Source organism: Neltuma alba, unplaced genomic scaffold (assembly GCF_004799145.2).
Source record: "Neltuma alba isolate B1F8T4 unplaced genomic scaffold, ASM479914v2 tig00012201_pilon, whole genome shotgun sequence".
NCBI lineage: Eukaryota > Viridiplantae > Streptophyta > Magnoliopsida > Fabales > Fabaceae > Neltuma > Neltuma alba.
In genome coordinates, this window is record NW_021636740.1 from 266,661 (window position 1) to 326,148 (window position 59,488).

Consider the following 59,488-nt stretch of genomic DNA (forward strand, 5'->3'; position numbering starts at 1 on the left):
CGTGTTGTTGTTGCATTATGAGATGAAAAGCACTCAGTATTTTTGGCCTTCTCAGACGACTAGGAAGACACCAAAAGACGATATGCATAACAGCTCATTATCACCACCAAAGGAAGAATATACCTTTTCCCTTATCCAACTCTTTACTCTTAGAAAAGGGTAAATGAACTCATTTGTTAACATAATCTTACCAATTTTTTATTCAGTCAATTGTCTGTTAATATTTTAAGAAGAAACGATCTTATCTAAAGATAAATGAAAAAGAAATAAAGAAGAGACAAGAGAGTTTATATGCATCTTTTTGTCATTTGCACATTTGTAAGTACTTTTTGAATTTTATCGCAGGTTCCTAGAATTTAATTATCTAAACCTTTTCTTCATATTCCCCTCCCAAAAAAAATTAAATTCATTAAAAAAATTGTTTAACAATCTTCACTATTATTTCCGGTCCTTAATATAAAACCTCGTTTGACTTTTATTTTGGTCTTAATTATAAAACCCCAATCCACTTTGTCTCTCATATTTGTTCATTTTTTCCTAAGGTAATCCCTCTAATAATGGTAGTTCTAGCCAATAAACTTGATTAGTAAGAATATTTTAGGAAAGACAACACCTACTTATGACAAATAACTAACTTAACTTATTTTCTTAATCTCCTCAAATTAATCAATCAGCTCTTATAATTAGGACCGGAGGTAGTATTTCTTAAAATTTAATAACTTTCCAACTTTACTCCTATTTAATGTATATTCTATACTTAGCTTGTTCCCATGAATAATAAATAAAGAGTTTAATTGTATATTTATATGTTTAAATTAATAATGTGATTTATAAATAGGACATAAAACACTCTTAGGATTAGAGTGATGCATGTTAAAGTTTTGTTTAAAATGACACTGATTATGTTAAGCTCTGAGAACTTTTTCTTTCACATGAGATCATATCTACCAACAGCATACGCATCGGACAACCTTTTCATTCTTTCATATACAGAAACCTAAATTCAAGTCCTGATCTTCAACACTGATGATGAATAAAACACACCGAACTTCCTACTAAATAACAAAGGGAAATTAAATATGGACAGACACGTAAAACTGCTCAACATAGATCCTCCAAAAAGTGCATGCTTTCATGTTCTATACCTAGGGATCTCTCGTGACTAATTTCACATGAAAAAATTCGAAGCGGCAAGATGAGTTCCAGTTCTAAGGCAGAAACAGGGCTGTTCTGTGATGAACCATTTGGTCTAAAGAGCACAGATCTTCTCCATGTCAGAATCATATCGCTCCAAATCAGATATCTTTGCAGAGTAAGACCATGATAAAGACTTGCTTCCACTTGCTCTCTTGATGCGTCTACGTGAACCGCTGCAGAAATTAATTCCAAAATGTTGTCTAAACACAAAGTAACACAAGCTTGCTAGGGTCCCAACTAGAACTGGTGCACCAAAAATAGTTATGGTAATAGCCATCCATGTTTGATCTCCAACAACAACAAAAGTTATTGCAAGAAAAGCCCCACAAGTACACGTACATGCAGCCCACATCATCTTGTTCACCACTGAAACGACCTGCTTTTGAGCCCCAGTGTCCCATGCTACCAAAGTGATCTGAACTACAACAACAGCTAGAGAAATGAAGAGAGATGTAGCGTTTAGAAGAAAAAAAGATCTGAAAGCAACCTTATCAGCTATGTGAGCCTTCCCTGACTCGGCTCCATCCTTTATATATTGGCCAGGAAGATTGAAGATAGCCAAGAATCCTATTGAGGCAAAAAGAACAGCAACAACTGTGACAGAATTTATGGTGTTTTGAACTGCTTCTCTATGAAGTTTTTTCAGTTCCTTAGCAATACCAGACACTCTTCTGCGAGTTTTTTCATTTTGTATGAGTTGTGACTGCACTTCATGCTTTATATCACTCACAGTTCTTTTGAGTTCCATAGCTTCATCCACTTTCCCAACATGCCTGGCATACCTGGCACCACAGTCTTCAAGGGCCTCCGTGATTTCCAAAGCTGTAGCTCCATACTGCAGTTTATCTGCCAAATCCAATGCTGTTTCTTGCTGATTATTGATGGCGTTCACATCCATAGCTTTGTAGATGAGCAAAAGGCTTACTATCTGACATACAGAGAACCTTGCGTGAATTGAGGCACACATAAAGAGCAGGAGCAAAACATCATTGCAAGGAAAAATAGTACAGCTCAAGAACAGTTTGGTGATTAATAAATGCATGCAGAGTTTGTTCAAAAACCCACATGTTAAATCTACGTAACCCCTTCCCTATCAGCCAAGACATAAAATATAATCTGAAATCAAAAAAGGGAAAACACAGTAGCATGAAGTAAAGAAGCTACAGCAGGATAATGTAGAGGAGATAGCCCGTCACAGACAATCAATACAACCCTTGGAAAGATTGGACTCATTAATAGAAAAAAGCAAAAATGGTAACAAGCGTGCAACTCAGATTCAATGGAATGTGAAATTGACCTGTGAACGGCCTTTGCGTGTAGCTATGTGTAGAGCTGTATTACCCTTCTTATCACGTTCATTCAGAATAGTGGCATCAGCTTGCAATATCTCCTCCACCATTAAAGGACTCTGTCCTTTTACAGCCATATGCAGGGCAGTTTGACCTTTCTTATCTTTGATGCAGACAATTGTTGGATCTCGTTCAATAAGTTCTTTCACAATCCGAAGGAGGCCGTACCTAGCAGCGTTGTGCAGAGCAGTTTTTCCATTTTTCCTAACAATCATCATTGAACTGACATCAACATCCAAGATAGCATTCACCACGTCTAAATGGTCTTGAACAGCAGCTGAATACAAGGGGCTAGTGTTTGAGGAGTCACATAACTCACAAACTTCAGGCCAAGTACGCAAAAACTCCCTCACAATACCTGGAAAAAGATTGACAACTTTTGTGTATCATAATCGAAATCCTCGATTATCACCAACATTGCAGTAACAATTATCAAATCTGTTTTATGTATTCTTATAAAATTTGGCGTACAAACTGCAACTAACCTAGTATTATAATAACTTATATATGAGAGTCATTTTGTAAGTAATGTTAACTTAAGATCATCAAATGCATGGCATTCATCACTGTCACTTGAGCATTTCGGGAAGAAAATTATGAAAGAGAAGAAATAACATCAAAGAAGACACATCCTTGATTATTCAAGACTCAAGTAGACAAATTGCATGGTTAACCTTAAATGTCAAACGAATTAACCAACATTAAGAAACATTAAATATTGAATTATGAAAGTTAAGTCAATGCCCTCGGCAAGCCGTCTAATCCATTAATATTTTCATGTTGCCATTTAATATAGCTCAATAAGCCATCACAAAGGATTTGACACTTATGAGAACCAAAAGGACACAAACAACACACACACGCAAAAGAGGAATACCCAGATGGCCACGTTTTGCTGCTACGTGAAACGCGTTCATATCAGACTTGGACCTCATCTTCACCACTTCCAAGTCACAAAGCTTGAGTAAGTAGCTGAACACCTCGCAGAGATTATGCTCTGCAGCGATGTACAAAGGCGTCTCACCAGCATCGTTCTGTAGGCACATGAGATCAGACACCGAGAACCCATCTAAAGATTCTTCCTTTTTCAGCTGGTCAAGGATATGCGTGAGCCCATCAAGGTCCCCCGATCGAACAATAGAGAAAACAGATTGGTCTGTTATGAAGCGCAGATCCTTGGAGTCCATGAAGCAAATTTAAGTGGTCTCCTTCTAATAAAACGGCAAAAAGGGAGATGGGATTTGTAACTTATGCATAGGGTTACTTGCAGATGAAGTCTCGCTTAACTTCTTTCATTCTGTGAAACGTTGTTCTTTGGTCCAGCCCAGAAGGGAAGCAACTGCGCGTGGAAAGAAATTTAACTGTTGTTTAATTTAACGAGAGGAGAGTCGAGCACCGAATCGTGCTCTTCCAATTTGTACTATTTTCTTCGGTGGGGTCTGCTCGCAAAGAAAGTCGTGTTGTTCAAGATATTGACTTGTAGAAAGGATTGTTTCTTGTAGCAAATATCATATATTTACATTATTGTGAATTTTATTGTTAATATATCAACATATACTTATAGTTGATAGTTGTTATTCCCCATAAGTCCCAAATAATTTATCAAATATAAAATAAAAGAATTTTTTTGGGGCAAAATATAAACTTCTAGTTAAATTCAAATTTGGTACTACCTCCGGTTATAATTATAAAACCAATTGATTAATTTGAAGAGATTAAGAAGTAAGTTGAGTTAGTTATTTGTCTTAAATAGGTGTTGTCTTTCTTAAAATATCCTTGTTAATCAAGTGTATTGACTAAAATTATCATTATTAGAAGGGCTACTTTAAAAAAAATATATAAATATGAGAGACAAAGTGAATTAGGGTTTTATATTTAGGATCAAAATAAAAATCAAATAAAGTTTTATATTAAAAACCTGAGGTGAGGTAGTACTTTTTTAATTTGTATAGCAAAAATGACCCAAAAAAATCACTGAAATAGTAAAATTGCAAATGAAGACCCATAACAATATTCGTACGAGTTTTAACAACAATATTTACAAATCGATCCCTCCCTGTGTGTAATTTTTTTATTTCATGGTCTTTTTTTGCCATTTTCTCATTTGTATGCATATCTTTGTGAGGAAAAAAAATTTCAACCTCAGCTTCCTTTCATAATCCACATTTTTGAACACGTGACTTCTAATTCAAAATGGTTACAAAATGAATGTAGCATCTGGAAATTTTTTTTGGCTTATTAGTCATTTTTTATTGTAAAATACCTTTAAAAAGTTTTATGGGATCGTATTTCAAAATTGACGGATCGACCTGTAGAAAATGAATCAATGCGAACTCTATCGTGAGTATTGAATAATAATCAATATAAATAATCCATCATAAAAGAAAAAGAGTTTGCCTTTTAAAGCATTTGAGTTAGCTAACCATTTTGTCACTTCATAATAGTACGCAGTTACCACAATAAATCAAAAATTGTTATCATATAAACTAAACACATTTTTTGGACCCCAAAAAAAAAAACTAAACACATTTTCCCAAATATTACGCTAAGCATAAGAAATAAAACTTATTATTTATAACATCTAAATAATATATTTATAATTTTTATTAGTGTTCGTGTGGTGTGTCAATATTTATAGTAATTTTACCAATATACAGTATGAAACAAATTAAATAGCTCACAAATAATTGATAGACTAAAGTATAAATTTAGTCTTTTAACTTTACAAGTCTTTTAACTTTAAAAATATTTATTTGATTGTTTAACCTTAAAATCATTAAGATTCAATATATTTTTTGTAACAATTATGAATGTTTTAAAAATTAAACTTGATATGTTAGTTTTGAAAATATCTTATTAACATTTAAGATCTTAATATCATTATTTTAAAAAAAAATTTAAAGTTAAAAGACAAAAAAGATACTTTTAAAATCAGGAAACTAAATTAAAACCTTATACAAAGTTAAAAGATGAAAAATACACTTTAACCTAATTAATAAAATGGAACTCATTATTAACAAGTCAAAACCCATTTCCCCAGCCACATACAAGACCCTCCCAACTCACGTAATTTGACACATAAATATATCTATTATTAATCAAACCATATCACCAATATCTGCAGAAAGTTTATTTCTGTATCGCTTTTTTGGGATATCACATTAAGAGAATGTTTGAATGAACTTTTTAAAGATAATTTTATAATATACGAGATAAATCTGTTAGAATTGTAGGGAGTTGCCAAAGTTCCCAGTCTTCACGACATTTGAGAGCGGAAACGCAATCTTCACCTCTCACCAATCAATGTGAGAAAAGCAGCAGTGGGCAGCTTAGTGCGACCCAACACAACATGAACCATTCTTTAAAGCTTAGCTTAAAGACTCGTCAAGCGTTTCACAAGCAGGCCAGCTTCTAAGTCTCTTGTGGCATCCTAAGGTCCTATCCTTTAATTAATTACACAAGAAACAATAAATAGTTCTGCTATATCCTTTGCTCCCCACAGCATCCAATGAAATAAATGACTGTAAAATGTTAAATTCATATCATATATATTCATCAGCCTCGGAGGGAATACTTTTTCCCCGTAAAAGGCTGAAATTTTGGTTCTTCTTTCTGTTGAGATGGCTCCTGTTTCGCCTCTTTTTCCTGCTTAGTACAGAAGATGAAGAATTTAGCAGTCTGTTGATCCAGAGAAACTTGGGTGTAACTGAATTACGAAACCAAGCCAAATTATTAAGGGAGCTAAGTGAGGCCCTATTGAGATATGCCTGACATACTAACATGTCTCTTCATGATTGTTTAGAATCGTTTATAAGACAGGGTCTATATAACAATTTTTCTGGTTGATTACCAAAACGTAACTACCATCAGCAAATGATTTGCACTAATGCGAAGAACCTAAGTTACCTTTCCAGTGTCTTTAGATCGGTTGGCATTTGACCCAAACACAAGCTTCTTCTGAGATTGACCAGCATTGCTCTGGGAACTAGACGCTGCAGAAGCCAGTGGACTTCCAGTTCGAACCTCAGGTCTCCCATCCTTAGAACCCGAAGAAGAGTCTGAAGAAAGTGGATTCTTTGAGGGTTTTCCATCCAAGCGTCTCCCAGTTCCAGTAAATGGGTTGAATTTAGGCTCGGTTTCAGCCGGGGCATCCTCAACTATAAGGAGAAATAAATGGTTCTCAAATCTTCAACAAGATAGCAAATATTGCATGGCCTCATGGGGTATTACTACACATAGGTGATTCAATAGATGATTCAATTCGTCTCAGGCTAAAAAAGGAAAAATCAATTTTCACTTCAGCAATAGAATTAACAACTTGCAAACAGATGGTCAGCGGTCCCATGCATAAAAAATGAATAATTTCTCTATGCCCTTCTCCCAATACAACTCAAGCCTACAGCACTTGAGTAACGGACAGATAGATATATCAACCCTAATATACCATATAAAAGATATTCCTTATTTTAAAACGTGTAAATTATTTGCAATTTACAGAATCATTCATTTTACAAGCTTCTAAACTTGTTTAAGAGAAAATAACAGTTCCAAAATGAGACAGCCAAAAGAAAACAAATACAAATACTGAGGAGGAATCCATCCCATGAGAAACGGGGGTGATTAAGGTAGAAACAAACATTAAACAGAACAATATGGTACCTTTGTCTGATGCCTTGCTTGCAGAACGTGGTGCAGTGGGCTTCTCAGGTTCCTTGTAATCCAAGGGAGGAGCAAAGTCAACCTCACAGTCTGTCTCAATGATGCTTATTGCATCGGCAGGCTTGGTTTCTATAATATCTATGTAATATTTTTTGTTGTTGTATGCCACCATGATGCTATCTCCAGCAGTCAAGCAGGAAAAATTTCTCAAAGTTGTCTCCAGGCTGCATGGCAAAATACAGTCAAATAAAAAACAAAGTGTAAAAAAAAAAAAAAAAAAAAAAGGATAACGGCGTACCAAATAATATTACAAACTCCAGTCCGTTTCAATTTTAAAAGAACAGTTAATACTAAGAAACAGAATAGCATCATTAACGTCTAAGAGGACAATACAAAAGGACAATGCCTGAACTGAAAGCTTCAAAGCCCATTTTTATTTCATACAAAAAACAACAAAAAAAAGGACGGTAGAAGCCAACAACAGGAAGAAGCAAGATAATGAGGTAATTAGTATGAAGTAAAGATGTTGCAAGGAAGGAAACGGCTGCCTGGTAAGCTTTCTTAGAGATGTGGGAAAGACGAGGTAGCAACATAGTAGGTGAGAGTGTCGGGCTGTATGTATTGTCAAATAAAAGCTACTTCATCTCTCAGTAAACTATCATCAAACTATTGGTATACCAAGTTTTGGTTAGTTTCAGATGCGGTTTTCAAATTTTAAAATCCACCAACTAGTGCAAATTAAATTAAATGAAAAACCAAAGGTGTATGATGGATGGCGACTTGAAAAGTGAACCAAGGCACGAAAAGCATGTGTTGCACTTACTTCAAACAGCGTGGATATGTCTTTCAAAGATAATATGAATGGACACATATGACTAATCTCATAACCGCATATATAGCAACTCACATAGCTTTCGGATTGGAAATATCCAAGAAATCCTTCGTGTGGGGTTGTAACTTAACATATGTACCCTTTGGAAGTGTCACATTCTTCACTCTAACAATGTCTCCCTCTTGTAAAAGCATGTTCTCCATCATCTGCATCAAAAAAATCAAGGAGTAGTGCACAACAAAATAGAACCTCAGAGAACCATACTAGCTATAACAAGCATATCCTCAAACAATTACTTTTAAAAGCCTACCCAGTATGGCATATAAATCATGCCTTCCTCTGCAATGAATTCCAAAACCCCACAATGAGAAACTCGCTCAGCAGCATCATTCCGAAGTTCAAACAACATTGGATAATCAATATGCAAAGATGCTGCAAGATAAATTCAACATTAGCCCCCTTTCCACATCAAGTAGATGCCCCAAAAAGAAAAAGAACAGGATGAGCAGACAACATATGACAAAATTGAAGAAGATCAAATTGAAACAACAAACCTAGACGGTCAAGGGCTGAAGGAGGCATTATAACTGAAGTACAAAAAGAAATAAATTGACTTTAGCAGGAAGAAAACAATGAGATAATCCAAAAACTAGAAATTCCATGAACATAGAAACTTACTTTTGTCACCACTCTCAATTTGGGGCTGCAAGATTAATGAAGACAGAATGAAAGTAATTAGCCTCTACTTTATTCAAGTAGCACTAGGTTTTAAGAAAACTGCGACTTTTTCATATTAGCTATTATAGATTAATAATGACATTACAAGCTAATATCATCAGGCTTTTCTTTGTTCAAATTTGGTCTATTGTTTTTCAACCTTCCACTTTACCAATGCCCCTCCAAGTCTTTACTTCCAACCATGATGTTCGGCATAAGCATGCATGAATGAGAGGGAATGGTTGGGTTTTATATCAAGATGTCTTAGGGCTTGCTTGATGACTGCGCCTACCACTTCATTTCACCATATTAAATCTAAAATTATGTTCCCAATAACGCCAAACCTTTGACATCCACCCAAACCTTTGACATCTACCCAAAAGGTAAATGCTTCATTTTTGAACTTTTTATTTATGCCCACCAGAGTTCAAAGTGAATTTTGATTTAAGCTCATCAGAAGCAATATATTCAACACATTTGACACTGCCAAAATTGGAGCCGGAACTCAAGATTATCAACTGATTAAATACAAAGATTGCACATGGAACTCGAGAATATCAACTGATTAAATACCAAGATTACAAATAACGCTGACCTTTTCGATGAAAGATGCAGGGTAACATCGATATGTCTGCTCAAACGATGTCCCATGATAACCATATCCCTCAAAAAACTGCAAAGTTTACAAGTAATGAATAAGACTGAATGGATATGTTAACACAGATAATAGCACTTGTCAAGAGAGATTTTGCAAGGAAATGATGCCTAATCAGTAATATTGAAGTAATTGATATTAAGAAGTTGCGGAATAAAATGGCCCAAGACATGCGATGAGAAAAATGACTTTTCTGTTACTGATCCATCTGTCTGTTTTGATGGGGAAACCAATATTGAAGTAAGTACGCTGGTGTCCCCTGACTTTTGACTTATCTCAAGCTTTGCTTGCCCTTTCACCCCCAAAAAATAATAAGAGTAATAAATGACTTCTCTGAAACGAATATCAACCACTATACCATCTTTAATTATATAGAGATACTTTCACAGCAGTTGATCAAGCGTCCAAGCACCCTGAAAGAGGAAATAACAACGTGGCTCAAGTACCAAGGATAGCTCACAAAAATTGACAAGCCAGTTGTATGAATGTGACTGAGCAGAAGGCAAGTTAACTGACAAACAGTACCGAAGGGCAACAAAAAGTTCTTCAACTTATACAGAGAGGAAAATAGTTAACATGAATTTATTTATACTTAAAAAGTAATCTTCACTGAATTTCTAAATCCGAACCAACGAAATCAAAACTGAAAGACGAAACCTAATGCCAATTATTACTACAAGAACACGACAAAGACTGAAAGACGAAACCTAATGCCAATTATTACTACAAGAACACGACAAAGATTATAATAAATCTTGTGATACTAACACTAATCATGCTCTTATTTAGAAGGAAGAGACAGGAATCAAGTAAACCCACTTTGACAGTCCACCAAAGCGTCATTTCCGCTGCCAAAATCAAGGAGAGGCAATAGCCACAAAAGAACTGACCAGACATTAAAAAAAATTGAACTTTGAAATTATATTGGGGGTCCTCTGCTCTCCAGACAACAAAACCAGTGACAAAATGGCGCACAAACTACGAAACTATAGGGAACTAACACGATCAAAAATCAGATATGAAACAGAATAGCGGGAACCGTAACATTACCCCAAATTTGGAATTTGGAGGGGGAAGTTGTGATGTTTGATCTGGGAAGGGACAGAATTGGATTGCGTCTGTATTTGTTGCCCCGTAGCAGTCTGCAACGAAGAGGTCGATAGCTGAAACAGCAAGAAAACCAGATGCTCTCGTTACCCGCCACGTATACCAGATGTTTGGGCTTCTCATTGAATCGGGCCAATGATTTGGGCCTCTTCATATAAATTTTTTTGGGCCCATGGCCTCTTCATTTATATAATGCACACAACCAGTTCCATCAGACTTGTTACCAAAAAAACCAAAAAAAAGAATTGTTACCAAAAAACCAATGGGGGTTGGTCCAAGTGTAAGCAGTTTATATCGCTTAAGCGAGGTCTCAAATTCGAGCCTCAGCATATGCAGAAATCCCCATTAGGAGACTCACCCATCATAGTCAGGTGCGCGACGCGGGTTGAATCCAAATGTAGTCGGACCAAAGCTCCGGTGACTAGATGGGCAACCAAAAAAAAAAAAGAATTGTTACCAAAAAAAAGGTTCCATCAGAATTAGGCAAAAATTGTCACCTCATGGATGCTGACAAGGATAATGATTATCACGGTAACTGGTAAGGCTAGAAAGGAAGACGACATGGCGACATGGCCAGTGAATTGAATAATGACTAGGACATCAATGCTAGGATACGCAACATGGCTAATGACGTGGATTATGACTAGGCCAAAATGATGACCTGTTTGTTGATTGGGATGAATACCCGAATACTTACTATGACATGGTCACTGAGTTGGGTGATGACTAGGACACATGATGATGTGCTCCATGACCCTGTGCTATGTGCCTGTTAACAAAGACATGATTGATGATCTAATCAATGACATGGTTGCTAAAATAGACGATGATGCAACGTCGGTGAAGAAAGCAAGAGTTTGATTCTATGTTAAACCATACGGTCATTTCAAGGGGTTTTTTCTCAGTTTCTTTAACAGGTCTTAAAGATGAGACTTACCATTACGAAATTCACTAATTAAAATTTAGTAATTACTTTTGATCCGTGTACTGTACCCATTCCTCTTAAATTTGTCTCAATTATTGATTCAATCTCTAAAATTTAGTTTTTATCAAAATTTCTAAAGTCATAATCATCATATCTTAGGGTTTGAAGACATAATTTTAAATATGTGGTGAAACTACGAACTCAAGGATAACAACCTCTTCATGAATAGCCACAAAAAAAAAAATTGCTCGCATGATAGGGGCAAATGAACATATGAAATTTTGCACGAAACCTTCAAAATTTGATTGATAAAAATTACATTTCAATGACTAAACTGATTATGGAAACAAAATGGAGGAATCAAAAGTTTAATTATCCCATTTGTTAAAATCAGCAGAATTTGCAATTTTCAAAAAATAGACGCATCCCAGCAATGGAGCCTGACTTTCTTGCAGCAAGGTTTTATTGCCACAAAAAAACCAAGAACTCTGATCATAATGCCAAATTCACAGCTGTTTGTGATTACTTGATTTTACAAAGGACATTATGAAGAAGAAAAAATCGACCCATTCGCTGGTTTTCCTTCAGAAAGAAATTGACCATCTCTAAACTTACTCATCTTAACTCAATGCCTTGTCCTTCTCTATGCGACTATAACTTACCATGCATATCGAGCAGCACAATGGTCCGCATACAACGGCAATAACAAAGCAAATGGAAGTGCTCTTACACATCCTGAGTGGTAGTGCTTGCAGGGATCAATGAAACTTGAGCAATCAGTGGCTACATCGGTTTATTAGATTTCTTAATTCCCAACTGCATAAGGGAAATCTTATCGCCTGTTCAAAATTTCATAGAGGTCCGTCTCGGAACAATTGTACATAAACTAGCAACGGAACGGCAGATCTAATTCAATAACAAGCTACTGCAGCAACACAGAATACATGTAAGTTTTCCAGACCGTCCCCAGATCCCCAGATCCTTTATTTCTCAATACTTTTTAGTTAATATGGAACGATCATTAAAGGAACAACACAACAGAGCAATCAGCGATACAGGCTTTCAGATCTCAGGTTCTCTGCAATCTCAGTTTCCCATCGGTCCCCATTCTCAAGTAGCTTCTCTTTGTCATATAGAAGTTCCTATAAATAGTTAAACATGAAAAAATAATGAATGAGGGAAGAAAGAAAAATAATCCCATGCAGTATGCTATCAGACAGCAGTTAGAAAAATCAGAATGAAAGGGGTGAAGAAACCTCGTGAGTTTCCGTAGCAAATTCAAAGTTTGGCCCTTCAACAATGGCATCAACGGGGCATGCCTCTTGACAAAATCCGCAGTAGATGCACTTCGTCATGTCAATATCATACCTGAAAAACTTGACAATTCAGAGAGGGCAGAAAAAGGGCTAGAGGGAGAGGAGGGGTGGTTTCTTTCTTTCTGTTTTTCCCCTGGTGGTGTGTGTGTGTGTGTATGTTTGGGAGGGGTGGGGGAGGCAGGAAGGTCTTTCACCTTGTTGTCCTACGGCTGCCATCTTCTCTCTCCTCAGCTTCAATTGTGATTGCTTGTGCCGGACATATCTGATAAAATTACATTCTGTAAGTTATACAAAGATTTTACAGCAGCCAAGCCAGTATAAAGGAGTAAGGATACAATAGTACCATATACTATTAAAGACAGACTTGAGGAAAGACACATTAAATTAAAGTTAATATCATGTTATAGAAGAATATACATATTCGACAAAATAAGCACTTAAACTTTTTGACAAAATGTACAGACTTGTCGTCAATATATAACAAACAGCAAAGATTTCCAGAGACACCATGTGAGACCTAGTGACTTATTCTTTTGGATAGTACAGACCTCAGGTCTTGTTTGATCAAGACCCTTGTTGACCAGACTTTCCTTTACAAGCCTTTATCTCCTTTTTAACAGCATCAACAAAATAACCATGTACTACATAGCAATCATATCCGGGTGGTCCAGTTTTAAAGAAAAAGCAGGGAAGAAAACAATCACACAATATATGCTATTTTGCTGATATGCACTTGAAAGGACCATTGTCAAACTCAAAATTATTGCTCTAAATTTTCAAAAGCTTACAGCTTCACAGAGCTTGCAAGCAATGCATCGTTCCTCTCCAGAAGGATATCGTCGGAGTGCATGTTCACCACGGAAACGAGGGCTCAATGGGCCCTTCTCGAATGGATAATTTATCTGCATTATGAAATTATGATTGTAATTACATCCCACACAACATCTTTGACAGAGAATGACTTTAGAAGACACTTACAGTAACTTTTTTCTCAAAGAAGTATTTCAGTGTCAGACTTAAACCTCGAACCATTTCAGTGAGAAATAGTGTGTTGATGCTGCGTTCAAAGACTGCCATTGACGTCAACAATCATTCACTTATGTGACAGTAAAAAAAAGAAAACTAAAACTGAGAACACAGGGCTTTCAAATAATTACTAGAACTCCAATCCTTGGATATTTCCTTCGCAAGTTGCTCTCTTTCTTCATCATCTGCAATTTTTGCACCAGAAGGTTAAGTTTATGGATCACGCAGTGTTTGCAAATTTACACAAGAGTAGCAGATATAAACTGACAATCACAATGAAAAACTGTTTCTATGAGAATGCATAAATCATTTGCACATGCATGAATAGGATAATGACAAACCTTTTTTGGTAGAGTATGAATGAGCACTTAATTGCAAGCCATAATTTTGGGGACCTTGCAACCCTTGACCTGCCACAGCCTAAACATGAAGAATAAAAATGATGAATGCATGTTAAATATTAGTAGCCTACAAGAACAACAATTCATATATTTAGAAGCATCAACCATAACAATGATTCATTAAGTCAGAATGGCCATATAAAGGGATTAGAACCCAAAAGAAGAAGCAAGAAATTTGCCCATACTTTGGGCTCAATGAAAGTAAAGAAGCAAATGATTTTTGCCATCACAAACGTTCCTTCCATGTGAGTGTAAGTGCACTTGCAGTTTTTTTTTTTTTGGAGGGGGGGGTGAGTGATTTGGAAATAAAAAATTTTCTAACAACCACAAAATGTGTAAAATATTATAGTTTTAATTTTAGAAATAATAAGAAGCTGATTTTCAGCTAGGTTATAAAGAAGATGAGTGCACGATGACAGGCAATTCTTCTTGAATTAGGACACAATTATTTATCTCACCAATTGTCGAGAGCGAAGGGCAAGAAGTGATTTCCGAGCTAACATTGCAGCCATTATGGCAAGGCTGTTGACCGAATTTCTGTGAAATGAAAATGTTCAAGAGTTAAGGATGGCATCAAAGCTCAAGTATAGAGATGCAATTTTTGATATTAACCACAGCAAAAGAAATAAAGGATACAAAATTTCATTTTGGTTTAATTACTCTTAGTCATCATAGTTTTACACCAATTCTACATTAGCAAAAGTATAAGGACTCCTTCCAAATTGTCATGAATTTCCAAAACCCTGATCAACCAAATCGTAATAGAGTGAATCTGCTTGTGTAATTCATAAAACAGCAAATGGATATTCTTAATGCTTCCAACAATTAAGCTAAGCAATAGAAAGCCTCGTTGACTGAATCAATTACAGTAGCCTACACATCCAGAAACCTAATTGAAACCATTTGAACTCATTCACCATACAACAAAGGAGTATATCAATCAGATTCATGCTTTGCAATATGCCTGCCTTAAGAAACTTCATATAAAAGAAAAAAATTAACAATCAACAAATATGACTATAAAACTCCATTACACAAGCTATTCCTCCCTTTCAAACCACATTTCCATTAATAGATTTAGAAAATCTTCTAAATCCCTGCTGCTATTATAGAAAAAATCAATCATCAATAAACCATTCTTCTCCATTTATGTTGTTCACAGTCCCTAATTACAAAAACCTAACAAACCTAACACATAACATCTACGAACCACAGTCCCGATTCATTGGTCCCCATTTCTCACAAGAGCAAGAATACTTCGAAACCTAATTCCCCATCGCATGATTCTATCTCCCACTCAGCTTCCTTTTACAATGATTTACATCCCCTGCATCTCCCCTATTTGCATCCTTCTTCGACGGCCTCAGTTTCGCTACCCCTTTGTTCAAACCTCGACTACGAATGAGAAAAAACACAAATTAACACAAAAGGAAGAGTGGGGGGGGGGGGGGAGTGTTACCCGCAGCAAAAGCACGGCCAAAACACGGGACGGTGGCCACCGGCGGCGAACGGAGTCCTTGAGTGCGGATCGAGTGCTTGCAAGGACAGACGCTTCCTGTTTGGATCCTAGGAACTGGGAATATTGGAGATTTCAAGCAAAAAAATAAAAGTAGAATAAATCTAATGATTTAGATATTTATATTTATATTACTTTAACTTCACTCATGAAAATTAATTTTCATACGTTAAAGTATACTTTTAATCCTTCAATTTTATACAAAATTTTTTAATTTCTTAATTTTAAAAACTATATTTTAGTTTTTAACCCTAAAATTATTAGTCTTAAATAATAATTTTTTGTAACAATCATAGTTGTTTTGAATATTAAACCTAATATGTCAACACTTAGTAATATTTTATCAACATTTAGGAGTTCAATATTATCATTTTTTGTTAACAGTTTTAGGGTTAGAGGATTAAAAATTTACTTTTTAAAGTTAAATGACCAAAATAAAACCTTATATAAAATTAAAAGACTAAGAGTATATTTTAACCATTTTCATATTATTGGATTCCAACTTTAACGGTGTTTCACGTTAATAAAACATAAATTTATATTAAAAAAATAATGTAAAATTAATATTTTTGCCAAAAATTAAATAATAAACAATATAAAAATAAAAAATATCAAATATTAAATGGCTATAATAGCCTCAGGTCTTCAATATGTTTAAATAAAATAATAAAATACTCAATTTTGTTATTTATAAAATCAACATATAATTTTTTATAGTATGATTCTTTCAAAAAATTACTATGAACACTTCCAACTTTCTAAACGGATCGAGACTTTGCGAAAAAAATCTTAGATTCTCACCGACTCAACTCGATCATTTTTCATATAAATATATATATATACACTCTTCCGATTCTTAATATAAGACCTAATTATTAAGTTAGTTTTGATCCTAAATATAAACCCATTTATCATATTTATCATTTTTTTTAAATTATCCCAATGAATACTCCCTCAACCATAATCAATCCCTCAACCATAATCAAATAGAAGAGGGAAAAGAAGTATTAAGAAAGATAATTATAGTGTTTTAGAAAAAACGTGTCACATTTCTTATAATTAACTAGCTTACCTAGCTTTCTTAATCTAATCAAATTAGTTAAATGAATCTTATATTAAAAACCAAAAGAGTATATATTATATAATTGTCCATAACGAACGGATGTTTATTGTATTTGAACTGTGGATGTAGGACTATGGCTAACAAATCCTCGTTCGCGAATCCTGGAGGCGTATTTCCTGCCTCCCATAATTTCCAACGAAACAAAGTACCCCAACTTTGGCTTCTATGATGTCCATAAATATTAGCCATCATTCATCGTTTATAAGGCAGGTTAAAGAAGTCAGGACAAAAGGCATTAGGGAGAATAAGCTGCTAAATGGATTGAGCTAGTGAACATTTTCTAAAATATGATCCAGGTCCTCAGTTTCACAATCATCATCAACAAAAGTTTACTTGCACAGAACTCGCCATGAAATAACCTATACAAACAAAAAGCAAGTTCATTGTCTTTACTTGCAGAGAACTTGCCATGTAAATTGTTCACATAAAGCTGACAAATGAAACTTCACAGGCCATAGTCTTGTCCTTCCCCAGTTGTATCGTCAGACCAGAATCTCCCTCCTCCTCAGTATGTAGCTTGAGGAAGTAACATGTTACAATCTGCATGACGTTACATGTGTACTAGCCAGAATCATTAGAACAGAATCTCATAGGGGAAGAACGTTGTCATACCTTGGTATTTTCAGTCATATGGATTCCCAGAATTTCCAAAAACATGAACTAGGAAGGAGATGTTAATGGTGTTCGTGAGTTCAAAAACACACACATCACCCACTTCTAAGTTATTGTCTTTTGCAAAACAGGGCCACCCTCTATTGAGGCGGAACTTGTACTGCTTTCCTTCTTCCCTATTGCACTTCACACGCCAAGTTCTACCATCTGAAACCCGCAGAAGAACTGCTCCTTCTTTCTTCTGCTTCAAATACTGATTCACAAAATTTGCCGGTACATTCTGCAATTTTTTTAATTAGGTTAGCAACTAACAACTCAACTTTTCCTTCTTTCTTTTAGCAGAAAATTGTGGGAAAGCTAGATTCAATGCATTTCATTTGCATTTCTCTAGAAACTTACCAAAGAGCTCTTGACATATGCTGGTTGCATGACAATTTTGAAATAGGGATTTTTGGCCGTGAAAGTGTTGACTCTCTGTAAAGCTCTGTCCTTCTCATCCCAAGTCAGTGGTTTCTCCTTTTGTTTTTTAATAGCCAAGGATTTTGGACTTTTTTTAGTGGAAAAATTGCTCCTACCCGCGGTTTCTGCAGAAACGTAAGCATGAGTCTAAGGACAAGACTAACGACAAAACTCACAGACAATTTTTCATGTTTGCTATAAAGAAGAACACGTTATAGCTCCTTCAAGTGTTGTCCCTGATAGATCATAGTAAAATATGACATCATAATGATAGACGACAAGAATAAAACAGGAGCTACCTTCTGATTCAAGCTTGATAAGATTCGGTTCTGCTTTCATGGACAATAGCTTATTCCCATCTGAGTGCATTTTTTTCTGATTAGACGTCCTTTCAGCTTCTTCAGCTCTAATTTTCTTGCAAGGGCGAATAGAAGATGATAATGGCGGTTTTCGGCTCATTACTTTAGGCAGAGGAGGCTTCTCATGCAAGATTTCAACTGAATCAGAATCATCATTAATTTGTTGGATGTTTCTACGAAGAGGGTAGTCTATTTCTAATGCACTCTTGTCAAAAATGTTCACATTAAAGTAACAAGTTCCAGTTCCCTCATATTTGAACACCACCAAATGGCCGTGATCTAAAGAGTAGTATCTGACAACTTCATGCCAACCCTTCTCAAACCAAACCTCACCATTTTCATATTTTGCCCAATGTATTTCCCATTGAGTTCCATCTGGAGGCCTCAGACAAACGGGATTTTTCATGCCACCTCCATATTTTTGTATAAAATTGTCTGGCACTTTCTGAAAAGAATCTGTTGTTAGCATTACAGTATACATATATACACACACCATGAAGTTCAACGACCAGTCAAATGGTTTTATACAGTATTCCCAGCAAGAAGACTGAAATTGTTAGTTATTACTTCCATCAGAGATCGAAATAAGTTGGTGTTCTGTAACCCGAAACAAGGGTCCGAAGCACAAACCTGGAAGAACAATATAGGGATAGATTAAGAAAAATACTTACAAGCTTTCCTTCTTGAAGAGAATATTCGAGAATGATCTTGAAGAAATGGATAGCCTTGCATGGGTGACATTGAGAAGCCATGGACGATATTGAAGCCGGGAAGCAGTTCTTCACAATTGTTTACACCGAGAAAATGCAAGAGAGGTGTATATTTATTAAGCCGTGATAACCCACAACACATAATGATAAATGAATACGCATATGGGTGAGATTGCAGGCTCTTGAGCTTCTCTATTTCCAAGAGGCAAAAATCATGCTACAAATGGACGAAAGGAATTGGCATTCAGCTTTTATTTCTCAGAAAATTTGTGGGAACTATAAATGAACGGGTAGCTTTTTAGGAATGCTGGCTCCTAACCGCTAGGCTCGTAGGGAAAGGAAAAACCGACATGTCGTGTTAGTACGAAAAAGAGATTTGGATGAACTACGTCGGCAGAAGGTGATGGGATTAATTAATTGAATTGTTTTGTGTGGTCTATTTTCACGTATGGATCATGTTTTCTTTTTTGGGGCTTTGAAAATGGAAACGACTCGTCCATCTCCAATGAACCAAGGTATTAGTGCAGTCTAGTCCAGATTGGTACCTTTTCTTAATTAATTGGCCAAAAATTCACATATTTTTAATGACGATTGATTTTACAGCAAGACTTCATCAACATGCCATCCCATCCAATCCTCAAATGATTCGGCATCGTTTCACTATTGACAAGATTAAATAATTATTTTACGTAGTACTATGAATCAGCATCATTTTAGTTATCAGTAATCATAGCGGGGAATTTATTATGCTATAAATCATAATTCATAAATCATCAGTTGTTATTATTGTTGAGAAATCAGATAGAGATGGTTATTGGGTTTTGGCCTTTGGTTGTCCAGGTGTTGGTTGTAAATTTGGTCACCATTTAATTCAAGGATGCTCTTGCTCACCCACAAATATGTGAATCGTATGATGTATAGTAGTTCATTCCCATGGGTAATGTTAAGTGCTGTTTTTTGGGCAACAAATCATATTCTCACAGGCACGCTTGTTGTTGTGATTTTTCATTTTCTGTCCCTCTCTTGCAGGCTGCCCCACGAGTCTCCTTCTCAATTCTCAAACGAGATAAATATGGGCGGGGGGCTTAGTGTGCTTTCTTTTGTGACAGTGGCTTATGACCTGCTGTGGCCCTGAGGTTCCGTGTCAAATTCTATCCACTTCCCAAGAATTGATTCCCTTCTGTTCTTTTAATATGATTTTTTCGGCCAGCTTTTGCACATTCAATCGAACTAATATTATTATCAAAATTATTTTCACCGATAAGGGTTGGCGTAATAAATATAAATAATAATCTTTTTTATCCTTATAATTTTAACTTGATTTTAACTCAGTACTTACATTTAAATTCCTACAAATCAATACACTTAACTTCTCTACAAATCAATCCCTATAATTTTAATTATTTTATATTTAGTCTTTTTGTTTTAAAAAATAAAATGATGTCTCATAAAGACAAGGGATTAAGGGCCTGTTTGGGAGTGCTTAAAAAATTTCTTATAAGCATATTTCATGTAAGCCGAGACAAAATTCTTCTTACATATTTACATCGTATTTCATAAATCACTTAAAAAGCTACATATAAGCTGATCCAAACTGACACTAAAATCACAAGAACCAAGTTACAGTGAGTTAAAATTCAAAGATTGAATTACAAGTAAATCAAAATTATAAAAACAAAGTTATATTGAGTCAAAAACAGAGTTATGTTGAATTAAAATATAAAGACTAAGTTACAGACCAATTAAAACTATAAAGACCAAGAAATTAATTTTTCCTTAATAAAACTAATGCCTTACAAAACTCTTAAGTAACAACAATACTTTGAACGAGCTTAAAGGGGAAAAATATAGTTTTTTATTAGTAACTCTTTTAACCTAGTTAGCAAATTTCTTGAATGATGGAGCGCGCATAACTGAAGGGGGGAAAATAATTAAGAAAACTTGGTATCCGAAGATTCAAGGCTCGGTATCAACCTGATCCCCAAAGGGATATCTTAAAATGGTGAAAATTGAACAACTTTTCTATTTTTAGTTTGAAAGCTGTTTGCCCCACATGGCCACATGTTTCCATTTATCGGTTCTCAACTGCATGAATGTAATTATTCCCAAAACCTTAGGAATTTCGATCGATTTCCAGGCTTTTGATAACAGGAAATCAAAAGGGCAAAAGGAAAAAACAGTTTTAACGACAAGATTTTGATGAACAATTAAGAACAAAAGAAATTTTCTTAAAATTTTCCAGGGCAGAGCTTAACAGATTGAACAAGTCCTGCAGAAAAACCCGTGCCCATGAAAAAATATTTGAAAACGCGATTAATTTGATTGACCAAGTTTCGTAAACATGGCCTCTTTCAATTTCGCAGTTGAAATTAGAACAGAAAAAAGAACACCCCGAGCCTCAAAATCCTGAAGCCATGCTCTGCGGTGATATGAGAAACAGAGAAGGGATTTTTTATGGTGAAGAGAGAGATGAAACTACGTCGCGAGATTCTCTAGCGTAAAGCATGTACAAATAAACCCAGAGCACAGAACCAAACCCAGAAAAAAGCAGAAGGAAAAGGAAAACTAACACAAACTATGATGTACCTCTCAAAAAGTTTACATAGTGTGTATGGATACACAAACACGCACACACTTCATATATGTTTAAGCTAAGCGTTGCCGACGGGGATTGCCCTATTGGACAATCCAAGAGGAGATCGAGAACGTTGGCGTTGGCGTGTGAAATCTCGAAGAGAGATAGGTCTGATCTCTACGTGCTGGAGCGAAGGGTGCTTGATCTTCTCTATTTCTTGTTTTATTTTCATCACTTGGCTGTGAATTGCGACGCCCATATATCCGTCCGATCCTTCCCTCCTGCTCGGATTCTTGCTGCCGCTTTTTTCTCTGCCGCCGGTGACGGTGACGGTGGCGGTGGCGGTGACAGCGGTCGTCATGCAGTCCATCGATCTACGGGCAAAGAGCTAGAGAGGTCTCTTGATCGCTTTGGCCGCTCTGGAGGTTGAAGCTACGAATGAAACGCATTGCCCACCGGGAAGGCGTATTTATATCAGCCCGAAAAAATTGCGAGGGGAAAGAGCCCACGATGTTTTTTCTCCACTGAAACTTTGTTTGGCGCGATATTGCGATAAGCATAAAATTCTGTTTTATTTCCCTTTCTTTGTTTTTTCACAACAGTTTTTGAATAAATTATTATCCAAACATACCTGAAATCTGCTTAAGGGTTCATATGCAACTTATTTTTAGTTATCTTCAATTATATGCTAAACAAAAAACATTGAGAATTACAAGTGCTGAAAATAAATAAATTATATCAAATCAAAAACATGAATTTCCATTTTTCTTTTTATAGTCTTCTCCTATTTGAATTTTTTTGATGGTAGAGATTTGGTGCGTGTGCGTTGTAAGTTAGATGAATGTGATGGGTGTAATTATATTTATTTAATGAAATGCATGTATATGTCTTTTGGCAACCAAATCTTGCAGCGTGGTAACCGAATAATGAAATTTTGATATTGACAGTGAAAGATGATCCAACACGTGGAAGGGAGTAGAAAACCCATCATGTTCACGATAAATATCACCACTTATTATTGATGACAATGCAAAAAAAAGAAAAAAGGTCAGCAATTTTCACGTTTTTAACTCGCTTTCATACCCGATCGAGATTGGAATTTAATATTACTTTCGGTTTTAATTATAGGATCTTGTTCGTAAACTATAAATAAAATCTTATAATTAGAAGCGGAGGTAATATTGCAAAAGACGTGCTTTAAAATAGTAATCTCATTAATTAATTAAAATTTGGCTAAAAATTTATTTTTAAGGATTTTTATTTTTTTTTCAATTTTGATGCGCATGTATGATCTTAATATTAAAAAAAAAAGAGTAATTTCGCGTCCATTCAAATGGGAACGTAACACCTAAAAGGATAGGGAAGTAAGAAATAACCCAATAGCCGCTGACCAAGTATAAGTTATTGTCTATGGTCGACTCATATCATACCCACTTCGGCATAAAAATTTCCAAACCGGATTGAGACGGCACCATGTGGAAGACTGAGAATTCGCAAGTCCACTATACAAGTTGGGTCAAATACTCAAAGATATTTCAAACACTTGGCCACCCAATTTTGTATTCATTTGGTGGCGTGACATGAAACTGCCACAACCAATTAGTTTTTAGGCCGCCTGTTCATGTGGGGGCGGCATTCCTACTAGTCCACACTTCCTTTAAACTTCTAGACCCTTTTTCCCTAGTAAAGAGGCCGCGGCCAAGGCCTTGCAATGAAAAGGGAAACTAATTCACATAGGAAGTGTAGGAGTTTTACATCCCACCGGAGTCGTTGAGAATTCCCCATGATGAGGTTCTTGATCTTTTTAATCATATTAATGAGAGGATGATCCTGAGAGTATTTGTGATGATCAGATTGATTTCTTCGAATGAGTGGCGTCGAGTTGGGAAGAATTCTCATCTCAACACAGGCACTTCAGGACAATGCCTTGGGGTCCTAAATGTCGTGCCACGTGTCTTCCAGAGAGGCCTTCCTTCATCTAACTGTTTTGGACGTACATAAAACAAACTTGGGGTGGCTTAGGACCAGTCAAATGAAGCCGCTTTTAAACATACACAGCTTGGTGAGAGCAGTTGGGCATCCACAGAGCCGATGAACGGAATGTCGGAAGTTTGACCACAACTAATGGACTTCATGTGTGTAAATGGACATAGATTAAAAAGATTGGGGCAAAAAAAAAAAGATTTTTATCTCCCTTGTGGTTGAAAAAAATGAAACACAGAAATAAAAATAAGATACGACTCTCGATCACTTCGAACCCACAAGCACATGAACATAAACAAACTTGATCCAACCTTTTATCAAACTGAAGTGCTTGCTTTGGGGGTGCAAAGGTGAAAAAGATAAAATAGGACTAAGACATATATATATATATATATATATATAAGTAAAATTTTATCTTGTCTTACACAAAACTTGTTTATAATTCTTATTCCAATTCTTATTCCAAACAAGACCTAATATGAATATTGATCATACAAACCTACCCAACCACCCTCCCAAAAAAAAAATCCAAAATCACTTTTTCTGTCTTGATTTATGGAGTGTTTGGATTATCCAATAAGCACTTTTAGAATTTTTCAACAAATCAAGATAAATTCCTCTACATGTTTACTAAATAGACTTTCAAAAAAATGGTTGTCTCCTCTTAAACACCCTTTTTAAGAGCTACAAATGACCGCGTCATAAAGTAATGGCACGCGGCCTTAAAATATCGGTGCTTCCCTCAAGGGCGGATTAAGATCAACATCACTGAAACTCAGGACCACGCGCGAACAATATCGAGGAATATACCTATATGTAGCAATAAAATTCAACAATCCAAAACAAACTATGCAAATGCAATAGAATAAACTCCAGATATTTTAAATCATTGTCATAAGAGAAACACTCCTCCCAGTAACTTGCATAACAAACAAAATTGGATGGAAATAGAGGTTCTCTTCACAATCGAAGCAGACCAAGAAGTAGCCTCCAAAGAACAGCTTCACTTGAGAGGAATGAACCTTGATGAGTGGGTGGCACCAATACCAGGTCTACCGTGCTTGACAGGCTTGTATGAAATTGAGAACTCAGCCAAGTAATGGCCAATCATCTCAGGTTTGATCTCAACCTGGTTGAAAGTCTTGCCATTGTACACTCCAATTATGCTCCCAATCATCTCGGGCACAATAATCATGTTCCTGAGGTGGGTGCGAACTGGCTCTGGCTTTTCACCGGGCGGAGCCTCCCTTTTCTGAAATTATGCAGAGTTGCTCATAATTAAGGACATAGTTTCGAACAACTAATATCTTACATACAAACCGCTATCAGTAGATCCATTTCCAATGTAAACATAAAAGAAACATCATCAATTAAAAGAAGGACGCAGAGATGTCAGACAATTATTGTAAGAGTTCTTTTACAAGAGATGTCACGAACAATTCACAACAACGCCGATGGGAGACGTATTGCAATACATGCATCATCATGCTTATAAGTACTTTACAATAACATAACATATCAAGACATAAAACAAGATTTTCAACGCTTGGATTAAGGGCTGCAGCAAGTAGATGTATCGAGCCAACTTCAAAAACTAACCTAAAGTTCATTTTAAATTCTGTAATGTCGCCATGTACGGATCAGCAGTGGGTCACGTGTTCAGCCCCACTAAACGTAAACACTAACTAGCATAGAGAACGCAAACAATAACAAGCAAGAAAGGGGACTTCAACATTTACTTTCAAGAAACTCAGAATATAATAATAGAGTTCGACTGGATTACCAGAACCGATAGTTTGCCAACAACTAAACAAATTTAGAGTGTAATTACCGCTTTGCGCAGCTTCTTAATCAAGGCCATAGGCTTCCTCTTCAGCCCTCTCTGAAACCTATCACAGCACCACCACCACCATATAACTAAAGGCAATCCAATTCACAAACTCCACCAGAACATAGACATAGACAAATCAAGAGTCCAGAAGAGGGAGGGAGTTTAAGATTTACCTTCTGCGGGCTCGGGCATGGAAGAGCTTGACAAGCTCATCGGTTGACATGTCCAGAAGAGCGTCCAAATCAACGCCTCTGAAGCTGAACTTCTTGAACGTTCTCTTCTTTGGCTGTCCTGGGGCAACATCAGCATCCGCCTGCAATGCAGATTCATCACAGATTCAGAAACACGCGAATGGATAATGGAGAAAACTTGACGAGATCGGCCCTTACCATGGCTGCAAAATGAAATCGCAAGAGCAAGTGGCCGCTACGGCTTTGGGTGAAGGGAAAGTTCGTCTACTGGAACTGAAACCCTAGGGAGTGATAAGGAGCGTTGTACCCAGAGGCTCCGTGTTAGTTTGGTAGCCTCCTTTATGGGCCTCAAATGCATAGTATAGTGACCGGGCCTTTTGTGATTAGGCTATGATCCATATCTTAGCCTGCCTGGAGCGATAATCCACCAGATGGTGATAGTATGTTTTCCATCAGACCGGCCCAGAATGGCCCCTTACAGACCCGTTAGAGGTGGCCCAGCTCAGGCCCTTTTGGCCCCGTTTTTAATATATGACCGTTGACTTAACTGCCATTTTTAAACTACCAATAAGATTGAGTCTAGTGGAAGGGATTAGTTTCCCATAATATAGTGAATCAAAGTTTGAATCTCCATTAAAAGAGGTGTTTATATTTAATACTCGTCAGTGTTTTGAACAGGATTGCCTAATGCCTCCAATAAGAAGATATATGTACTTACCAAGAAAAAGAACTACCATTTTTAAGCTTCTTGTTTAGGGCATTGCCATCCTTTGTAGCAAAACCAAAAAACCCATTTTTATTCATTTTAACTCTTTCACTTTGTTCACGTTAATTTGATCCATGAAGTTTTGACATGTGTCATGTTTTTTTTTGTTAATATATTAAATATATTTATAAATTAAAAGTTAGAAATAATTAGTGAAAATCATCTTGTGTGATCCATTTGCGGTTATGTTGTTAAATCAGATGCCATTAATTTCCAGGAGAGTACAAGGTGAAGAGGCATCCAGATGAAAGAATCAGATTCTTTATTTTTGTTAAAAGAATCGAGGTCTTGGGTTTTATTCATTAAAAATACATACCAAGAAGAAAACGCTTTTTGTCGACCAGGAATGGCAGCCACCTGAGCAGGAATTCAGGTGTGAACTTTGGATGCGGGAGGAAGAAAATGCCTTGAAATTCATCTTAGAACCCTCCCTTGTCGCTTATTGACTTTTCTTTTCTTTTTTTCTTTTTAATGTTTTCTGGCCACGTATGTACGTGTGCGCATGTAAAACGCGGCTCAAATGAAATTTTATTTATACTTCGTAGGACCCATCGGACTTTCCACTAGACAAGAACTATACGTCTAGTAATCTGTTCTTTCTCGAATGGAAAAATACAACTTTTGATTTCTTAAATTTAGGCTCATTTAGGTTTTAGTCTCTGAAATTTGAGACCCGAAATATTGATCTCTCAAATTTATTCCATTGCAAAACGTTAGTCCCTGCTAGTCAGGCGTCATTACACTTTGCTGAGTTGGCAAAAACGGTGAGTTATGATGATTTGGCATCTGACCTCACAACACCACATGGAGAGTAGGAGATCTGATTTGGAAAGGAAAAAGAAAAAAGAAAAAGTGCCCTTGTTCAAAACGCATCCCTGTTCCAAAAAAAAAAAGATGATTTGGCATCCTCTTGAGGTTGTTTGGCTGTATGGGCGTGTTGCAACCGCTAGTAGGCCCCTTCCGGTGAGCCCCTGTCATTGTCGTCGCTGCCGCTGCTGGTGAGCCCAAATGACATGTCTCTTTGAGACATCCTGCTGCTCGCTCTCTCATGCATTCCTTCCTCCCGTTTTGTGCTCATCTTCCTGCTTCTCGATAATCTTTTGCTCAACACTTTTCCTCCACCCTTCACAACTCCTCACTTCTCGTTTCTGTTCTCATTTCTTTAGCTCTATAGCTCACCCGTAGAAGCAAAACAGACAAACAAAGAACACCGTACAAAAATCTTCTATCCAGCTTTTAAACAATGTCAAGCCCAGGCCCTTGATTCCCAGCCATGACCAAACCAAACCCAGCGCCATCATTGCTGTTGGGAGTTGTGACCGGACTTTTGTACTCTTTCACCATGCAACTACACAATGTCTTTCTTGCCGGCCGCCGGTGACCTGTTGTGTGGTGAGGTTGCTAATGAAGTTGTCTCCGGTGAAAACCACACGACGTTGCCGCCGTACCTGTCGTCGTATTCACCGCCTTCCAACGACGCAATCATCGGTGGACTCATCGGCGTAGAAGCACATCACATGAGCGATCCAAATTACCTGCGGCGATGCCGTTTTCGTTTAATTGACATGACCGCTCGCTGCTATGTTTGGCTCGACGGAGGGAAGGGGAGGGGAGGGATTTTAATCAAGGGAAGGGGAGGGGAGGAAAGGGGAGGGTAGCTATAAAGGGGAGGGGAGGGGAGAGAGGGGGAAGGGAGGGGAGGGATTTTAATGATCTCCTGTTTGGATTGATTGGAGGGGAGGGGAGGGAGCAATTTTAATAATACCTTATTTTGTTCTAATAAAAAATTGACTATTTTAGCCTCATAAAATTTAAATGAATTTTCTCACTTTTTATTTTGTTAATATATAACTATATATATATATATATAATACAATTCACTAATTTTGATTTGTAAGATACAGTCACACACTTATAGAATATCAAGACAAAAAAGTCACAAGTGATAGATTTAAATCAGAGAAAAGACTTTGAAGGTGAAAGAAAATACCAACGGCCTCTTAGAATTAGAAGAGGAGAAAAAAGTTTACAAATGCTCGCTAATTTTGGAGATAATTATCTTAATAACCTCTTATTAGATACTCAAAAGAACTCTCTTATGTAAAAATGTTTATGACTGATTAGAGGTTAACAAATCGAAAGGGCATATAAGGAATTAAAATTATCTCTCACCTCCCCTCCAAAAAACCCCACTTTTGGAGGGGAGGCTAGAAGGGAAGAGGAGGGGAGAAGAACCCCTCCCCTCTTTAAAAAACATCTTAACCAAACAAGGGGAGGGGAGGAGCTCCCCTCCCCTTCTAAAAAATTATACCAGCCAAATAAGGGGAGGGGAGCAACTTCCCTCCCCTCCCCTCCGAAAACCCCGTACCAAACGGAGTGTAAGAGTTAAGGCCCTTTTTTTTTTTAATAATTTTCCAAATCAGATGTCCAACTCAACAAAGTGTAACAGCGCCTGACCAGCAGGGATTTTATAACATAATAAATTTGATCGACCAATACCTTGGGTCCCAAATTCCAGGAACCAAAACCCAAATAGGTTTGCATTTGAGGTACTAAAAGTTATATTTTCCCTTCTCAAATTGGCAAAGATATATCGCAAATTTACGCAACAAAAAAGCTGTTATGCCATTTGATTATCACGCCTCTTTAAGCATTATGAACGTCCTCTATATATATGAAAACTTAAATTTGATTAAAATATATTATACAAATATGAGCCAATTGTCCGGTTACTCAAATGTTATTCACTTGAAAATACTAGATTCAATCCTTATTATAAGAATTAATTTAACATTTCATTTGGTCTTAATTTATCTTTTATATCTATCCATTTTTTTCCCAAAATATTCTTTTGTAATAGTTACCCCTATTAAAACTAATACACATAATCAGCACATAATTAGCAAGGTGTTCTATTAAAAAAAACACATTTATTACAAATAATTAATTTCATAAACTTCTTTAATTCAATTAGTCAATCGGCTCTTATATTAAAAATAAGAGGTATTACGTGTTAGACCAGCCAAGGACAACAATAAAATTCAACAATCCAAACAAACTATGCAAATGCAATAGAATAAGCTCAGATATTTTAAACCATAGTCCTAACAGAAACACTATTCCCAGCAACTTGCGTAACAAACAAAATTGGGTGGAAATTGAGGTTCTCTTCACAATCGAAGCAGACCAAGAAGTAGCCTCCAAAGAACAGCTTCACTTGAGAGGAATGAACCTTGATGAGTGGGTGGCACCAATACCAGGTCTACCGTGCTTGACAGGCTTGTATGAAATTGAGAATTCAGCCAAGTAATGGCCAATCATCTCAGGTTTGATTTCAACCTGGTTGAAAGTCTTGCCATTGTACACTCCAATTATGCTCCCAATCATCTCGGGCACAATAATCATGTTCCTGAGGTGGGTGCGAACTGGCTCTGGCTTTTCACCGGGTGGAGCCTCCCTTTTCTGAAATTAAGCAGAGAGGTTGCTATAATTAAGGGCATAGTTTCGAACAATTAATATCTTACAAACGAACCGCTATCAGTAGATCCATTTCTAATGTAAACATAAAAGAAATGTCATCAATTAAAAGAAGGACCCAGAGATGTCAGACAATTATTTGTAAGAGTTCTTTCACAAGATATGTCACCCACGATTCACAACAATGCCTATGGGAGACCTATTGTAATAGACGCATAATCATGTTTCCAAGTAGTTGGACATTAACATAACACATCAAAACACAAGCCAAGATTTTCAACTCTAAGATTAAAGGATGCTGCAAGTAGATCTCTCGAGCCAACTTCACGAGCTAACCTAAAGTTCACTTTAAATTTTGCAATGTCGCCATGTACGGGTCAGCAGTGGGTCACATGTTCAGCCCACTCAACGTACCAGTTCAATCCTCCATGACTATGCTAAACACTAGCTAACATAGTTAACGTAAACAATAACAGGCAGGAAAGGGGACTTCAACATTTACTTTCAAGAAACATGGAATATTAAAGTTCCACTGGATGACCAGAACCGATAGTTTGCCAGCAACTAAACAATTTTACAGTATAATTACCGCTTTGCGCAGCTTCTTAATCAAGGCCATAGGCTTCCTCTTCAGCCCTCTCTGAAACCTATCACAGCACCACCACCACGATATAACTAAAGGCAATCCAATTCACAAACTCCACCAAAACACAGACAAAGACAAATCAAGAGTCCAGAAGGGGGAAGGAGTTTAAAATCTACCTTCTGCGGGCTCGGGCATGGAAGAGCTTGACAAGCTCATCGGTTGACATGTCCAGAAGAGCGTCCAAATCAACGCCTCTGAAGCTGAACTTCTTGAACGTTCTCTTCTTTGGCTGTCCTGGGGCAACATCAGCATCCGCCTGCAATGCAGATTCATCACAGATTCAGAAACACGCGTATGGAAAATGGAGAAAGCTTGACGAGATCGGCACTTACCATGGCTGCAGAGTGAAAGCGAAAGAGGAAGGGGCACTAGGGTTCTGGGTGAAGCAAAAATTCTTCTACCGGAACTAGAACCCTAAGGAACGCTGTGTCAAAGATGCTAGTCAGAGTTTGATGGCTTGTTTATGGGCCTGGACATTTATCATGTTATAGGGCCTTTTGTGTATTGTCGATAATTGATCCACGACTGTTGTCAAAAAAATTGGTTTATCCGCGACTTAGCAGGCGCCGCCGAAAAATCCACTGGGTGATTATTGGTATGTTTTCTCTGGCAAAACAAAAATTAGTAGCTCCAGTCTTTAATATAAATCTAATTTAATTTTTAATTTGATTCGAATATAAGATCTCAATTCATTTTATTTTTTATATTTATCTATTTTTTAAATGGTTTCTGTAGTAGTTGCACATGTTAAAAATTCCATCAAATGTTGGTAAAAAAAATTCCATCAAATGATAATTTTAACTAATACTTATGATTAGTATGGGTATTTAAAAAAAATACATATTTAATATAAAAAACTAATTTAAATAATTTTTTTGATCTTTCTAAACTAATCAATTAACTCTGATACTAAGAATCGGAAATAATATCACTCGTGTTATGTTTTCAATCAAATCGGCCCATTGTTCATACTATGAAGTTTTGTGCCCAATTTTTAATATTCAAATGTTGACTTAACTACCAAGGGGGAATTGAGCCTAGCGGAATAGAATTGTCTTTAACAGAACAATATACGTAACCAGAAAAAATTGTTAACTTAACTACCATTTTTATTCATTTTAACTTTCACCTTTGATCCAGGAAGTTTTGACTTGCGTCATGTTTTTTGTCAATATATTAAATATATTTATAAAATAAAAGTTAGAAGTAATTAGTGAAAATCACATTGTGCGATCCATTTGCGGTAGTGTTGTTAAATCAAATGCCATGAACAAAGTGAAGAGGCATCCAGATGAAAGAATCAAATTCTTTTAATCTCGATAAAAGAATCGAGGTCTTAGATTTTACTCCTTTGGTTCTTAACATAGAACCTAATTGTTGAGTTGGTTTTAATTCTAAATATAAGACATATTTCTCATATTTATCAATTTTTTCTAAATTACCCATATGGACACTTTCTCAACCATGATTAGATATTAAGAAAGATGATTATGGTGTTTTAGAAAAAATATATCATATTTCTTATAATTAACTAACTTACCTAACTTTTTAAATCTAATCAAATTAGTTAAATGGATCTTATATTAAGGATCGGAAAAATATTTATTAAAAATACATACCAAGAAGAAGAACGTGTTTTGTCGACCAGGAATGGCAGCCAAGCCACCTGAACAGGAATTCACGTGTGAACTTTTGATGTGGGAGGAAGAAAATGACTTCAAAATTTAATTTAGAACTCTCCCTCGTCGCTTTTTTTATTATTATTATTTTTGGGTTATGTATGTGTGTGCATGTAAAACATGGCTCAAATGAAATTATATTTTATACTTCGTAGGACCTACCAGACTTTCCACTGGACAAGAGCTATCCCTCCAGCACTTTTGTTTTTTTCCCCCCAAAGTATAGGTATCCTATTAGAAGTAATCATATTCGAAACACTGTGAAGCACTAAATGTGGACACTTCTCTCAACAAAAATTTAAACCTTGATTTGCTACGTTGTGCTTGGTTCATGTCTATTTAGTATGCTCAGACTTTTTTGTCCCTCAGCATCTACATGTTTTACTTTTCTAGAAGCACATTTCAAATTTAATTAAAAGTATTTATGGTCTATAAATATTTTTAATTAAATTATGCTATTTTAATTATAACCGGTTTGACTCTGAGTCAACTCAATCCAACCCATTAACTATTAAACCATTACCTCTCCCGCTCAAGTTTTTTGGACCTTAGAAAACCTTCAGTGTTATCCGCCTCTATGAAAACTTAAATTTTGATTAAAATATATATTACATAAATCTGAGCCAATTTTATGGTTACTCTGTATTGTTTATTTGAAAATACATAAAGTGTTAAACCAAACAACGACAGGAATAATGAATATCCACGCTAGTTACGTACGTGTACATGGATTTCAAAAAGGTAAATAATTTCTATAAAAATAAATCTACAACGTGACCAATAAATAACAAAAAATGATAAAATAACAACAACCCGTGGTTATGTTTTTATAAAGCAGAAGGAATGTTAATAATTTAAAATGCTTTTTCAACATTAGATCTGGTCCAAGTTGGAGAATGTTGATTCCTCTCTTATATGGTTGTTTAACATCTTCGTGCCCATGTCACGCCCATCACCTATCACGTATTTTCGACGACATTGGAATTCATACAATATAAATAGCTCTGTGACAAACTAAAATATAATTCGGGGGGTTGTGTTTTATGGGGGAAAAAACATATTTGCTAAAAAATTCAATTATAAAATACACAATCAGCATAACTCATTTGAAAAAACATAGTAAAACGTCACATCTTAATTTGAACATCTAACAAATTTCTAATGTTAAAAAGTAGCAAGACGCACTTCGGATCCTTAATTTGTAGCATAAGATAAGAGAGAAAATACATAGAAGGATAAAAGGATAAAAGCAATATTTTTTTTTACCCGTGTCTTTCTACTACAAAATACTCCTCAAATATTCAATGTAAGACCTAATTTACAAGTTAATATTGATTATATATGTAAGATTTATTGTATATATTTATTAATTTTTTTAATTAACCATATTGAGAGAAAAAATATTTAAAAAATAATTATAATATTTTTAAAAATATATTATATTAACTAATTTAACTAATATTTTTTATTTACTAAATTAATACTACCTCTAGTCCTTAATATGAGATCCTGTTTAACTTTTATATTGGTCATAAATATAAGACCCTAATTTATTTTGTCTCTCATATTTACTTAATTTTTTTTTCAAAATAGTCCTTCTAATAATTATAGTTTTAGCCAACATATTTGATTAGTAAGGATATTTTTAGAAAAGACAATAACTATTTATTACAAATAACTAATTTAATTTTTTTTAAATTAGTCAACTGACTCTTATAATTAGGATAAGAGGTCGAAGTAATACTACAGGGACAGGGGGCAATTTGTTCAAAATAAAAATTCGAATCCAAGAAACAAACTGTCAGTAAGCGAGTAGCACGCGCGTACGTGGGAAGTCAAAACCCCTTGTATTTGAGTGACGCCATGCAAAGCAAGTGAACTGCGCGTTCCTTCCACAAAGTCAACTGGCCGACTTCAACCTGCCAAGCCGTGTACACTAGCGCAGACTCCCTTAAGCAAACAACCAATAATTAGAAAAGCAATTATATTTAATTATCCATGAGATTTATATTTAATTATTTATGTACACTGTGGTTTACTTTAGGTCCTGCATAATCCACAGATTTCTTTTTTGGTTGGGATGAAACGGCTCATTCTATATTACCTAAATAATATTAAAAAACTGAAATTATAGAGATGAGCAGATTAATCTTTTTAATAATATTTTTGTAATTTTAGGTTGTTTGCAGCAAGAAATTGTTGCATCAAACGAAAATATAGCTTGTCGACGAAATTTGAAAAGGAAAAATAAGTCATACGCACTAACTTGTGTATATTTATGTTCCGCATATGGCTGCGGATGGATGGAGCTACGAAGAGCACGTGATATTAATTAATATATCTTCGATATTTAATATAAGAGTTAGTTTAATTTTTCATTTAGTCATAATATAATATTTCAATTCATTTTTTTTATATTTATTTATTTTTTCAAAATAGTTCTTCCAATAACTGCACATGTTAAAGATTTCATCAAATATAGCTAATACACATGATTAATAAAAATATTATAAAAAAACTAATACTTATTTATTATAAGTAACTAACTTAACAAACTTGGTTAATCCGTCCAAATTATCTACTCAACTAAATTTTATATTAAAATTCCGGACGCAGTAACTAACACAAGAACGACCAATGAGGAAGCGACAGAGAAGCGTGCGTCAATAGTCCATAATACTAATCTCTATCTGTAAGTAATATTCGGTTTGTTTGATGGATCAGTCCAGGAAATGGACAATTACGCGTTTTTTTATTATTTTATTCCACTAATTAGTTGTTCGTCGGCCACTTATCACAGATCAAATGCATACAGACGCGCACTTTCTCGCCCTCTTCTCTCTATATAGAGTTCCTCTAATCACACTCCTTCACGTCCAGCTTCGTTTTATTCGTTCTTTCCCTCTCCAGCTAGCAAATCACACATACATATATATATCTCTACATCTATAGATCTTCGTATAAATATCACAAACTCCACGCTCCCTCGTCGTCTATATCTTCTTTCTCTCTTTCTCTCTGGGTTCTTGTATCCCCTCAAAATATTGATTTCTCAGTTCTCTAAGTAAAGAATCGGAGAAAACTTCTCTGAAACATGGTTTGCTTGGTGTCTCGCTCAGGAAGGGAGTTGCAGAGATACAATAATATGGGATTCCGCCAAGTTGTGGGGTGAGTTATAAGATAAATCAAATTCGATCTTATAAGTAATTTTCCCACCTCTTCTTCTTAAACGCACTGTTTGCATTTACCTGGTTGGGTGTTTGGATGCCCAAAAAGTGTTTCTTAAAAGTATTTTTCGGTAAATCAAGATAAACTCCTCCATATATTTACTTCGCAGACCGTAAAATCACTATTAAAATCATGATTTTGTTTGGACCTGAGATCATTTGCTGGACTCCGTTTCCTTGATTTATGTCTAACAACTGTTTGTTTGTATGCGGCTGCCTAATTATATTTGGTCTCCATTTTTCACATGGGTTTCTGTTGAAACGGTGGATGGCCCCCGGCTCTTTTCATTATCATCATGAATGAATGGAAAAACCGAAAAGGGGTCATTCCGATTTGTGTTCATCATCAGTTTCTTTATTGCATTGATTATTCTGGGGGCTTCTTGGTTTCATTCATGCTCATTCTCACCGAAAACGTCAAATTCTGCAGATGCGTACCATACAGATATAAAGCAGACGTTAATGGGAATATAATGAGCAATGAATTGGAAGTGCTTGTTGTTAGTTCACAGAAATGTCAGAAGTTCATGTTCCCAAAGGTACATTTGCATTCGAGAGATCAGAATAACATATGCTATCTGGTGTTGCTTATTGTGGATCAATATAGATTGTGCCAAGACATTAACATCGTGATGATTTTCCTTTCTCAGGGGGGCTGGGAACTCGATGAATCTGTTGAAGAGGCAGCTTGTAGAGAATCCCTTGAAGAAGCTGGGGTCATCGGAATCGTTGAGGTACAATAATTAACACTCTCGATTATAGAACATATTACATAAGACATGTGAAGAACTTTGATACTATATATAATCTTCTAACGTCATGGAAACCTGAAATTCTTTGAAATGAACTGAACTTAGTTTTGATTTGCAACGTGGCAGGCTCAGTTGGGTCAATGGAGCTTCATTAGTAAAAGACATGGCACTTACTATGAAGGCCACATGTTCCCATTGTTTGTCAAAGAGCAGCTTGATCTGTGGCCAGAGAAACATGTACGAAGAAGACTATGGGTAAGTTTAGGATCCCATGATTCCTTTTCTGATGGAATACTTATATACTTAGCTCAATTATTTGCAGTTCCGAATGGTCCTATATTAATGTTGTTTATAATGTCTCTGTGCAGATGAGTGTTGCTGAAGCCAGAGAAGTTTGTCAGCACTGGTGGATGAAAGAAGCCTTGGATATATTGGTTGACAGGCTAATTACCTCACAGCAACAAATGGAGGACATAGCTCTGGCTGATTCTAACTGAAATTTGTGAAAAACAAGTTAGATATGCAAAATAGAAATTCTTAATTTTTTTCATGGGTGAATAGAAAGTGTTCAGCATATTAAATTCCAATGGTTAATATATGTAAGCAGAGAAGCTTAAAGAGGAGTGATCAGGGAAAGAGACACGGAATTGTAGAGAATGAAAAATATGAGTACTTTCTTTTTTATGCTTATATTGCATCATACTGCCTCATGTTCTTAATTAAGTGTTTGTTTGACTTTTATTTTGATTCTAAATATAAGATTTCAATTTACTTTATCTCTTATAATTATCTATTTTTTTTCTAAGATAGTTATTGTAACAATAATAGTTCTAGTCAACACATTTAATTAACAATAATATTTAGAAAAAACGACACATATTTATTATAAATAACTAACTTAACTAGTTTTCTTAATTTACTCAAATTAGTTAAGTAGCTCTTATATTAAGGACTGGAGGTAACATTACATTTTCTTACCACTAGAATATCCACGACATACCAATTAGAATAGAAATATTAAGGTTTATATCATGCTTCTCAATTATTGCGAGTTTAATGACTTGTTTGAAATGATTTTAAGTAATTTATAAGTCATTTTTCAATCCTAATTTATGAAATATGAAGTAAGGATATGGGATGAGGAACGTGCTTATTGATCCAAACAAATCCTTAATTGGATTGAATTTCGTCCTAGCTCCGTGCTATAATTATTGTCCATCAACAGCGTCAGTGAAGCTGAGGCAGGAATGAACTTGGAAGATCAAGGAATGTTACACGGTGATAAGCACTATATACATGGGTCAACTTCGCAAACAAATAAGCATAAGATCACAATTATAATTATACCGACAGATTAAGGCAGCCAAAAACAGCAGCATGTTTCTGGTCCCACGCAAAGTTTCTTGCAAACCAAATCATATAGACAAAAAGATACTACTTCCGGTTCTTAATACAAGGCATTATTTGATTTTTATTTTGATCATAAATATAAGATTTCAATCTATTTTGTCTCTTATATTTATATATTTTTTTCCAAAATAGTCATTCTAACAATAGTAGTTTTAATTAATATACTTGATTAGCAAGGATATTTTAGGAAAGACAACACATATTTATTGCAAATAACCAACTTAACTTCTTTCCTTAATCTTTTCAAACTAGTTAACTATTTTTTATAATTAGGATCGGAGTTAGTACTACAAATACTTTCTGGACATTCAAAATCTATCTTACCTAAAAACTAAGCGTTTTTCAAGAGTTCCCAAATTTCAATTTAACTAGATTTTTTAATCATAAAAAGACTACAGCTTATATCAGTAAAAAAAAAAACGTATAAAAAAAGAAATGAGGGATTTCATTGCACATGAATAATAATACCTCTAATTCTTAATACAAGAGTTAGTTTGACTTTTAATTTTGTTTTAATATAAGACCTCAATTCATTTTGTTTATCATATTTATTCTTTTTTTTAAAGATAGTTGCATATGTTAAATGTTTAATTAAATGACATTTGATTAATAAGAATATTTTAAATCAAATAATATATATCTATTATAAATAACCAACGTAGCTTATTTTCTTTTTTTTTTAGTCAAAACTTAATTTATTTTCATAATCTATTCAAATTAGTCAACTAGTTTTTATGTTAAGAATTAAAAGTAGTATATATTAAAAAACTATAGTGTATTTTGATTATTTTCATGAAAAATGTGTTTTTATATTTATATTAATTATTATTATTATAAAGTTTTTACGAGATGCCAAATGTATTTATTATGTTATCATGGGAAAATTATGTTTTATTATATTTTAATTAATCTAAAAATAGAAGTATAAAAAGGTCCTAAGAAAATGAAGACGACGGAATCTGTCTTGTTAAGCATCCGAAACCCCTAGCTGTACTCCAACCGAGTAACGGCGAAGATAAAAGCCGCATTTTGTTTTGCACTCTCCGTCGTCGGAGCGAGCGGCTTCAGCTATGGCGGAGAGGGGTGAGATCTCTGTTTTAACACTTGGTGGCAAGGGCTCGTCCCTCTCTTCCTCCTCACTCTATGCTATTGCCAGTGGCTGTGCTCTATTGCGCATTGATTCTTCTGCTCTCGATCGGCTTTCCTCCGTTCGGCGCGTTCCGCCTGCTTCCTGCAAGCACCAGATTATCTTCACTGACTCTCTCACCCTACAGGACCGCAGGGCCTTTCTCGTCGTGCTCCTGAATAAGCTCCTCCTCTCCAATGCCACGGGTATCCGGGCTGTTCTTCCTGAACTCATTGCTGAGGCCTTAAATTCTAAGTCCCAAAGTTTGAAATTCGAGGAACTCGATGTGACTGAGGACGAGATGTTTGTGCTGAAGAGTTCTTACTCTTCTCTGCTTGGGGTTTCTGCGATTTTGGATCACCAATCAGCGGCGTTATCTGCACTTGCGGATTTTGCTGCTGCTTTATCGTGTGAGGCGTCGAAGGCTGATGTAACCGCATTCGATTTGATGGATTCTGGGGACGGCAATGCTTCTAAGGAGAAGGTTGGTGTCTGCAGTGATATGAAAGTTCTGCTCAATGGGTCCAAGTCGGTGGGCAAGGTTAAGATTGAATCTATTTCGAAAATTCCTGTAGTTCATGGAACTATGAGGGAGCAGATGAAATCGGTGCATTCTAAAATGCGAGTGGAGTTGAATTCGGGTGTGGGGACAGAGGAAGCGGTAAGTGTAGTGCTGTTGGCATTGGCAGCAGCACTAAGAGACCTAGGTGAGTGTAGCTTTGTTCGTGTGAAAAATAATCTAGCTTCCATAGCTGTCAATGAACTGAGATCAAGTCTGGAAGGAATCTTTGCAAAGAAATGCCCCACTTTGTCTAGTTTAGGGGGAACTTTTGTTTTATATCTCAGGAAGGACTTCGGTAATTTTGTACATGAAGTGAAAATGCTTTTAGAAACAGTTTGGAGCATTGTGGCATGGGAAGTTGCAACAGCTTTTGCGGCACTTGAGCCCGTTGAACTTACTGAAAAGATTCAAGAACTTATTGAAAAGATTCAAGCTGTTGGGGAAAATGGAGATAACACAAAAGCGGAGAAGAAAAATGAGAAGAAGAAGAAGGTTGTTTTAGGCAAAGGAAACAGCGTGATTCTACAATTAATCAAGGACAGGTTGCGGAATAAAAGAGGCAATGCTGTTGATATGTCGGGATTATTGGATATATGGGTTGGTGATTTTCTATCGCTTTTTGATTTGAGGGATCCTGAATTTGATGTCTTTTTATCTAAAGTAAAGGACTTTATAGAAAGCAATGAAAGCAGAAGACTTCCCAAGATTCCTAAGGTAATTGTCTCAACTTATGATGAGCATGATTCAAGTTTGTGTTTATTTCTGTTTTTAGCTGGCTTATTTTTACACTTTAGTTGATTTTATTGACTGGTTAAAATGCACAAATCATTTCCACTTTTTTATGGTGTTGGGCTGTTGGCCACCAGTAATGGATTGATTTCTTTGGTATTTCTGTTCCTGGTTTGTGTTGGTTTTGGATTTGGTAATCTTACCATGAGCGTATCAATTTAATATCTAGGGGACTCGTGACTTTGCTAAAGAACAAATGACAGTAAGAAAGAAAGCCTTTTCAATAATAGAGGAAGTTTTTGAGAGGCATGGCGCCACAGCCTTGGACACTCCTGTTTTTGAATTGCGAGAAACTCTCATGGGAAAGTATGGGGAAGACTCAAAGCTGATTTATGATCTGGCTGATCAGGTACATTTGTTTATTGCTTGCTCATGTCTTGGCTTACTAAATGTGGGCATCCCTGATTTCCATGAAGTGCAAGAGATCAGCTGTATTATTCATGACTCATGGATAATGTGGTTTTCTATGAATTTGATATTATATGTTGATTCGATACATTTATTGTAACGTCCCCCCCCCCCCCCCCCCAAATCTAGTGATAAGAATGAAAACTTAGAACTCTTAAGAATCTGCAAAAACAAATACGGAAAAAACAGGGAAACTTTTTCTGAAGAATAAAATGCTTGGTCCTATTCATGTTCCTGTTTTAACTAATCACGTGGCTGAGTCTGAGTTGATTTAATCTTTTAAGATTGTTACGTAATATGAAGTTTTTCTTTTCCTGAGAATGAAAGAAGCAAATACAAACAACATACGCCAAAAACAAAACAACCAAAAGATATTTTGTCCTCCAAAGTGTTGTTTACTTGTTTTAGCCAATTTCATATTAAACTCAATCATATATTCTGTCCAGTATGAGGATTCTTGATTATTTTTTGTATGACTTATCATCGTGACACTTCTACAACAATAATAACAAGCCTTACCTCACTAAGTAAGGCTATTTAAATAGGTCCACGACACAATTTGGCTCTATTGACAACCAACTCTTCAATAAACCATTCACTAATGCATTCCTTTCAATAACTTACCCAAGTATCTTTTTCTTTCTGTGTCTTTTTCATAGTGCTTTAATTGAAGAATAGAAGGAAGAATAAATTCTAGATATCCTGCTGAAAAATCTATAAATTTCACCAGAACTTGATGACGAGCTTGCAGAGGCCAACATTGAGATATGTAAGACAAAAAAAGATGTGAACATATAAACTTGATAAATGAAACATTTCAAGACTGAAAATGTTGCCTGCTGCTTGTTGTGACAAGGAGAAATGATACTTGCTCAAGGATTTTAGATTTGATCCTAGTTATGAGCCTGTAACTTTTGAATAGCCATTGAGATTATAAGATTTGTTATTCAAGTTAATGTAGATGTCAACTATTCATTCTATATCTTTGCCTGCAATTTACAGACTCCAAAGAAAATCGTAGTGTAGGTATGAATTGTAGAATCAATGAGTCTGTCAAATATAATGATTCGCATGAATGTTGCCACAATGTTTTCCTAGTTCTTGTTTTCCCTACATTAAAAAAAAGAAAAAAGAAGATATTGATGAACATTTAGATCTGATTAACTATGTTCTAACTTGTATTTTGACTCTTTTGGCAGGGTGGCGAACTCTGTTCTTTGCGGTATGACTTAACTGTTCCATTTGCTAGATATGTTGCCATGAATGGTCTAACATCTTTCAAAAGATACCAAATAGCCAAGGTCTACCGAAGGGACAACCCATCTAAGGGAAGATACCGGGAATTCTATCAATGTGACTTTGATATTGCTGGTCAGTTTGAGAAAATGGGTCCAGATTTTGAGGTTGTTAGAATTTTGACTGAACTGCTTGATGAGCTAGACATTGGAGACTATGAGGTAAAGATTTATTTTCATAAATTTGTTGCTCTCCTTAAGTTTGATGGCTTAATTTCTAGAACTGTCTACTATTTCTTGTGAACTTTTCTGTGATGTGATGTGGTTTTGAGGAGTCATGATAGAAGGCTGTCAAAAGTGAGATGAGACTTAATCCAATCAGTAGGGACCCAAATGAGTCTGTAATATTAGGGCACAAGGCTCTACTTGGTATAAGATACCCTTCGGAAGATGGACATATATAGCTAAGATTTCACGATAAAAGTTGAAATCAAAATTAAGGATTAGAGTCGGACAAACTGTGTGAGGCTATTGTAGTTTTTAGTTTGCTCTTCTAAAATCTGGCCAGTATAACTCAACCCAAATGATGGTAAAGTCGAACCATGTGATACAGACTCATTTCAATATCATTGGCAATGTAATTTTGATTTCCTTACTTGAAGTTAGTGTGTTGTGCTCTGAATTTCATATGGCAATATTATTCAATAGTGTTTTCTGGCAACAATTTTTTTATTTGTATATTGATGGTTTTCATTATTACATTTGTATGATTTCACAGATAAAGTTAAATCATCGAAAATTACTGGATGGAATGATGGAAATTTGTGGAGTGCCAGCCGCAAAGTTTAGGACTATATGTTCAAGTATTGACAAATTGGACAAGCAGTCTTTTGATCAGATACGAAGAGAAATGGTGAGCGCATAAGCATATGCTTGTGTCCCTTTTCATTAGATTAGAATATTACTAATTGGTTGTAGCCAGTGTTTTTGGCATGTAATAAGTTCCTTCTTTCAGTTGCTGAGAATGGTGCAGTCCATACATGCTAAGTAATTCATTTCAGGATTTAGATATCCATACCAAGCAATTCACTGTTTTCTTGTTGGGAGAGGCCTTTGCTATATCAGGTTAATCCGTTGGTTTTAATTTTAGATATATGTATGATAAATTTTAATTTGAACTGTTAGGGATGATTATGTTACCGTTCAGTGACATGCCTTGAGCTGCTAGGGCTGATTTTTTCTATTCAGTAACGTGCTTCATGCTATCATTTTGTAGGTGGAGGAAAAAGGAATATCTGCAGCTGAGACAGCTGTTAAGGAAAATTGGAACATTTTGTTAAGGAAAAGAGGGGACCTGCTTTGGCATTGTTATGGATCTTTAAACAAGAAATGGGTAAATTTTAGAAATGCTGGATCTGTAACGAAACGCAAATGACCTGGAAATTTTTTTCACTTGAGTCTTGCCAGAGGTCTTGATTATTATACTGGAGTCATATTCGAAGCTGTTTTCAAGGGTGGTACACAGGTAAATTCTGACATCTTATCTTTGCTATTATTAGTTAAAGAGGTCTTATATTAAGGACTGGAGGAGTAATTCTTATTCTGCAATCCTGAAAAGGAAATACGTAAGTAAAAGGAAACCCCGTGATTTCAGAAGGGGGGGCTTTCTTTAACTGATGGTATGACATTCACACAAACACGCGCACATATTACCCTGTATGTAGGGATGGATGTGAGTATGCAAATCTGTGTGTCCAGGTTGGTTCTATTGCCGCCGGCGGTCGATACGATAATCTGATAGGGATGTTTGGATCCAAGCAAGTTCCAGCAGTTGGTGTCAGTCTTGGAATTGAGAGAGTATTTGCTATAATGGAGCAACTTCAGAAAGATAGAAACCAGGTAATTGTAATGCTTGTTTCACTTGCTACCTGTAATCAACTACCCGCTTGATTGCTCTGAGGACCAAATTCCTGTTGAACCCGATTTGCTGGGAAGATTGGTCAATTATTGTTTTATGAAAATTATGGTTTTGAACGCTTTGAAATGTTTGAATTCAAGCAAGATTGTATTTCCTGTTTGAACCCGATCTGCACATGAATGCTTGATTTTCCTTGTCAAATACAGCTTTAGAAAAAGTCATGATGGAGAACCAATAAATCATGGAATCAATAAAATTACTGGCCAACCACCTAATGTTTTATTTGCCTGTACCTACCAGGCTGTCAATTTTTTAAGCACTTGCGATCACTTTCATGTGATATTGTATTTTTGTTTGTTGATTGGTGCATTTGTTAGATGCCTCGAGCAAACAAAACTGAAGTTCTAGTGAGCATATTAGGGGATGACCTAACACTTGCTTCAGAGCTGGTAAGTGAGTTGTGGGATGTTGGGATCAAAGCAGAGTTCCTGGTCAATAGAAGACCAATGAAACATCGACCGTGCCAGAGAATCTAGGATCCCTTGGATGGTCCTGGTGGGTTGAGCGAGAATTGAATAAAGGTGTTGTGAATCTGAAAGATGTTGAAGCTGCTAAAGAGATGGAGATCTCCAGAGATCAAATTGTTGAGGAGCTTCGAAGACGGTTGAATCCATAAGTCTTCTGGCCTGCACGAGCTAACTTCAAAGCTGGGTTTGATTATTGTCAGTGGTTAAGTGCCATGTTTCATTGTTTGTTAAGCTGACAATTACATATACATTTGGACTGGGGAGGTATAGGGATCACTGTGGCATATTTCTTTCGGAATTATTTATCAAAGAAATAACTTGCAGATTTTGATTAGCTATTGCCATTGTGATGTAATTTTTGTTGGTGCATATTTTAAACTTTTGCAAACGGCGTAAGCTGAATCTCTCAGTTGTCCCCTTTATCTTAAAGCATGGTTAATTTTCTGCTATCTAGAGCTCTCTCTCTCTCACGGACACATTGTTTTCATCTGTGAAAACTTTTAGATGATGTTAGATTCACGGGCCTCATAATTACTGAATCTTTGACACGTGCGTGCACGGCCTCATCGGGTGGTGATTGATTTTTAGGCCTCACAATTTTACTCAAGCGTGTCTGGACACGCACATCTGTGAAACTTTTTGATGATTGATTCATAGGCCTTGTAATTGCTGTGTACTCAAGCATGTTTACAAGACATTTGATACATAAAAGATGTGAAAAAAAAAAAGGGGAGAAAAAGAATAACGGAAGAAAGAGATAGGAGAATATACAAAAACGTGATCATGGATTCGTAGTATTATAATAGTTAAACACTAAGAAAAGCAGAAAAACTCAACGTATGTTCCAAATTTAACAAGTTATTTTTTGAATTAAAATTTGTTTATATATGTGCGCGCGCGCAAACATCCGTATTTAACTTTTAAGCCCTATATAAATCATCCTGTTAACATAAATTTTAAATTCCATATTGGGCAAGTACTCAGTCTGATATGCATTTGAAGTGGTTTAACCAATCCAGAAATGAGAAGTTAAGGTCATTAAAAAATTATTAAACAATATTCCACGCACCTTTATTTATCAAAATAGACATGAGTGAATTTTGGTAAATGAAATACAATTAATATAAATCTTTAGTGATGTATATTATTTATATTCATAGTTAATAAATAGCAGATCTCATCTTTAGACTTCGCCTAATGTGCTATTTTATTTAGCATATTTTCTTCAATAAAAGTAATATATAAAATAATTATTATTTAAAGGAAAATAATAATTGTGGTGTTGATGTTATAAAATTATGTATGATGTATTATGTAATGTGTATATAAATTATCCTCCTCCGGTCCTTAATGTAAGAAACAATTCTTGAGTTGATTTTGGTCCTAAATATAAGACTCATTTTTTCATATATTTTTTATTGTGTTCTAAATTATCCTTATGAATACTCCCTCAACCATAATCAAGTAGAAGAGGGAGAGGGGTATTAAAAAAGATGATTATGGATTTTAGGAAAAAATGTGTCACTTTTCTTATAATTAACTAACTTATCTAACTTTCTTAATCTAATAAATTAGTTTAATGGGTCTTATATTAAGGACCGGAGGAGTATTATATAATAAAGTTTTTACTAGAAATTTATATAAAATAATTGTTATGCTACGAAAATAATAAGCTTATTACATTATTAGTTCTGGAGGCCCCAAAGTCCACAGGAACACAAGGGGAGACCAGCTGTAGAGAATAATCCACAAAACCGATCTCACTCCTTTTATCTTGCAAACTGTACAGTCTTCATCACAGATATAAAATAATTATTATTTTAAAGGAAAATAATAATTGTGGTGTTGATGTTATAAAAATTATGTATGATGTATTATGTAATGTGTATATAAATTATTATATAATAATTATAAAAAGTTTTTACTAGAAATTTATATAAAATAATTGTTATGCTACGAAAATTAATAAGCTTATTCATTATTATTAGTTCTGGAGGCCCCAAAGTCCACAGGAACAACGGGAGACCAGCTGTAGAGAATAATCCACAACCGATCTCACTCCTTTTATCTTGCAAACTGTACAGTCTTCATCACAGTAGTTGGCCGCTTAGTCATTGTTAGGACACTTTTTCCCCGAAAGTTTGTGCTGTACCCTCACTACAATTGCAAAACCCTAATCGTGCGAGTCTCCGAAACCTCCATCAAAATGGGTTCTGAAGGATCCGCGGTTGTTGGTGAGTATTGGACATCCAGATTTCTTAATATCTCTTGTCCATTATTTTTTGGTTTTGGATTCTCAACATCCATCCAGAAGTTGGGTTGAAATTTGTCTACAATTTTGTCGACAAATCATTCCCTAATTGTGAAGAATTACTGTGCCTTTGTTTGTTGTTGGTGCAATCTACAATTTCTGAATGCACTTTGCTTGTTTGTGTCGTCCTGCGTGGATGCTTTATTTGAACTTGGGGCTGTTGTAGTTCAGTTATTAGTAGGTTAATGATGATGATTTGCATTTATTTCTAGTATTTTTCATAACTGCCGCTCTACCGTCTGAGTGCACCTTTTTAATTCAATTCTTACTCTGTTGGAACCATATTTCTGCATACTCAACTAGTTTTGGATTATGCTTGAGCCAAATTGGAAATGTTATGTTTTATGCTGAAATCAGATATGGTCAAATACTTCGTGCATACATTATTATATAATGCAGAAGGAACATAAATGGTACAGAAAATAAAAGACATGCATGGAAGCGCAGAGCCAGAGCAGATATGTATAGTCTTTTTTTTTTTTTCTTTTGGGGTACTAGAGTGGGATTCAAGATTTATAATTTATGCCCTTCCTGATCCAGAGGGAATTCTGGTCGTAGGTGGGAAATTGTTTAGCTTGTGGATGATTATCATCTCCCCCCCACACCAAACACAAACACCCACGCACACTATTCTTAATTAACCGCTTTGTGAGATATCATGTATGCCTTCCCCTGCCTCTTATGAATCAAGATTTCTCTGCTGCTGTTCTCAGAAGAGCTTGTAGGTTGTATCCTAGTTTTCAAATATTTCTTGGTAAATATCTCTCTGGGAAACTGATTTGGTATTTTCTCGTATACATGCTAAGATCAACGTGTGGGCCTTCTCTTTTAGTGTACAGCTTCAGGTGGCAACTCCCTCTTTTCTAGAATGAATGTTCTGATCTGCAAACTGTTATGTATAATTTCTCTTCTTTGATGTTGATAACCTTTGTGCTTTGTTGGTGAGTGTCTACCGATGGTTGAAATCTGAGTAGATATTTGCTTGTTGTTTCATTTCTTTAGGCTAAGCTTGCAGTCACCTACCAATGGCAATCACACATTTCCTAAAAATAGCCTTGGACTTATGAATTTTCTTCAAGAAAGAAGGATTGAATTGAATACATTGCATTTCTCCAAATCTTCTCAGTGAGACATATTCTACTTGATGGCTAATGAAGAAGTTATATCTGGATGCCTCTGTCTTGATTGAGTTTGCTATAGATTTTCACATGTTTTTTCAGTCTCTCCACACTCCCCTTAAGAAAAATCTGGTTTTGAATTATCTGCAATAGTTCTTAATGAATGTGTAATTAATACTTGGCTTTTTTTTGTTTATGCAGTACCCAGGAGTTTCAGATTATTGGAAGAGCTTGAAAGAGGTGAAAAGGGAATCGGCGATGGAACTGTCAGCTATGGCATGGATGATGCTGATGATATATACATGCAGTCATGGACAGGGACTATTATTGGTCCTCCTGGTGTAAGCTGATACACACACACCACACACACACACACACACACATCTTCCTAGGGTTGTAATGTTTTTACTGTGTGATTGTGTATTTGCTTCTCAATCTCTTCTCTACCCTCCCAAACCAAGCCTCCCTTGCCCCTTTGTGCTCCAAAATAAATAATTCTGAATTTCAGTTGGTGGCGTTTAGATTCCCGTTTGCCAATTTAAGCTGTTGGGAAAGATCATTATTAAATGGTAAATATTACTCAAGTGATTCTTGCATGTGAGACCATGTTACCTGTAGGGTTGAATTACTGGATAAATTCAGCTATAAATTATCATTGCTAATTTGCTATAATATTTTTTATCTGAAAAGGGATTCTTGTTTTGCCCGATTTCCAGAGACCCAGTGATTAGCTGCATTTTTCTTTTCTTTTATCTTTGACTTTACCCTGATTAACATATGATTTTTTTTTCTTTTATTTCTAAGGAAGTTTAGTTTCTATCCAACAATATATTGATTTCGCATCTTTCCCTTGCCCATATTTTTTACCAGACTGTTCATGAGGGGCGTATCTACCAGCTGAAATTGTTCTGTGGCAAGGATTATCCAGACAATCCACCATCTGTAAGATTTCAAACAAGGATTAACATGACTTGTGTCAACCAAGATTCTGGAGTGGTAGGTGGCATTTTTGTAAGGGCTTCCACTACCATGATTTGCATGATACTGAACTAATGACTAGCTGAATTACCAGGTTGAGCCAAATTTGTTTCCCATGCTGGCTAATTGGCAGCGAGAGTACACAATGGAAGACATTCTGATGCAATTGAAAAAAGAAATGCTGTCCCCTCAAAACCGGAAGCTAGCTCAGCCTCCTGAAGGTGTGTTATTAATCTTATTTTTTCGTTATTGTGAGTACGTTTCTTCTTTTTATGTTGTAATATATGTTACTGTTACCTCTACATGCACAGTAGTTTTACTGGTAAATATTTTGATTTAACTTTCACACAAGGACTGTTTCTTTCATCACTGCCTTTTTTTTTTCTTTTCTTTTTTTTTGTATGATGTGTAATCCGGTACTCAACTGATTTACTGATTGCTTAAGGTATTTTAACTTAAACCATTTTTTTGTTGAGAGTCAACTTCAGATAATTCTCTACAATCTACAGAAATGCAAGGTTGAGTTTTTGGTTAGATATGAAGTTTCATCCTTGGAACTTTAATTTATTTCAAGCCATTCTTGGTTCTACTTCCATCTAATTAAGATGATTAAATTAAATTGCTGTTAAGTATCTATTCCTATTATTGTATTCTCATTTGGTACCGAACAATTTGTAGTTTGCTATTTTAGTTTAACATTCAAGCCCCATGTTTAAAAAAAAAAGAAAAAAAGAAAAGGGGACTTCTCTACTGATATGAAATTAATGAATTCATTAATAAGTCTGTGAAACTAGCTCATCTTTGTTGATGGGTTGTTGATTTCATATTAGTCTGATGACTGGTGGATGAAGTTGAATGATCCTCTACATGATTTCTGCCCGTAGGTAACGAAGATGGAAGGATTGATCAAAAGGGGCTGGTGCTCAAATGTTGTATCGTGTAATCAGGGTGAGAGTCCAATAATAATGACAATACTAATAATGTAAATAATCATATCCAATAGTAATCTGAGTTCACGGGGGATGCATTTATAAATGTAATTACAAGCCATTTGCCTATGTAACCGGAAGCAATTTAAGGGATTGTGACCATCTTATCCTTGAATTTTCATTGGATGTTGTACTTTGTGACAACCGTAACTTCATATTTTGTTGTGGCAGCTCAAGACCCTTTTCATAATGTATTCACACTCATGGTGCGTGTCCGATTCAGCACCAAGTGTCTTGGTCATATTAGATTTTTTCTTTCAACCTATGTGAATGGTGGTATCATTTGTTTATGCAAAAATAAAATCATTGGATTTGATCTTGCATGTTTAGCAGGACCTTGTATTTGATTTATACACCACAAGTTAAGCAGGACCATCAATTTCTTCACATGAACGATCAGCTAATGCACTTGGCAGAGAGTTTGGTGAAGCCTTGCCAATGACATCATGATTTGCTTTTGAGAATCTGGTAACTTGTCCACTTGGTCCAAAAGTTCAATTATATTGGAAGTTTAGGAATGATTAAAAGACCAACTAGAAACTTCACCAAATTCTAGAGAGGAAAAGGAGCAGTTATTCTACCTTTTCCATCCCCAGCCCCCAAAAAATAATCTTTAGACTGCTTTTGAATGTCTTCAGCTCAAAAAAAAAAAAAAAACTGCTTTTGAATGTCGACATCCTCCATCTGCATATGGAAATGTTTAGCATGAGAGGAGGCTTGAAAACTTTGTTGAAGATTTATCAATCACGTACAGAATACACACACACACACACGAAAAGTGTATTTGTTAGGACTAGACTGTAATTACATAATATCTGCTTTTAGGCTAACTAATAGCAGGTTACTTAGATGTTTATTTAGAAATCATGATTTTTGCCTAAGGCTTGAGGTATGTCTTGATTTCAATGAGAACTAGAATCTAATTCACCTAAAACCTTTTCTTTATTTATTTGGAAAATGCTCACTAAGTAACTACGGAAAAGTTGCGCGCGACACAAAGCGAGCACGAAAGGGTACTTTCCTTTCAGAGGCTCACGGCCCGCAGTCATATCTGTGCACGCATTGCTTTAATGACACGTGCGGGTTCCTTCGATTGGATTTGGCTGAATGGATTTTTGAAGGGAGAAAACTAGAATCCCTCAAACAGATATGGGTGGGTATTTTACCATAGGTTTTTATTGTATCAATCTACTGCTGTGTGATCCCTTTTGAAGCATATAGGGGGTGGGTGCAGGGCGGACAATTTCAAAACAGACTCTCCATTCATTAGATAAAAAAGCAAGATTTTGTGATTTACTGCCAAACTTATTCCAATTCAATAAGAGATTTCAATATTATGTTTTGAAGAAAAATCAAACCTCCACACTCTTTAGCATAAGATTTTGAGTCTTGTTTGTTTACCATTTCACCACCAAGGCAACTTGAAAGTAAATCGTAGTTTATGAATATAATGTCTATCTAACTATTTATATTCCTAGGATTGAACAAATTAGAATTCTCAATTCTTTACTATGTCTAGCAAATAAAATTTCTTTATTTTCAACCAGCTTTTGATCTCTTATTCTTATAATGGATTTCTTAATAGATTTATCAAAATTTTTCTTTCTTGGTATCTTTGATTAATTTAGTGCTTTCTCTTATGAATCAACGAAAGGCTTATGGTTTGATACATATTAAATTGTTCATGGTTTTTTCTAGACAGACGAATTGGTTCGATACTTAATATTCTTTTTTTTTATCAATTTCGTATTTTTATTTAATTGTGTAAGAGTGAAATCATTCTGATTTTTAATTTTTATAATATCTAGACTTAGTTTTCCCCTTTGAATAGAGGCTATAGCAATTTTTTAATGTGCTATCTATTTTATTCATTCCAATCCTTATTATAAAATATAATTTTTTTTGACATAGTATCACGATCTAACTAATGACTTATTAAAGTTAATTCGATATTTTACAAAGTAACCCATACTTGTTTGCGAAAAATAATCATTGTGTATATCAATACAAAAACATGAAACACTAAAAAAAATGAAATAACTATTGGAGTTAATTCATAAGACAATCTTTGGCAAAAAAAAATTACTTCTCCTTACATTATACATGGGTCTTATATTTATGATCGAAAAATAAATAGATAGACAGAAATAGATCAGTTTCCCTCACATAAATATGCCAACTCTTTCTTCTCTTCCCTCACAAATCACTTCCTTCCCTAATCTCTGTCACTCATCTCAGCCAATCAGCCATGGCTTCTATTGAAAGTAACAATCGCGAGGTATCTTTACTTCTATTCTTTGACTTGACAATATAATCATTCCATTTTCATCTTCAAGTTGATATTCCTGCAGGTCTTCATGCAGCAGCTTCAAATTCAATTGCAGAGCCCCACCAAAACGTTCTGCAAAAGCACGCTTCCTTCTTCGACAGAAACCAGTACGGCGTCGTCTACACCGGGTAGACTGTCTGATGTGGATAAATTGTTGTTGTCTTCTCGGAAACCAAACAGGAATTTTGTAGAGGGAAACAAATTCAAGGTAATAGTAATCATATTGAATCCTGTGATTGTAGGGCTTCGTGCAATCGGTTGCGGCGTCTTCTTGTCCTCTGCATTTTCACTTTTCCTCAATCTGTCTCTCAGTCAGAAAACTCGTCCCGTAACTTCCTCTATCTCTTCTTTTCTAGCATACTTCTTAACGTGGTTGTATTTGAATGGAAGGAGATATGTTGATGTCGATGAGTGACAATTAGGTGGGCTTCTTATTGATGAATGATGCAGGGAAAATGTCCTTCTCTGTTGTTACCAATTGAAGATGGAAATATCCAAGGTTCCTGTGTGCTGTTCTTCTAAACATTTCTTTTTTTTTTTTTTGGTAATTTTCAAGTTATCCACGAGGTGGTTTATAAATTTAAGAGGCTCGAACAATTTAACATACTAGTCTTTTAGACTTGTGCTCATAATGTTAGTACTTTCATTGGAAGTATTGATATCTTCAACTCTCAAGCAGAGTGTGTGGTTACAAGTCTCATACCGGAAAGTGTCAGAGGAGAAACAAAGCTAATAAGTTTAAAAAGCTGTGTCACCATAAGCTAGTCTTTTAAGATGTTCTCTTCCTTTACTTGTAATATCGATGCAATATTTTCTGTTTAGTACATGACCAATATGTACATAGAGTGATAGTTGTGATTCTTTTCCGTTTACTTGGACAGCATTTCTTATTCAATCCTCAATCTTATTTACAATGCTTTAACATCAGATGAAGTGGCGGCTATGCTTAAGGCAAACAGAGATCGTAAGGATTATGGTGGATGGTAATAACTCATCATTAATTAATTAACCTTTTTTTGTCATTTACTATAAAACGGTGTATCAATGATATACATCAATATCAATATTAATATGCTTTTTCCGCTACTTAATTAATTCACATGAATTAAAAATAATTAATAAATTAGTTATTTGTAAAAAAAACTTTTTTTTAAAAAAAATACTCCTCCTTTTAATCATACAATTGCCATTCAACTTTGCAATACAATAATTTTATTATTGGGGTAGTTTGGAAAAATAATAAATAAGAAAAGCAAAGAGAATTAATATCTTATATTTAAAATCAAAACAAACTCTTTAACCAACTGGCTTCTATATTTAAAATCATGAAGAATATATCTATAATAAGGTCTATACACATGTACACCTCCATATGGATTCTTTTTTTTTTTTTTTTTAATTAAAGGGGCAGACATTAACGGCTTACGGTTATAAGTGGAATAGAATCCACAATCTATCGGAGAGCATCAATATCACTAAGTTACAAAGCCTTTGACACTCCCATATAGATTCTAATCTCATTGAGTTGAGGATGTGAGGTTGTTATCATGGCAAGTACTGCACATGACTTTGTAAACATTCTTAGCTCGTAATGAAGCGTATAGCCAGCGATTCATGAGGTTGGGACTTGGGAGAACAGGTTCCTATCAATCAACACCAAAAAATGGATAATGTGAGATACCCCAATTATATAAACATGTAGGGTTCTCATAATTCTCCCTTTCGTCTTCCTCCCAATCTGGGTTTTGACACACTCATTCTTATTATGTATTTTTAGTTTTTTTATGTAAATAATATAAAAGAAAGAAATTTCTTCTGCTTGATATATCTACCACCACCAAACAGGCACAATAAAAAAAAAACAAAAGGTTGAAGAGAAAATTAAATAAGGATGGGATAAGTAGTAGAGGGCAAAAAGGCCTAAACCCTAACGTTGTCGAGTTGTAGTGTTGTGTGTTGTTGTTGTGGTGGCACATCAAAAGACCAAGACAAAAATCCTCACAACACACACACACACACAAAAACAATGTAAATTAAATTTTACAACAATTATGTAAACAAACAAACAAGCAATCATACAAAGACGGTGCCTTCATTATTGAAGCCTATGAAGTGACCTTCCCCTAATTAATTCCCCACTTTACTTCCATTTGCCTTTAATTTCTGTTTTTGTCTTTATTTCTTCACTCTTTTCCCTTTCCTTTGATTCAACTCTCAATACATGCTTGCTTCTCCACCTACCAACTATCTCTCTGTTTGATCACACCGAAACAGGAATCTTAATTACATCATCATTATTTCTTTTGGAAAAATTAGTAGCTTCTTTTAAAAAAATGTCTTAATTGGTAGCTCTGGTAGGTAGGGGATGAACATGCATGAAGGGGATAGATGCATATGTATAGTTATAAATATTCATTATTTAGATATAATAAAAAGACACGACGAGTATGTTGAGACGTGTTTGAAGGAGAGGAAAAAAAAAAAATCAAAATCTATTAATTTAACAAACATAGTGTCTAGTCAATTATTGGAAGCGTGTTTGATATGAAGTCACTCGTCAATCATTATCATCATACTATGCTTTCTTCTTCGTTCACTGAAATTTCTCGAGTGTTTCGTTTTCATCTAGTGGCAGGGATTATTTCTAATTTAAGCACTTATCAAATAATTACTTCCATAAACAATTGTCTAGTTATATATTGTGATTCAATTATAGTAGATTGAGGGATGTGATTGGATTTTAATTAGGAACTAAATTAACACTTATGCAATTAGTCTACTTTTGAAACTTCATTATGCTTTGATGGTTTCTCCATGTCTTGTTAATTAGAGGATTAATATATTAAGTGGGAAACGTATTTGAATTTTCCACCACTGCTTTTTCCCCCCCTTAAATTGCTGAATCGTTAGCTTAAAGTACCTTGTAAAGTATAATGCACTCAAATGTTGTACTTCTTTCCCGTTTAATTACATTTTTAGAACCGATGACAACTATAATATTGCTGGATGAGAATCAAAGGAATTAATAAGTGAGGTTTGAATTGACGCCAGTGTTAATAATAACGTGTTACAGTGAAGACAAAATGGAAAAAAATTATTCCACAAAAAGGACGGGTCGTTTATTTGTTTTTACCTGTATTCTATATATGAAAGGTATGGGAGGGACGACCAGGTCAGAGTCAATGACTTCTGCATATTATATTTACTGCAAATTAAATTCAGGGAATTGGTGGAATTATTCTTACGATCATTGACTAATATAGTTATATATATATAAATATGGTTTAATTTCCAATAAAGAAAAAATGAAAATTGTGGAGTCAATGGTGTAGTCAATCAGGAGATGCTTTTCCTGTATCATTCATTCATCCTTGTCAATCAATTTCTTCTTCTTCTTTGCTTATTTTGCGAAACTTTGGTCTGAATTGACCGATCCATCCATCTTCACATGCATTTAATTATCGCGACTTGATTAATTATATCCCCAAGTCGTAACCAGTAGCTATATTAATTGACAGTCATAATTAACTAGTAAATATATACATTAATATTAATCCTTCTCATCTAGTTTAGTTAATAATTAATACTTTGATCTTACTTTAATAACCGTCTAAATATATATAAGTAGAAAAGAGACATAAAAAAGAGATTAGATGATGAGGATGAGAGTGGATTGCGGAATTAATTGTGAAACGGAATATAATTTCGGTCTAACACATTCGGATGATGACGAAGCTGCAAGCAAATCGGCCTCAAGAATGAGACATATGGCCACAATTACTTTTGAACCAAACGCCCAAATAATAATGAATCCCAAACAAACCATTGCTATCATCAAAGAGAGCATCCAATTAGCAAAGTGCAGCGTTCACGTTGCATCCCTATCACCAGCTCCAAACTGGACCAAATCAAAGCTCTCTCTCTCTCTCTCTCTCTATATATATATATATATATATATTTCTTGATGACTTAATTAAGTCTGATTTTGATTGAAACACACCAACTCGAGGGACCCATCACGTGCTCTCTACTCTCTTTCCCCTCAATTTTAGTGTTTCAATCTTTCCTCTGCAAGTCATCACCCATACACATCATCTACACTATATATATATATATATATATATATATATAATTATACACAGAGAGAGAGAGTTGCTGTTAACACCTCGACCAAACTATATTAATTAGGATTTTGATTATGTCTTTTGAGTCAATTTTCACCACCTTCCCCCCACCCGTTCCTTTTGACTTCACACCATCCTCCCATCACTTCTCAAAACCCACCTCTTCTTAACGTACCTTTAATCAATATTTCTCACACCTTACTTTTCATTTCCGTTCTCAACTCGCGTCCATATAATGTTTCCATTCAATAATTTTCGGTGCCTCTTACCTTCTCTCTCTCTCTCTCTCTCTATATATATATATATATATATATATATATACACGAAAGCAAAAAGGGAATCACACTCTATATTCCAAGGAATTCGTATACCTAATGTACATGTAACGAACTATACGTATATCTGTACGTCGGTGCTTGTGTTGGCACGCAATCATATACTCTGTGTACTGTGTATATACACATACGTGGATTCTCCTCAAAGATATCACATAATCATTATTACGTACAGAAGCATACCCACACACACACATCGCTGTTTCGATCGCTTTAAGTTGTTATATATAAAGAAGGCCTTCCTTCCTCCTCCTCCTCCTCTGTCCATCTCACTTGCGCATTCTCACCACCACGCACGACCATGTCAATGCTTTCTTCTCACTTTCCTTCTCCTCCTCCTCTTCTTCTTCTTCTTCCTCTTCTGCTACTCATATCCTTCGCAACCCCAACGTTTTCCTCCTCCTCCTCCTCCTCCTCCTCCACCCAGGCTTTCATCTTTGGCGGTTGCTCTCAGGCTAAGTTCACGCCGGGCTCTGCCTATGAGTCCGCCGTCAACTCCCTTCTCACTTCCATCATCAACTCCGCCATGTTTTCCTCCTACACCAACCTCACCGTCCCTTCCTCCTCCTCCTCACAGGACACCCCCATCTACGGCCTTTTCCAGTGTCGCGGCGACCTTGCCGCCTCGGACTGCTCCGCTGTGTTGCCCAGGCCGTCTCCCAGCTTGGCACCATCTGCCCCGGCTCCACCGGCGGCGCCTTGCAGCTCGACGGCTGTTTCGTTAAGTATGATGATTCTAAGTTCTTGGGCGTGGAGGACAAGACCTTGGTCGTTAAGAAATGTGGGCCGTCCACTGCGTTTACTTCGGACGTGTTGACTCGGAGAGATGCTGTGCTGTCGTATTTGGAGACGTCCGATGGGGTGTACAAGACGTTTAGAACGACTAGCTCAGGGGATTTGCAGGGTATGGCGCAGTGCGTCGGGGATTTGAGTGCGGCCGAGTGTCAGGATTGTCTCTCAAATGCGATCGGACGGCTAAGAGAAGAGTGTGGGCCTGCCCAGTGGGGTCAGATATACTTGGCCAAGTGCTACGCACGCTACTCCGAAGGTGGAGTTTACTCGCCCAGTGAAAACGGTAAGCGGCTCCGCCAGTGAATAGTGGTGGTTTTGTAGTTTCCGTTATTGCTTTGATATTGTTATTATTTTGAAGTTTTTGAGTGATTGTTTAGTGAGAATTGACTTGCTTGAATAATTTTCAATTTACGTTTCAAGCCACGTGAATGCGTACAAGGGTCGGTGTGGAAATGAAGATCATTGCAATTTGGTGGGAGCGATAAGTTCTAATTATTCAATATACCTTTTTCACTTTTTGTTAGGGAAAAAACTGTTTTGGTATCTCGTCTGATTTTGGACCCATTCAATTGGGTTTACTTGCAAAATTTATCTTTCTAAAAAGTTTGTCTTTTGAGTTTTGTTGCCTTCCTTCACTCTTTTATTCTCAAAATAGGGAAAAGAAAGAATAATATAATAAAAAAGAAAGAAAGGGCATTATTTGATTTTGTTGATCTGCTCTTTTGATTCATGAATGCTCCATGCCTTTCTATGTATGAATATTTCAGAATATTTCAAGCGTTAGTTAAAAGTAGCCATTTGAACTTTCTTAGTGGTAGAAAAAGCAAAAACTTAATTAATACATTATACACATCACTTTATATGATGAATCCTATGAATGAAAATAAACAATCAAAATATGAAATAAAGCAAGAATGATAGAACCATTTCTCCTAATTCATAAAAAATCATGAGCGGGCCGCTTTTAGTCACAACCCAACAAGGTAGGTATTTTGGTACAGAAAATCCTCATCATTTGCAACGTCGTCTTTTCCTGATTATTAAAGTTAATCATATTTAATTCGTTAGCTTGAAATTATCCCTTCTATGATGTGTAATTTTAAATTTGTTATAAACAAAAAAAAACTAATTAACTAACATATGAATTGTAATGTGTAGGTGAGCGTAAAAACAAGAACGACGATGAGCTTCAAAAGACACTGGCAATAATAGTTGGCCTCATAGCAGGGGTGGCTCTGCTCATCATATTCATTTCCTTCTTGACCAAGCTATTCAAAAAGGATAAAGGTATATTTTTTAACCTTAATTTCCCTTATATATATTACACCCAATTTTTATTATTTTTAATTTCCCTAATTAAAAATTTGATTAATCACCTGCAGGTGGTAAATGAAGAAGAAAATCATGTGGATAATTAACACTCCTGCAATGTTTCCTCTGCTAATTTATTTGGTCGTCATCATTTTTAGTTCTCAAGTAAAAGAACTCATCTTTTTTTTTTTGTGTGTATTTTGTAGCCTGTGAAGAAGTGACAACGAGATATATAGTTTATAGTTATAGAAATATGTGTGGTGGAAAATAAAGAAGAAAGAAAAGAGAGAAAGTTTATTGGAGAGAGAGAAAGGAAGGAAGAAACAAAGTGTCGTGCTTACCAATGAAAAAGGGAGTGAAGCAATAAGGAGGAAAAAGCCCAAAGATCCAAAATGCCACTTGTTGATTTTTCAATTTTCAAGTGATGGGTATAGGCTTTTGAGGGCATACTTTGGAGGTGAAGCCTTTTCCTCTTCGCTTTTTGCACATGAAATGAAATGAAATGAAACCACTTTTCTTATGCAAAAAGTTAGCTTCATATATATTGGTGAGAAGGTCTTTTTGTTTTTGGCTTCAAAAATTAATTAAATGCCTCATTTTGCCACCATTTATTGCACCTTAGATCTCTATATATTATATATATTGTATAATGTATATACATTGCTTGTTGTTGGGAAAGACGTGATTGATTCGAATTTTTCCTATTGGAAAAATAAATTTTTTTTTTGAATATTTGATACGGTTATAGTATGGCAATGATAAAATAAAAATATGAGTAAATAATACGTTAACCCGGAATTTAAAAAAAAAATTCTTTTAAAAACTTTCAAAATCAACCTGTAATTCAACACTCTAGTCTCAGAATCTTGTTTGGTAATAAAACCATATATACAATGCCTGATAAATATCATAGGAGTGTTGAGTTACTTGCACTTAATTCAATTATCATTGATCAAATTAATAAGAAATGTGCAATGTGAGTTTAAAAATACCTTTGAGTTTTGACCAAAAGTTGGCGTTCGAAGAATATATATATATCTATATATTTTTTTGTGGTTGGTCAAGAGAAGGCATCATTAAATTAAAGATATGATGTGTCAATTTATATTCTCGCAGATTATGATTAAGGAAACCAT

General features: G+C 35.5%; 10 protein-coding genes and 1 pseudogene across 13 annotated transcripts; 4 read left to right on the forward strand and 7 right to left on the reverse strand.

Moving 5' to 3' along the window:
* Positions 1 to 905: 905 nt before the first annotated feature.
* On the reverse strand, positions 906 to 3,881 carry LOC114724873 (ankyrin repeat-containing protein At2g01680-like). Its single transcript, XM_028911329.1, has 3 exons — positions 3,424 to 3,881; positions 2,495 to 2,904; positions 906 to 2,125 (listed from the first exon to the last, which is right to left on the reverse strand). Exons 1-3 carry the CDS (start codon positions 3,731 to 3,733, stop codon positions 1,250 to 1,252), a joined length of 1,596 nt encoding a protein of 531 aa, XP_028767162.1. The 5' UTR covers positions 3,734 to 3,881; the 3' UTR covers positions 906 to 1,249.
* Positions 3,882 to 5,773: 1,892 nt separating this feature from the next.
* Positions 5,774 to 10,552, reverse strand: LOC114724874 (ubiquitin fusion degradation protein 1 homolog). Its single transcript, XM_028911330.1, has 10 exons — positions 10,460 to 10,552; positions 9,768 to 9,822; positions 9,350 to 9,427; positions 8,716 to 8,740; positions 8,592 to 8,624; positions 8,348 to 8,469; positions 8,113 to 8,243; positions 7,206 to 7,429; positions 6,453 to 6,703; positions 5,774 to 6,191 (listed from the first exon to the last, which is right to left on the reverse strand). Exons 2-10 carry the CDS (start codon positions 9,768 to 9,770, stop codon positions 6,102 to 6,104), a joined length of 957 nt encoding a protein of 318 aa, XP_028767163.1. The 5' UTR covers positions 9,771 to 9,822; positions 10,460 to 10,552; the 3' UTR covers positions 5,774 to 6,101.
* Positions 10,553 to 12,199: 1,647 nt separating this feature from the next.
* Positions 12,200 to 15,762, reverse strand: LOC114724880 (NADH dehydrogenase [ubiquinone] iron-sulfur protein 8-B, mitochondrial). Its single transcript, XM_028911334.1, has 9 exons — positions 15,644 to 15,762; positions 14,643 to 14,721; positions 14,125 to 14,203; positions 13,915 to 13,968; positions 13,736 to 13,827; positions 13,546 to 13,659; positions 12,952 to 13,019; positions 12,698 to 12,809; positions 12,200 to 12,583 (listed from the first exon to the last, which is right to left on the reverse strand). Exons 2-9 carry the CDS (start codon positions 14,694 to 14,696, stop codon positions 12,488 to 12,490), a joined length of 669 nt encoding a protein of 222 aa, XP_028767167.1. The 5' UTR covers positions 14,697 to 14,721; positions 15,644 to 15,762; the 3' UTR covers positions 12,200 to 12,487.
* A 1,296-nt stretch (positions 15,763 to 17,058) lies between these two features.
* Positions 17,059 to 19,323, reverse strand: LOC114724857 (B3 domain-containing transcription factor VRN1-like). 4 transcript variants are annotated; one of them, XM_028911309.1, is made up of 5 exons: positions 18,925 to 19,323; positions 18,194 to 18,698; positions 17,835 to 18,019; positions 17,436 to 17,715; positions 17,059 to 17,339 (listed from the first exon to the last, which is right to left on the reverse strand). In XM_028911309.1, exons 1-4 carry the CDS (start codon positions 19,003 to 19,005, stop codon positions 17,446 to 17,448), a joined length of 1,041 nt encoding a protein of 346 aa, XP_028767142.1. In that variant the 5' UTR covers positions 19,006 to 19,323; the 3' UTR covers positions 17,059 to 17,339; positions 17,436 to 17,445. The 4 variants fall into 4 exon arrangements, with proteins under 4 accessions (XP_028767142.1, XP_028767141.1, XP_028767140.1 ...); XM_028911308.1 differs by having other exon boundaries at positions 17,059 to 17,363; XM_028911307.1 differs by having other exon boundaries at positions 17,059 to 17,715; positions 18,925 to 19,322.
* Positions 19,324 to 21,294: 1,971 nt separating this feature from the next.
* Positions 21,295 to 22,056, reverse strand: LOC114724864 (uncharacterized). Its single transcript, XM_028911315.1, has one exon. The coding sequence runs from the start codon at positions 21,906 to 21,908 to the stop codon at positions 21,615 to 21,617; it is 294 nt and encodes a 97-aa protein (XP_028767148.1). The 5' UTR covers positions 21,909 to 22,056; the 3' UTR covers positions 21,295 to 21,614.
* A 2,262-nt stretch (positions 22,057 to 24,318) lies between these two features.
* LOC114724861 (40S ribosomal protein S15) lies at positions 24,319 to 25,842 on the reverse strand. Its single transcript, XM_028911313.1, has 4 exons — positions 25,742 to 25,842; positions 25,526 to 25,665; positions 25,353 to 25,410; positions 24,319 to 24,773 (listed from the first exon to the last, which is right to left on the reverse strand). Exons 1-4 carry the CDS (start codon positions 25,742 to 25,744, stop codon positions 24,525 to 24,527), a joined length of 450 nt encoding a protein of 149 aa, XP_028767146.1. The 5' UTR covers positions 25,745 to 25,842; the 3' UTR covers positions 24,319 to 24,524.
* A 3,480-nt stretch (positions 25,843 to 29,322) lies between these two features.
* LOC114724863 (40S ribosomal protein S15) lies at positions 29,323 to 30,864 on the reverse strand. The gene is made up of 4 exons (XM_028911314.1): positions 30,765 to 30,864; positions 30,549 to 30,688; positions 30,376 to 30,433; positions 29,323 to 29,771 (listed from the first exon to the last, which is right to left on the reverse strand). Exons 1-4 carry the CDS (start codon positions 30,765 to 30,767, stop codon positions 29,523 to 29,525), a joined length of 450 nt encoding a protein of 149 aa, XP_028767147.1. The 5' UTR covers positions 30,768 to 30,864; the 3' UTR covers positions 29,323 to 29,522.
* Positions 30,865 to 35,172: 4,308 nt separating this feature from the next.
* LOC114724859 (nudix hydrolase 17, mitochondrial-like) lies at positions 35,173 to 36,843 on the forward strand. Its single transcript, XM_028911311.1, has 5 exons — positions 35,173 to 35,279; positions 35,769 to 35,877; positions 35,989 to 36,072; positions 36,217 to 36,345; positions 36,459 to 36,843. Exons 1-5 carry the CDS (start codon positions 35,206 to 35,208, stop codon positions 36,585 to 36,587), a joined length of 525 nt encoding a protein of 174 aa, XP_028767144.1. The 5' UTR covers positions 35,173 to 35,205; the 3' UTR covers positions 36,588 to 36,843.
* Positions 36,844 to 38,480: 1,637 nt separating this feature from the next.
* On the forward strand, positions 38,481 to 44,514 carry LOC114724816 (histidine--tRNA ligase, cytoplasmic). The gene is given in 10 exon segments (XM_028911270.1): positions 38,481 to 39,902; positions 40,147 to 40,326; positions 41,585 to 41,842; positions 42,399 to 42,533; positions 42,897 to 43,013; positions 43,056 to 43,145; positions 43,379 to 43,519; positions 43,916 to 44,052; positions 44,054 to 44,099; positions 44,101 to 44,514. Coding segments are annotated over 10 exon segments (2,550 nt in total). The 5' UTR covers positions 38,481 to 38,570; the 3' UTR covers positions 44,215 to 44,514.
* Positions 44,515 to 46,157: 1,643 nt separating this feature from the next.
* Positions 46,158 to 49,781, forward strand: LOC114724860 (ubiquitin-conjugating enzyme E2 variant 1B). The gene is made up of 5 exons (XM_028911312.1): positions 46,158 to 46,299; positions 47,696 to 47,835; positions 48,365 to 48,490; positions 48,567 to 48,693; positions 49,357 to 49,781. Exons 1-5 carry the CDS (start codon positions 46,272 to 46,274, stop codon positions 49,413 to 49,415), a joined length of 480 nt encoding a protein of 159 aa, XP_028767145.1. The 5' UTR covers positions 46,158 to 46,271; the 3' UTR covers positions 49,416 to 49,781.
* Positions 49,782 to 56,524: 6,743 nt separating this feature from the next.
* Positions 56,525 to 58,959, forward strand: LOC114724858 (plasmodesmata-located protein 6-like; annotated as a pseudogene).
* The last annotated feature ends 529 nt before the right edge of the window (positions 58,960 to 59,488 follow it).

Coding starts and splice junctions, on each gene's coding strand:
- LOC114724873 (XM_028911329.1), bottom strand. CDS start 3,733: ATGGACTCCAAGGATCTGCGCTTCATAACAGACCAATCTGTTTTCTCT. Junction 2,905..3,423: donor AGCAAAACGTGGCCATCTGG/GTATTCCTCTTT, acceptor ATCTTTTTCCAG/GTATTGTGAGGGAGTTTTTG. Junction 2,126..2,494: donor CACGCAAAGGCCGTTCACAG/GTCAATTTCACA, acceptor TCTGTATGTCAG/ATAGTAAGCCTTTTGCTCAT.
- LOC114724860 (XM_028911312.1), top strand. CDS start 46,272: ATGGGTTCTGAAGGATCCGCGGTTGTTG. Junction 46,300..47,695: donor TGAAGGATCCGCGGTTGTTG/GTGAGTATTGGA, acceptor TTGTTTATGCAG/TACCCAGGAGTTTCAGATTA. Junction 47,836..48,364: donor CTATTATTGGTCCTCCTGGT/GTAAGCTGATAC, acceptor ATTTTTTACCAG/ACTGTTCATGAGGGGCGTAT.
- LOC114724864 (XM_028911315.1), bottom strand. CDS start 21,908: ATGGACTGCATGACGACCGCTGTCACCGCCACCGCCACCGTCACCGTC.
- LOC114724861 (XM_028911313.1), bottom strand. Junction 25,411..25,525: donor CATGCCCGAGCCCGCAGAAG/GTAAATCTTAAA, acceptor GTGCTGTGATAG/GTTTCAGAGAGGGCTGAAGA. Junction 24,774..25,352: donor TTAAGAAGCTGCGCAAAGCG/GTAATTACACTC, acceptor GCATAATTTCAG/AAAAGGGAGGCTCCGCCCGG.
- LOC114724857 (XM_028911309.1), bottom strand. CDS start 19,005: ATGGCTTCTCAATGTCACCCATGCAAGGCTATCCATTTCTTCAAGATC. Junction 18,020..18,193: donor TATCAAGCTTGAATCAGAAG/GTAGCTCCTGTT, acceptor ACGTTTCTGCAG/AAACCGCGGGTAGGAGCAAT. Junction 17,716..17,834: donor CATATGTCAAGAGCTCTTTG/GTAAGTTTCTAG, acceptor AAAAAATTGCAG/AATGTACCGGCAAATTTTGT.
- LOC114724863 (XM_028911314.1), bottom strand. Junction 30,434..30,548: donor CATGCCCGAGCCCGCAGAAG/GTAGATTTTAAA, acceptor GTGCTGTGATAG/GTTTCAGAGAGGGCTGAAGA. Junction 29,772..30,375: donor TTAAGAAGCTGCGCAAAGCG/GTAATTATACTG, acceptor GCTTAATTTCAG/AAAAGGGAGGCTCCACCCGG.
- LOC114724880 (XM_028911334.1), bottom strand. CDS start 14,696: ATGGCTGCAATGTTAGCTCGGAAATCACTTCTTGCCCTTCGCTCTCGA. Junction 14,204..14,642: donor CCCTTCGCTCTCGACAATTG/GTGAGATAAATA, acceptor CTTCATGTTTAG/GCTGTGGCAGGTCAAGGGTT. Junction 13,660..13,735: donor TCTTTGAGAAAAAAGTTACT/GTAAGTGTCTTC, acceptor TTCATAATGCAG/ATAAATTATCCATTCGAGAA.
- LOC114724874 (XM_028911330.1), bottom strand. Junction 8,741..9,349: donor CTGCATCTTTCATCGAAAAG/GTCAGCGTTATT, acceptor TTAATCTTGCAG/CCCCAAATTGAGAGTGGTGA. Junction 6,704..7,205: donor AAGCAAGGCATCAGACAAAG/GTACCATATTGT, acceptor TTCTCCTTATAG/TTGAGGATGCCCCGGCTGAA.
- LOC114724859 (XM_028911311.1), top strand. CDS start 35,206: ATGGTTTGCTTGGTGTCTCGCTCAGGAAGGGAGTTGCAGAGATACAAT. Junction 36,073..36,216: donor GGGTCATCGGAATCGTTGAG/GTACAATAATTA, acceptor GCAACGTGGCAG/GCTCAGTTGGGTCAATGGAG. Junction 36,346..36,458: donor ATGTACGAAGAAGACTATGG/GTAAGTTTAGGA, acceptor GTCTCTGTGCAG/ATGAGTGTTGCTGAAGCCAG.